Source organism: Coptis chinensis, chromosome 5 (assembly GCF_015680905.1).
Source record: "Coptis chinensis isolate HL-2020 chromosome 5, ASM1568090v1, whole genome shotgun sequence".
In the NCBI taxonomy this organism is placed as follows: Eukaryota; Viridiplantae; Streptophyta; class Magnoliopsida; order Ranunculales; family Ranunculaceae; genus Coptis; species Coptis chinensis.
Genome location: NC_141460.1, coordinates 76,388,655 through 76,460,743, shown reverse-complemented (window position 1 = coordinate 76,460,743; position 72,089 = coordinate 76,388,655). Strand labels below are relative to the sequence as shown.

Here is a 72,089-nt window from a genome sequence, read left to right as displayed (position 1 = left end):
TTTGAAAAAGGCACGAACAAGCGTGTCTTTCGCAAGGTTATGATGTGGACACTCAATGAGAAGATCAGTGAACCGATTCCAGGTCTCTGAAAAGGATTCATGAGGATTCTGGAGGAAAAAATGAATCTTTTAAAGCATTTCATCTGTCTTTAGCGGTGGGTAAAACTGTTCCATGAATAATTGAACAAGTTTGGCCCATGAGTCCACAGAATTAGGTGCTTGGGCAGTTAACCAAGATGTTGCCTTATCAGCGAGGGTGAAAGGAAACACCCTCAATTTAATTTGCTCTGAACCAACAGTAGGATGATGAAATATGGTAAGAACTTGTTCTATCCTACGCATATGCTGATAAGGCTTCTCATGGTTTAACCCATGAAAAATTGGTAACAAATTAAATATATTTGGGGATTCGAAAATCCCCCACTGGGTCTGCAAGAACGATGCAAGACTTAGGGCTATCGTTAAGGGCTTTATAAAAATTAGAGAGAGGAGTCTCTGTTTCGTCAGCCATTTGTGCAGGTGTAGTGTGTGGTATTCTAGATAGGCGTGTGCATTGACGTTTACGATAAATAACCGAAGATGGTTTACTAGTACCAGACCTTAGTCTCATACAAGGCTAAGGCCAATATAAAGTAAACTACGAACAAACAGTCAAACAACCCTGATATGCTAGAAAAAAAATCCTCTAACAGAAGAGGCAAGGAGCAGAATAAAGAGTACCTGAATGCCTCCTTGCTACACGTTTGAATAGCGTCTTGTATACGCAATCACAGTGTATTCACGAAGTTAGAAACACTGAATAACTTAAATGAAATGAGTTGGAAACTAACCTGTAAAAATCGGGCAAATTTAGAAGTGGTAGCGCGTTGAACTAGGCGTAGGCGGCGGCGCTATGCTTCTTGCTTGAACCAATGTCTAGTGTTTTTAAGGATCGCGCGCGCTCTCGTGATAGCCTACTATGGGCGCGGGCGCGCTCCTTGTAGATTACTAAAAAAAATATTTTCTTAGCCAAACAAACACAGTCAGAACCAAACAAGGGTGGGTGGGTTTTAATGAGATTTTGGTAGTGACGAAAATTCTAAAGGAAACGAATTTAAACAGAACTTCCCCAGCAGCAACACCATTTGATAAAGCAGGAATTATCCTTTACTCCTACTTAACTAATTAAACTTAAACAAAAGTAAAAAATAATAATTTTACTCTAGACTATCAAAGTTATCTACTCTCTTGAATCATGCAATAAATTGAGTAGATAATTCGTTCCACTCCTAGTCCTTTAAACGTAAATTTACGCTAGTTTAATTGCTACTAACAAAACAATTGAGAGTAATGAATTGAATTACACTAATATGGCAATTGAATTTAAATAAGATGTTTAACTTATACTATGATAATAGAATATTGAAACGTGAATATAGAGAAGGGATTAGGGAGATTTGAATCCACTTGATGTATTCCTAATATGCTAGTGTCGATTATTGTAGTCTTAATCAAATAAGATTAATTGTTGATCCCTAATTACTCATGACAATCTCTACCAACTAATAATTAGCATGTGAGGAAGTCCAACCCATTCTCATGGCGAATCAACTATCCTTCTAGAGTGAAACTCTTTACAAGCAATATAACTAACTAACATATCAAGTCTTCATCAAGCTTCATCAAACCCCTCTAATAGAGGTTTAGCTAGATGTCATTAGATTATCATAAACATATATATAAGAATAAGACATAATGAAGAATCAATACTAAACTTTTATTAATCTAATGAATACTGAAGAACCATAATTAACTAAGGTTTAAAACTAATAACTAAGTTTAAAATCTAATTATCTATCTCTAAATAATTATCTCTATCTAAGTCTAAGTATATCTAATTATATGCCTTAGTCCTCTTTATATAAGAGGCGCTACGTCTATATTTTCGTGCATGGGCTTTGGAGCCATGTTTTGGGCCCTTAAATTAAGCCCAAAACCTAATTACATAAGTCCAAAAAGGGTTTCTCTGCTGGAAATTATTGCAACAACTTTTTTTGTCTATTTCTACTTCTCTAATTTGGGTCAAGTCTTGGACCGTTAGAAAGCGCTTTCCGAGCCGGTCGTTTTGACATATAGTAGGCCCAATTCCGAGGTTTGAGTCCAACGATACGGCTTGTGGAAATTCTGTTGACTTTTATGCTCTATTTCTGCCCGCGTTGACTTTGACTTTTTCAGCTTTGACCGGGCTTTAAAAAAGATTTTTCTCCTTGAATCATGGCCTTTAATCATAGAGCTTCTTAACAACTGACCTTTGCTCCTTTATCTCGTAAAAGTGACATGTTTCTTCACATATTTGACTCCAATGCCTAAAATACATAAACACACGTAAACAGTACTAACTTATATTTATTATACACATAATTGGTCTAAATGTAATGATATTAAGAGATTAAAATTACAGTTTTGGGCTCTTATCAATATATAACTCCAACTCTTGTGTTTACCGACCTCTTCAGGAGTCTTGTAAGCCTACATGGGTATTGTTACCAAAAACATCCAATTATCAAAGTATCCTGCTATAGGCTGACAATGAAATGTAAATGCCATCTTTAATAGCATCTTCAGGAGTCTTGTATAGGTACTACCATCGGCCAATTAACACAACTACCATGCATGGTCAGGTATTAGAAAGAAACTTGAAAAGCCGATACCATTGCAGCACCTTTTGTTTTCCAGAGACAAATTCCCAATAGTTGCAATCTCATAGACAAATTCTCGCAACCTTGAAAATACTATAATGCCACACAAAGAGAGGCTACTAAGAGCAAGTCCAATGGGGTGTTATATGGGCTGCTAAAGGGTCATATAACACCCCAACCACAAAAATGTCATTCCAATGGGGCTGCTAAAAGGGTATTAAATTTGGAAGGAAACAAAAACCCAACCAAAGTTAAGACCTTCGCTAGCTGCTGCCATAATAAGTTTCGGGAGACGAACGATATGTCGTCTGTCTCCCATTTTAATTAAATGGACGGACGGCAGACACTGTGCCGTCTGTACCTTCCAGACAATGGACACGATTTTGACTTAGCCAAATTCAACCAATTTTTCATTCACATGCATTTACTTGTCATCAAAGCCTCAACCCTCAACTCCTCAACCACCAATCTCATTTCTTGTGTCAACTTTATAGACCACAAATTTTTCAACTTTGCCTTCACTCACACTTTTTGCATTATTATTCTCAACTTTGCAACCTTTCTTCTCACATTCATTCTCAACTTTGCAACATTTCTTCTCACATTCAAACTGGCTTCTTCTTCTCGTTATGTTGAATCAAGCTCCTCATCTGAAGATGAGAACATGGTGAATGACGATGAGAACATGTTCGTACCTATTTTCTCGTTGTTGCAAGACATGCACGAAGCTACTCGTGATAATCGAGGCTCGGTCCCCGGTAGAAAGTACATTTATCGTGATCGAATCGACACTCACAATAGGATTATGAGGGATTACTTCGTGCAAAACCCGAAGTATCTCCTTGATATCTTCCATGGGAGGTTTAGGATGCAACACCATCTCTTCTTTCGAATCTTGGAATCCGTCCCCGACCATGACAAATACTTCACATACAAGGTTGATAGCATTGAAAAGCCATGTTTTCCAGGTATACAAAAGGTGGTTGCTTGCATTCGTTTGCTTGCATAAGGTTGTGGTGCGGATGCATGGGATGAATACGTTCAAATCACAAAAAGCACCCTTTTCGAAAGCTAGATGCATTTTTGTGATGCTGTGCTTGTTGGCAGTCTTCGAGGAAGAATATTTGAGGGCTCCAAACGAAGAAGACATTCAACGTCTACTTGCATAAGGTGAAAATTGTGGCTTCAATTCCCGGGTATGCTTGGAAGTTTGGATTGTATGCATTGGCAATGAGAAATGTGTCCTACGGCATGGCAAGGTACACATGTAGGACATAAGAAGAAACATATCATCATTTTGGAAGTCGTTGCCGATTAAGACTTATGAATTTGGCACGTTTTTTTTGGTATGGCGGATTCAAACAACGATGTCAACGTGCTTCAACGTTCTCACCTCCATTTTGGGCTATTGATAAAACATAAAATTGATAATTTACCTACGAAATTAACGATGAAACTCAAAACGTAAGTAAACTAAAACTATCTTATGTGTCTATATTTTATCAAAGATTCTACTCTCAATCCTATGAGATATAGTGGAGTAGATGATTCGTTCCACTCCTAGTCCTTCCGCATGATGTGTTCTCTCTACGATAAGTAATCTACTCTAAGTCTAATGAGAGATTTTACTTAAATGGCAACTATACTACGATGCAACTACCCACAAGATGCAACTAGTCGACTATTAGAACAACTATGGGAATGCTACGTTGATTCTATGATAAGGAGTTAGAGGGGATTGATTCCACCTTAACTTCGACTTAACCCTACTAATAACGAATCATCGTAATCCGAATTGAATCGCCCAAGAAACAATCTGGTTACTCCTAATCCCTAATTACACATGACATTTCTACCAATTCATAACTAGCATGTGAACAATTACACCCATTCTCATGGTGAACTAATCGTTTCTAGAGTGGAAAGGAAATTACGACGACTCTTCGATAATCCGAATCAAGCTTTCATCAAGGCTTCTCAACCCCCTCAATGGAGGTTTAGCCGAGAATCATCACGCTATCATTCCCAATGGAATTCAAACAAGACATGATATAAAGATTGAAATTTTGCTTGTTTAAACTCAATTCAAAACTACTAATGAAATAATTGAATTTAACTAATAATGACAAATAATTAAATCTACGAATTGAAATTAAACAATTAATGGAAATGAAACTAGATTATGGAGAACACTATTTTATTAATCTAATGAATAATAAAACAATGATTCAAATACTAAATTAATAATCTAACTAATCTAGGTCTAGCTAACTACGTAGTAAGGGAATTTAGATCTACACAATTGTAAATGACAAGAATCGAAATTGACAAACTAACTATTTTATTAATCAAACTAATTAAGAATAATGATTATAAAAGTTTAATCTAAAACAAGAATTTAATTTAAACTAAACTTAATTTTATTACATGAAAACTAGATCTATAATTATCTATAGTTTTAGGTCTAACTAACTATCATTAACAAAGAGCTAAGCTTTTGTTTTTATATGTTCAGATCCAAAAATCGTGCATGGGCTTGGAGCCATGTTTTGGGCCAGAGAATTAGGCCCAAACCCCAATTCTTTCAGTCCAAAAAGGCCTCTTCAGATGCAGTTGGCTTCAACAGACTTTTTGTCCACTTCTGCTCCTCTGATTGGGTCAAGGCTTAGACCATTGGAAATCTCTTTTCGAGCCGGTGATTTTGACATAAGGTAGGCCCCATTCCGAGGTCTGAGTCCAAAGATACGGCCTTCGGAAGTTCTGCTGACTTTGTGTGATGTTTCTACCCGCGTCGACTTTTCAGCTTTTGACCGGGCTTCAGAAAGGCTTTGTCTTCTTGAATCTTGGCCTTTAATCACTTTAACTCCTTAGTAACCCACCTTTGCTCTTTTATCTCGCTAAAGTGGCACATTTCTGCACATAATGGACTTTGAAGCCCGAAATGCATAAAAACGTAATCGTTAACTCTTAATTATTACTCACATAATTGGTCTAAAAGTATGATCATCTACAGGGGTTAAAACTACAGTTTTGGGTTCTTATCAAACCACCCCAAACAGCATTTTGCTTGTCCTCAAGCAAAGATGAGAAATTAGAATAAGTGACCAAAAATGGAGTTTTATCTACTCGCGTTTATTTGAGTCGCGATTGCATTGACCATATGCAACAAGGCGCTTAAACCACTAGGAATTCCCTAGTGGACGAGTTATAGCCTCGTAAGAGTTTTCCATTGAAGGTACTCACAAACTTCATCTATACTACAACGACTAAGAAATAAAACTATTGTTTTTTTATTCATGCTCTAAATTAACTATACCTCTCACTAGCAATGCATATAGAGTAATCAAGTCGAAACCTAAGCTAATATATGCATAATAATCAATCATCTACAATAAACATATATACAATGAGTAATACTATGAAATGCCTAGCAGGTTCGTTTCTGAAACTCGGGATAGCGTCCTTAAGTAGGTTCTCACAATAATAGTCAAGATACAACACTCTGATATTTCCACTCAAGTTTCACTACTCCAGTGTGCAGTGGGCACACTTTACCTTACAATCTCAATGACAACAAGGAAGCTTGAGTCGATCAAACACATTGATAAGAGCCCAAAACTGTAGTTTTAACCCCTTAACAATCGTACTTTTAGACCAATTATGTAAATAATAAGTAAGAGTTAATATTGATTACGTGTTTTTATGCATTTCAGGCTTCAAAGTCCATTATGTGCAGAAATTTGCCACTTTAGCGAGATAAAGGAGCAAAGGTCGGTTGCTAAGGAGTTCTGTGATTAAAGGCCAATTTTCAAGAAGACAAAGCCTTTGTAAAGCCCGGTCAAAAGCTGAAAAGTCAAAGTCCACGCGGGCAGAAACAGTGCACAAAGTCAGCAGAACTTCCGAAGACCATATCTTTGGACTCAGACCTCGCAATTGGGCCTACCTTATGTCAAAACGACCGGCTCGAAAAGAGCTTTCCAATGGTCCAAGCCTTGGCCCAGAAGAGTAGAAGTGGATGAAACATCTGTCGAAACCAACTACAGCTAAAGAGCCCATTTTAGACTAAAGAAATTGGGTTTTGGGCCCGATTTTCCGACCCAAAATATGGCTCCAAGCCCATGTACGATTTTTGGATCTGAAAGTATAAAAATAAAAGCTTGACTCTTTGTTAATGGTAGTTAGGTTAGGAAGCTAATGTTAATGGAGTTTAGGGTTAGAAAAAGATAGATCTAGATTAGTTTTTAGATCTAGATCTAGTTTTTTTTACATTCATTCAATTAGTTAGTTTAGAATCATATTTTAGTTTTTAGAATAAAGTATTAGTTCTTCATTTCAATTTAGATTATTGCTTAAATTCTTATTTAGATTTAGTTGTCTTAAATTCATAATTAGTTATTCACAATCTTAGTTCTAAATTAGTTTTAATTTCAGTTTAATTTAATTATGTCTTATTGTTATTATTGTTCTTGTGTTGGGAATGGTAGTATAGAAATTTCACATCAAATCATTACTCTCACCATTGTTCCTTTTGGGTTTGATTAGTTGAATTCAATTTAAGTCTTGAGAGTTAAGAGTAGACGAATCCTTACTCATTATATTGCATGATTATGTTTTGAGAGTAAGAAGAATTGATTTAAACGTAAGAACGGTAGGATTACGTATTAGTGTTGTTAACATTAATACTTAGGATTCTATTATTTTTATAGTTATCAAATAGTGTCGCTGCCATCTTAATCTCGTTCTAGACAAGAATTCAATTGCTTGAATCCAAGAGGCAATCCCCCATTCTCTACCCACCCACCCTTTTAATTTTTCAATCTTATTTCTTGAATTTTCGGAACTGTTCACTGTTTCAAGCATAGGGGCTGCGGATTCACAGAGAAAAACACTGCGGTGAAGGTATTTCTCAATTTTCGAAAATTCTGAAAATTTTTATACATAATATTTAATGTGTTGTTGATTTACTGGAATATTTTCAGATTTTTCAAAGTTGGTTTACCTTGTGAAAAAAATACGATCTTTACAGTGCTGCATTTCAATTTTCACACCGTATGTTCTTGAAAAACAGACGAGTAAGGTTACTTAAGGAGTTCTAAAAATTCTATAATTTTTACAGGAGTATCTATCCTAAGTCAGGAGTTTGTTGTAAAAATTTGACGAGTTTTTTATTTGTTTTGACCTCCTAAATAGTAGAGTGTTTCTAGTGTGTTTCTGCAGTGTTGCAAACACTTAATATCTGGAACACCAGCCAATAAGGAGAGTTTGTAGAACTCCAATTCCTCTAAACATTTTACAGGAACAAGTACGATCTGTCAGGAGTCTCCAGTAAAAATTTGGAAATTTTTGGCTTTGTTTTGATGGGATAACCATTCGGTTGTTTGTATTGTGTCCGAAAACTGTTTCGCAAACTTTGCAGGGCAGTAGAGGGACTTTCATAGCTCCGATTGATCTAAAATTGTACAGGCTACTTAATAGACGTCTTAGCAAATTATTATAAAAATTTCAAATTTTTTAGAGTACGATAAAAGGCCTAAAACTCGAAAACCCTGAAGAAGCGACCACCCGCCAAACACCGGACATCTGAAATTCCCCGACCAATTCCGCCGCTAAAGCAAGCGCGCACTCAAAACACTGGAAGCTGAGTGCGACCCGCGCCCAAATCAAGCGCGACCCGTGCTCAAACACTGGACATTCACAAAACCCTGAGGCGCACCCGCGCCCTCGAAGGAAAATTCAGCGTGAACAGCCCAATTTTCACAAGTTAGTTCAAATTTCTATTTCTTCAAGTTATTCAGTGTTTCTAACTTGTTAAATACACTGAGATCGCGTATACAAGACGCTATTCAAACGCGTAGCAAGGAGGCATTCAGGTACTCCTTCTTCCACTCCTCGCCTCTTCTGTTATAGGAGTTTTAATTCTAGTATAATCATGCTTGTTTTTCGTAGAAATAAATACAACACGCCTATCTAGAATTTCACATACTACACTTGCATCAATGGCTAAAGAACAAGAGACTCCTCTCTCTGATTTTTATAAAGCCCTAAACGATGGCCCTAAGTCGTGTATCGTTCTTGCAGACCTAGTATATTTAACTTGTTACCGGTTTTTCATGGTTTAGACCACGAGAAGCCTTACCAGCACATGCGTAGGATAGACCAAGTTCTCACTACATTCCATCATCTTAACGTAAGTCCAGATCAAGTTAAACTTAGGGTGTTTCCTTTCACCCTAGCCGACAAAGCGGCGTCTTGGTTAACTGCCCAAACGCCAAACTCGTGGACTCATGGGCTCAACTTGTTCAATTGTTCATGGAACAATTTTACCCACCACTAAAGACGGATGAAATGCTTCACAAGATTCATTTCTTCAGCCAGAATCCTCATGAATCCTTTTCAGAGGCCTGGAATCATTTCACTAATCTTCTCATTGAATGCCCACATCATAATCTTGCGAAAGACACGCTTGTTCGTGCTTTCTTCAAAGGGCTTTCACATTATCATAAGGAGGTTCTAGATATCATGACTGGGGGTAGTTTTCTTAGTAAAGGAGCCTTGGAGGCTTATAAATTCTTAGAAGATCAATCTAAGAAGAATAACAATTGGGGAGGTAACGATTCCTCCCGCTCCTCTCCTTCTTCTCTTGAGGTTAAACATGATCCCTGGCTTAAAACTCTTATCGATGCCCTCACTAAAAGGTAGATGCCATCTCTGTTCAACAACAACCCACTCTCAGGTCATGAACATTAACTCTACTTTCGTTGTAATGTCATTTGTAGTCTTGAGCATTCCGACTTCTATTGTCCTCTTGTCTATGCACAAACACCACCACAACCATCACACTTCAACCAGTTTAACTCAACATCAAGGACAAGGGAACTTAGGTGACCGTAATAGAGGTTTAGTACCCATAACCCGAACTATCAACATCAAGACATGAACGCCAACAAGCTTTAATTCCAATACAACCATCTACGAGAAAAAGTAGTAGTGACCTTGTTGGAGAAACAAAATCAAATTATGCAACAAAACTCCAACTTGATGAAAGATCAAAGATGATCAAAACTCTAATATGATGAAACAAACGATGCAAATGATGCGCTTTGTGCCAAAAGGTTATTGACATGTCTTCTAACCAAAATAATAACCAAACCGGCGTGTTTCCAAGTCAAGCGAAGGCCTAAATCCTAAGTCAACAAACACCCCTTTGAAATAAACAAGATTTTCTTGTAATGGTAATATAAACCAAGGGGACCTACAGGGTCACTACCCTTCGCTCGTTCGAGGCGGTAGTTGATAACCAAGTGACTATGCCTAAAGATTATCCATGAAACTAAAAATGATACCATACCAAATACTATAATAGAAACTGAAGACCCTACAACCGTAGAAGTACCGGTTAAACCACAACCAAAAGGGAAAAAACATTACAAGACCCAATAATAGAAAGTGAAGACCCTACACCTGTAGAGGTTCCAATATGGACACCTAGATGGAAAATGGATAGAGATAAAGCAAAGACTAATAAAACTTTTATCCCTTTTGCTAAAAATACTGATAAATCACCATATCCCCAAAGACTAGTTGTGTTTAAAAAGGACGAGAATTTTTGATGAGATTAGGGAAGTGTTTAAAAATTTGACTATAAACCTACCTTTTCTAGAAGCTATAAAAAGTCTACCTGACACGCTTAAGTTTCTAAAAAGAGTTGTGCACCAAGAAGAGGAAAACCAACATACCCCACGAAGCATTCTTAACTGAACAATATCCTTTTTATCCTGAACATAACGGAATTGTTAAGTACAAGGACCCCGGTCGCCCCATCAGACAATGCACCTTAGGTGATACCTTCATAACAACTGCTTTATTAGACACTGGGGCGAAGTGTTAACTTACTCCCTTTTTATTTATATAAACAACTAGGTTTAACAAAACTTCAACCAACCAAAATGACTTTGCAGTTAGCCGATCGTTCTATTAAGTATCCCAAGGGTGTAGTTGAAAATATTCTCGTTAAAATTCAGGATTTTTACTATCCAACCGACTTTGTTATTCTTGACACAGAACTTGCTCATGATTCCATTCCCATCATCTTAGGGTGTCCTTTCTTGGCAATGCCCAAATCAATTGTCGGGATGGCTCAATGACTCTTTCTTTTGGAAATCTTTCTGTAGAAGTTAACATGTTTAGACAAAAACAGGGACAACTAGGTTTGCCTGTAGAAGGGGAAGTGAAGTCCATTGAGAGTTTTGTACCTCACATTAGTGCGGCTGACACTTTAGTCCCCACACTAGTAGATACCCCTCTTATGGAAGAAGACAAGGATCACAATTTCTACTCCCTAGACGTAGATAACATCAAGGAGGATTTCCTTCGACTCTTTTGCAACCCTTCTTTGCTTCATGAAGTTCTCTCCTATTGACATCCATTCATCTCTTGACGCCATGACGGAAGAAGAATTTTTCGCCCTCTATCCCAGTGATTCTTCTTACCCACCTATTGCGGAATGTCTTGCATATCTCAAGGCCTCTGATGATATAGACCTAAGAACACTAGTTGAACACCATTCACCCACCTCACATCCTCATGTCACTCATTCACCTTCCATCACGAATGTTCCTCGCCCTCTACCTTTTCAAAGAACCATTGAGTTTGTACTTGACCTTGGCGTTTCTCCTATGCTTCATAACTATCTAAAACCAACTGGTGAAGAAGTAACACCCAAGGACAAGCCACCTGACACTTTTTCATTTTTTCCATTTTTTCCTTCTCAAAATTATCCACATCCTACGTATCTTCCACAACCATCAATTTTCTCACGTTCATTTACTTGGCATCCCCTTCGTAGGAGGACAAAGAAGAAACTGTATGCTCGATTAGGTTTTAGATCTATAAGGCTTTGCTCTCATTCCACTATGGTACGTCATAGGAAATCTTGGTGCTTAATTCTGTTTGATGGTGCATTCCATGTTAATTATTTGTGGAAAGACCCACAACTTTTTCGATTGTTGATATATGGTAAACTGCAATTTAATACATATATATTAGATAAAGTCTTGAGTATCTGACTATAAAAGACTTATTTTATTCTTCGGTGAACTCCATTCCAATCTTATGTTATGGGAGTGCACCATTAAGGCAACCGGACCCTCCTTTTGGAGTGAGTGGTTGTAAGTGTCGGATTCTTAGTCTACGTTTTATGTGACTCACGCATTTATCTCTTGCACTTTTTCTCGTGGATTGAGTAGTGCTTATCTATGGAGTGAGTTTCATTTTTATTTCTTTATCGTAATTTTGTTTTTTTTTTCTAAAAATCAAATATATAAAAACTAAATAAAATAAAAACATAAACATATATTAGTAAGTCTAGGGAATCGACTTTAAAAGACCCAAGTTTTCAGACAATACCAACTTTCGGAGTATAGGCCAAACAAAATTTTCAAACTTAAAAAGAGTTTTTTCCAATTTTGTTTAGGGGTGCATGTATTTTGGTATTCATTTCAAATCATGTTGCCACCCTAAGCTGTCATGTTTACTCCAAAGAGTTTGTGTTAGTTAGTATACGCACCGGTTTAATTGTGCTTCATATTATCATATCATCTTTACAATATTTCTTCTTATTACAGTGTACTTTGCCAATTTTTGTCACGCGCTTCTATGGTAAATTCTTTCCTTATCTCTTTACACTTTGAGGACAAAGCGTTCGATTGTTTGGGGGTGGGATAGAAACATTGCAAAAATTAGACACTTTTAGGATGTAAATTACGACTTTTTTATTTATAAAATGTTAAAAATTAAAAAATTAGTTAGTTAGTTACATAATTTAATTGTGCTATTGAATTGTTTCATGAACCCCCTTCTCCCAAATTGCTTGGGGGTGGTATAGAAACACGATGTAAATGTTAAGCACATATTAGGTTGTATATTACTTATTATTTGTCTTAAAAATAATAAAAATAAAAATAAAAAGTTTATGCTATACACTTAGGAATATTGGTATTGTTTCTTTCTCTATGCTCTTAATAATCTAGAAGTCTCACGTAGCTTTTGCATTAGAATAGTTTTTAGAAACTTAGGTTAATATGTAGGTAATAATCTTTGCATCTATCTATAAATATATTACATGAGTATCTATGATTGTTTGGCAAGAAAGTTTACAAATCTAGGCTAGAGTACTTTATTCTACAAATCCTGTGAGAATATAGCCTAAAGCCTTATATGAGTGAAACATTTGAGAAATGACACAAGAGAGAAGTATATTCCGAATAGAGAAATCACACGTCCACTTGCTTGACCACTATACCATATCCTAAGAGAGAATTTAGGCCCTTTTTGGATCGATATAGCTAGAAATTCTGACCTAAGTATATTTTCCGCTAGTCGCCCCACTGAGCCTTTCATTAGCCCTTTCATAAACCACAAATCCTTTACCCTATTACAAAAAAAAACAAAATAAAAAAATTCAACCTACCCAATTTAGATAAGTCTGAGAATAGAATAAGGAAGAAAGAAGAAGAGAAAAACCTCGTGTAAAACAAAAAGTTAGTTAATTGCTTCAGAAAATAAAGAAAAGAAGTTTCCATCCAAAGAAAAGAAAAAGAAAAATAGAAATAAAATATAAACTCCAAAAAAATAGAATAAAAGGAGTTAAAAGCCAAAGAAAAAGAAAAAAAAATATATGGCTAAGGATAGAAACAAAGTGTAGAAGCAAAAGTAAATAACAAGGTTTTCTCTAGTTACATAATATGCAGACTCTATTATCTCAGACTTGTCCCTTTTGAATATCCATTTTCTTCCTTCTTAAACCATCTCCTAATCCCCGCAACACCTAATAAAGACCTCTAGCTCAATTAGGAATAGGTTAGTAAGATAGTAAGTGGTAGATGTGTTTGATCAACTTCGGCTTCCTTGTGTGTCATTGAGATTTGTAAGGTAAAGTATGCCCACTGCACACTGGAGTAGCAAAACTTGAGTGGAAAAATCAGACTGATTTTTGTCTTGACATTTATGTGAGAACCTACTTAAGGACGCTATTCCAAAGTTTCAGAAACAGACCTGTTACTGCATTTCATAGCATTACTCATTGTATATATGTTTATTCGTAGATGATTGATTATTATGCATATATTAGCTTAGGTTTCGACATGATTATTCTGTATTCATTGCTAGTAAGATGTATAGGTAATTGAGACATAAATAATGAAACAATAGTTTTATTTCTTAGTCGTTGTAGTATAGATGAAGTTTGTGAGTACTTTCACTGGAAAACTCTCACGAGGTTATAACTCGTCCACTAGGGAATTCATAGTGGTTTAAGGCCTTGTTGCATATGGTCAATGCAATCGCACTCAGCGAAACGAGAGTAGATAGAACTCCATTTTTTGTCACTTATTCTAATTTCTCATCTTTGCTTGAGGACAAGCAAAATGCTGTTTGGGTGTGGTTTGATAAGAGCCCAAAACTGTAGTTTTAACCCCTTAACAATCGTACTTTTAGACCAATTATGTGAATAATAAGTAAGAGTTAATATTGATTACGTGTTTTTATGCATTTCGGGCTTCAAAGTCCATTATGTGCGAAAATGTGCCACTTTAGCGAGATAAAGGAGCAAAGGTCGGTTGCTAAGGAGTTCTGTGATTAAAGGCCAATTTTCAAGAAGACAAAGCCTTTGTAAAGCCCGGTCAAAAGCTGAAAAGTCAAAGTCCACGCGGCGTAAATAGTGCACAAAAGTCGTGAGAACTTCCGAAGACCATATCTTTGGACTCAGACCTCGCAATTGGGCCTACCTTATGTCAAAACGACCGGCTCGAAAAGACCTTTCCAATGGTCCAAGCCTTGGCCCAATCAGAAGAGCAGAAGTGGACGAAACATCTGTCGAAACCAACTATAGCTGAAGAGCCCATTTTAGACTAAAGAAATTGGGTTTTGGGCCCAATTTTCCGGCCTAAAACATGGCTCCAAGCCCATGTACGATTTTTGGATCTGAAAGTATAAAAACAAAAGCTTGACTATTTGTTAATGGTAGTTAGGTTAGGAAGCTAATGTTAATGGAGTTTAGGGTTAGAAAAAGATAGATCTAGATTAGTTTTTAGATCTAGATCTAGTTTTTTTACATTCATTCAATTAGTTAGTTTAGAATCATATTTTAGTTTTTAGAATAAAGTATTCTTTCTTCATTTCAATTTAGATTATTGCTTAAATTCTTATTTAGATTTACTTGTCTTAAATTCATAATTAGTTATTCACAATCTTAGTTCTAAATTAGTTTTAATTTCAGTTTAATTTAATTATGTCTTATTGTTATTATTGTTCTTGTGTTGGGAATGGTAGTATAGAAATTTCACATCAAATCATTACTCTCACCATTGTTCCTTTTGGGTTTGATTAGTTGAATTTGTTTAAGTCTAGAGAGTTAAGAGTGGACGAATCCTTACTCATTATATTGCATGATTATGTTTTGAGAGTAAGAAGAATTGATTTAAACGTAAGAACGGTAGGATTTCGTATTAGTGTTGTTAACATTAATATTTAGGATTCTATTATTTTTACGGTTATCACACATCTGCCACTTACTATCACACTAACCTATTCCTAATTGAGCTAGAGGTCTTTATTAGGTGTTGCGGGGATTAGGAGATGGTTTAAGAAGGAAGGAAATGGATATTCAAAAAGGACAAGTCTGAGATAATAGAGTCTTCATATTATGTAACTAGAGAAAACCTTGTTATTTACTTTTGCTTCTACACTTTGTTTCCATCCTTACCCATATTTTTTTCTTTTTCTTTGGCTTTTGACTCCTTTTATTTTATTTTTTTTTTGAGTTTTTTATTTTATTTCTATTTTTATTTTTCTTTTTTTTGGATGGAAACTTCTTTTCTTTATTTTCTGAAGCAATTAACTAAATTTTGTTTACACAGGTTTTTCTCTTCTTCTTTCTTCCTCATTCTATTCTCAGACTTATCTAAATTGGGTAGGTTGAATTATTTTTTTATTTTGTTTTGTACAGGGTAAAGGATTTGTGGTCTATGAAAGGCTAAAGAAAGGCTCAGAGGGGCGACTAGCGGAAAATAATTCATAGGTTTGAATTTCTGACTATATCGATCCAAAGAGGGCCTAAATTCTCGCTTAGGATATGGTTTAGTGATCAAGCAAGTGGACGTGTGATATCTCTATCCGGATTTTACTTCTCCCTTGTGTCATTTCTCAAATGTTTCGCTCATATAAGGCTTTAGGCTATATTCTCACAGGATTTGTAGAATAAGTACTCTAGCCTAGATTTGAAAACTCATCGCTAACAATCATAGATACTCATGTAATATATTTATAGATAGATGCAAAGATTATTACCTACATATTAACCTAAGTTTCTAAAAATTATTCTAATGCAAAAGCTACGTGAGACTTCTAGATTATTAAGAGCATAGAGAAAGAAAACAATACCAATATTCCTAAATGTATAGCATAACTTATTTATTTATATTTTTGAATTTTTTTAAATTTTAACTAGAAAACAAATGCATATTATATCTATCTATATCCTAACAGATGCCTTAATTACACGTGTTTCTATGCCCCCCCCCCCCCAAACAAGAAGCATGCTTTGTCCTCAAAACATTTTAAATAAAGAGGGTTGGAAAAATACCATTGAATCGCGTGAAATTTAGGAACATCTGCAAAACAAGGTTAGAACATACTAATATAGGAAATAAAAACTGACGCAACTCTATACGAGTTCTACCCATTATGGGGTTAAAAGAATGAAATTGCTTGGGACATAAGCAAACACTAACTAGAATTAAAACTTATCTTATCTCCCGCTTATTCATCATCCTGCTCATCATCTTCTTCTATAAAGAAGTGAGGTTCCTTCGCGTCCTGCCATGCCATGATAATTTGCCAGGCTTCCCGCCATTTATCATCTATTATTGCTAACCTATTAAGTGCCACTTGGTCTGACGGGGTGTAGGGTGCAACCTGATGAGGTTGTATCCTCCACCCTTGCCAAGTCATTGCACGGAAAGATCGAATAATACTATTTGTGGGTCTTATAGTGTCGACTGTAATCCAATCCGTGAAACGTGTACAAAAAATAGGAAAGAAACATAGCATAATACGGAATTAGAACAGCATAAGAAGGTACTTATGCCTCATGCTATGGGATCGAGCTAAACTAGACATCAAGGTTCGGGAAGGTCATGACACATACGTCCCCGTGGCTAAAGCAAGGAAGACGCCGCAAGTGGCATCATTCACGTAAGAAAATCGCCATTCCCCTAAATATTTAGCATGATCCAAAACATAACAGTTTCCTATGTTCATGGACCGAGGGCTACCAAAGGCGACGTTATATTCCCTTGGTCCTCGATCACGAAAATGCCCGCCATATAGGACTCATGCAAAACTCATAAGTGTAGACATACATATTATCTACCCAATAACACCATGGGTCTTGTATTTCAAATGGGCATAGCAAGTCCAAGAACAAATGCTAGCAAGAACACGGTAATTTCCATTGGTTCATTATCAATGTTGATGGAGAACACTTGTTCTCCATCCGTCTCTCAAAGAAAATGCGGTTATCATAAAATAAGATGCTAGTGTTGGAGAATAAAGTGCATCAGTCTTTACCATAAAAGCGGTTCCCGGCCTTTACGTATGTGATTGCCAGCAAAAAAGCAAGCACCGTAAGTAGTGCTTTGGAACAAATCTTCAAAAGACTATTCGGTATCAATGTAGGAGATGTCATCTCAAAATTATGCTCTCGAAATAGCTGCGAATGATCCGGAACAACCCACGAAAAACCTGGAATTTTTCCGTCCACGGAAGTCCGGGTGCGAAAAGCTCTGAAGTTATTAGAATTCCAATGTTTGGCGCGGTCGCCACTCACCTTGAAAAGCGCCTCGACAAAAATTCTGAAAAAGTCACGGTAGCGCAAGTCGCCTCCTCACAGGAGCGCCGCCCGAGGTGTTGAAAATCAGAAAATGAGACGAAACGTGGGAATCGTGGGAGTGAAAGGTAAGTGATGGAAGTTAGGTGTAGTGTGGGTTGTGAGTGTAGAATGAATGAAGTTTATATAGGTTTAAAATTGCTAAAACGGATCGGAAGTTGCCAAAAAGTTTTACTGGCAGTTTAGAAATCCTAAAATTTCCAAACCCGAAAACGGAAACAACTCATTTCCTTGATTCTAAAACAAACCTAGTATCTTTTAGGTTGAATTTAGGATAGAATCTACCTATTTAATCGAGATTTCATCCTACCATGATACTTATTCATAGATATGCCTAATCGGCTATATTTTCACCTTGACTCATAATAAATTCTAAAAGCGAGGGTCATATAAAAATCATCTTTGGAATAGATAACACCACCCCCAAACAATTTGGGAAGGTGGGATCAATATGAAACAACCATGCACAATGAAAATAACCGCATTATATTAAAAATTTCATTCGAAGTACATTTCACTACAAAATTCAAATTACGAATTTAACTTACATTAAAATAAATAACAATAATGAAACTACAAATTAAAAAAAAAAAAAATATATATATATATATATATATATATATATATATATATATATATATATATATATATATATATATATATATATCAAACTATACTATCCCTAACCACTTCGGTACTGGTAGCGGAGGGCACACGCTAAGGAGATGGCTCCTGAGCTCCCGATGGGCCAGCCCCATTCGTCTTTCAGCGACGACGCTCGTGCCTCGATGGTGTGTCCTCAGAAGGAAAATCCCCGTGAGGTGGGAATCGTGCAAGCATGTCGGCCCGGAATTGGCGCTGAGCTTCTAGCTCGGCCCTCATCTGTTCCCACCACTCGTCCTCCCGCTAGGATCGGATCTCAAAATTATGATGGATAGTAGCCTGTCAAGTCCGGAGGTCTTCGCAGATAGTGTTGAGTGAACGCATGCCACGATGAATTACGGCCATGCGTTCTGCATCTGACCAACACCTCTCCAAGGCATCCGCATCAAAACAAGTCAAGTCCTTTTCATCCTCCGAGGCATTCTCATTTCCCCCATCCTCCTCGGCATTCTCATTTCCACCATCCTCCTCGTCCTCTACCCTATTCTCAGGCAACCTCCAAACTCGTTGGACACAATCCTTATAGATGCGAGGATTTCGGTGTAGGGTGATGTAAGACCTATCAGACGTCGGAGCTGCTCTCAACTTCAGCATGATCTTGGTTATCAACACAGGGAGAGGTGCAACAGCCTTCCCTACTCCCCTAATCATGCTAAGCAAAACTCCAAGATCTGAGAACTTCGTGCCGCTCTGGAGTATCCATAAAATGTGGAGGCAGTTCAGACCGATGTCGCTGACCTTCTCCTTCCCCAGGATGTTCCGACCAATCCACTGAGTTGCAGCCAGCTGGTTGGTTCTGAGGGATGCCTGGCGAACACAATGCGATCTCGCATTGTAGTTCCCTTCGATAACTAATCCGCGTGCATCAAACGGCTCTACCCCATTATATTAGGACTCTTGTAACGTGACATCGAGATGGATTCTAGGCGGAATGCCTAGAATCTCAGCCAACAACCCAGTAGTTACTTCCTTCCTCCTCTTCGCCACCATAACAAAAATTTTAGTCCCCTCCAACTCCCTTGTGTTGTAGAACCGTCGGACTAAGTCTTCGTGAGAAAAGGCTTCGGTCGAGTACCACAAGCTATTCCAGTCTCTACTGATCATTTCGTCACCGTAAAACGGCGCGAAGTGGTCACCAGTAAATGCTTGCTCCGGCAAAATTCGACGTTGTTGAGCCATTTTAGTGTTTGGAATGTAGTGGGGGTTTAAATGGGATGTGGTGTTGGAATTTGAGTTGACCGACTGAAACAAACAGTGGTGGTGGCGCGACAGTTCACAATTTTTTAAATTTTCGGTGGTTTTTGGCTTTTTTCTACTTAGTGGAGGTGGTGGTGGAAGGATTTATAGAAGATTTGAAGTTGATTTGAATGTGGGTGTGGGTTTAATTAGGTTTCTTTTTATTTTTTTATTTATTTTTTTTAGGTTTGGAGCTTTGGTGGTCGTTAATGGCGATTTGGAAGGATGAACGCGACTGTTGGGGCAAAGGTAAAGACGGGTCTTGCCTACTACCGATCTTGTGGGTTTGGCCCAAGCCCAATTCGAAATTTTTGAATTTTTCGATTTTTATATAAACTTCAAACTAAAATTGCCGCCGGTTACGGTCCGATTTTTGCGAATGAGATATGGAAATGATCAAGAGAGAATTTCCAATCCAATGATCCATAAAACACTCTATTCCGACCGTAGATGACATATAAGATAGTGGAAAATACCTCGAAGTGCGTGTATGACGTACGTTATGCGAACGACTGAACTCTAAATTCATAGATTATGTCAACCCGGATCGAAATACAATTAAACGGCCTAAGCAACTCTAATGGGACATAAAAGATTCTAGGATGAAAACACGAACACTCCACCCCCAAACAAATTTTTTACAATAAAGCTTAGAAAATTTGTTTTTTAGCAGTGGGTCTTTTAAAGTCAGATTCCCGAGACTTCCTAAATTACTATGTTTATATATATATATATATATAATATATATATATATATATATATAAATTTTTACTTTTATAATGAAAAACAATAAACAAAAAAGACATAATTCACCCCATAGAGAAACATGACTAAAAATCCGAGAAAACATGCAAGAGTGGAAAACGTGAATTATGTTAAACGCGTGAACTTAGGATCCGGTACTTACAGCCACACACTCCATAGGGAGGGCCGGTTACCTTAATGGTGCACTCACCAATATCTGGAAATGAAAGGAATGCCAAAACACAACAAATTGAGGCATTTATATTCGGATACTTTCGAGACTTTATCTAACATATGTATGAACATGCAGTTTATCATATATCAACAACCGAAATAGTTGTGGATCATTCCATAAATAAATATCACAGAAAACATATCCAAATACAATCAAGCACCAAGATTTCCTATGACGCAACCTAGTGAAATGAAAACGAAGTCAGATAACCCTATAACGTAACCTAGCATGCACATTCTTTTTCATTTTTGAATGAGAGGGTGTTCTAGTGAATAAGTGTGGAAAAGTGAATGGTTGTGGAGAATATGGTGGATATGGATAAGTTGTAAAAGGAAAGCATGTAAACAATGAGGATGTGGGTTTAGCACAAAACTCATTCATGGTGTAGGTAGGGACTGTTTCAAGTCTGAAAATGAAGGTGTCAAATGCTTGGTTCTTCTGAAGTATTTGTTTACTAGGTGGATTTAAAAAATTATGAATCACAGAAGAAACAAAAGGATCGAGTGCAAACTCGAGATTCCTTTGAAAGGGTGGAAGGAGGGGAGTCGAGGTGACTGTTGTGCAAAGTAGTTCTTGATAGGGTGAATCATCACCTGCTCTAAGAAACTCATCGAATTCCTCATCTAGATTGGTCATATCCACGTTACTATGATAGTCCTCTATATTTTTGAGAAAGTCATCTATGCCATCCTCATCCATAATATGTGTATCGACTAGTGTAGGGATGAAAATGTTGGAGTCTGAACTTCCAAAGGAAAGAAATTTGGGCATATGATTATCAGGGAACGTGTTGTTGAAATAATCTCGAGCAAAGCTCTCGATCATGCTAACCTCTCCATCCATAGACGAATCTGGTAAATGTGTCTTTGTTTTAAAAACATTTACTTCAACAGCAAGATGGCCAAAAGACATGGACATCGAACCATCGCGGCAATTTATGAGCGTATTGGCAGTTGCCAGGAAAGGACGCCCTAAGATGATCGGGACAGAGTCGTTAGCGACTTCTGTATCGAGGATGACAAAATCAGCTGGATAGTAAAAATCCTGAACTTTTACCAGCACATTTTCGACCACACCCTTAGGATACTTAATAGACCGATCAGCTAATTGCAACGTCATTTTAGTGGGTTGCATCTCGTCTAGACCTATTTGTTTATACAAATAAAACAGGAGTAAGTTAACACTAACCCCCAGGTCTAATAACGCGGTCGTCGTATAGGAATCTCCTAAAGTGCATTGTACAGTAGGACGGCCAGGGTCCTTGTACTTAACAATTCTATTATGTTCAGATAGAGTTGGGAATTGTTCTGTTAAAAAGGCGTCTTTTGGTATATTTATCTTACGCCTAGTAGTACACAACTCCTTAAGAAACTTAGCATGGTGTGGTAGCTTTTTAATAGCTTCGAGGAAGGGAAGGTTTATAGTTAGATTCTTGAGAACGTCCCTAATCTCCTAATAATTTGTATCCCTAGTTAACATGGCTAATTTTTGTGGAAACGGTGGTTTCTGTCTATATTTAACAATGGTATCACCTGGATGTTTAACCATGGCTTTCTGTTTCTTAGGTTGTGTTGTAACTGGTACCTCTACAGTGGTAGGCTCTTCAGTTTCTATTTCGGTATCTAGTAAAATAGCAGGTGTAGGGGCTACTGGTGGGGTAACTATAGGCATAGTTACTTGTTATCAACCACTCTGCCAAAACGGAGAGTGGTGATGGCATTTAGCTCACTTACATTTTTATATTCATTACTAGTATTATCGATTACCTCAAAGGCTGTGTTTGTTGTTTTAGAATTAGGTATTGCGTGACCTGGCAACACACCTTTGGGTTGGGCTTTATCTTGGGCCAACTGTTGGCTTAAATTATTAACGGATTGTAGAAGCTGTTGGTTAGATTGAGCCATGGTTTGGAAAAGTTTTTGACTCACTTGTATGAAGGTGTCAAGACGATCCGATTGTGTGGGTGTAGTAGTCACGGGTGGTGTGACTGGAACTATTTCACGTGAATTATTTATGGGTGGATTTTGATAATTATTATTTACCTAACGATACCTCTATTAGCATTATAATTATTATAACTACCTTGACCTTGTGCTTGACCTTGTCGAGGTTGCACTTGGTTGTTATAATTATTAAAATTACCCGACCACAATCCTTGTCGTGGTGGAGCTTGGTTAAAACTGTGCGTTGGCCTAACATATTGATTATTGTACCCTGGAGGTGTGACGTGTTGGTTATTTCTCCAACCGAAGTTGGGATTTCGTCTCCAAGGGGCGTTAGGTTCACTATTAATGGAACAAGCATGTTCATAGGCTATAGGACAGTGGGAGTCGGGATGCTGAGGGCTCCAACAGAAACTACATGGATTTGAATTTACATTCATGACGGGGATAGGCTTTTGTTGAACAGAAATGGCCTCTACCTTTTTGTGAGTGATTCGATTAGAGTTTTAAGCTTCGGGATCGTGTTTAATTTCAAACTTACCGGCGGCCTTAATCAGATTTGATGAACTAAGCGGGCGGTGGATATCGTCACTACCCCCAGTTGTTATTTAAAACTTTAGTTTGATCCTCTAAAATTTATAAGCCTCCGAGGCTCCTTTACTTAGAAAACTATCCCCATTCATTATGTCTAGGACTTCTTTATGGTGGTGTAGAAGTCCTTTGAAAAAGGCACGAACTAATGTGTCTTTCGCTAAATTATGATGTGGACACTCTATAAGGAGATCGGTGAAACGATTCCAAGCCTCAAAAAATGATTCATGAGGATTTTGTCGAAAAAAATGAATCTTGGAAAGCATCTCATCCATCTTTAGGGGTGGGTAAAAATGTTCCATAAACAGCTGAACAAGTTTAGCCCACGAGTCCACAGAATTAGGCGTTTGGGCAGTTAACCAAGACGCCGCCTTATCGGCTAAGGTGAAAGGGAATACCCTGAGTTTAATTTGTTTTGCACCAACCATAGGATGGTGGAATGTTGTTAGGACTTGTTCAATCCTACGCATGTGCTAATAAGGTTTTTCATGGTCTAAACCGTGAAAAACGGGTAACAAATTAAAAATATTTGGGGGATTCGAAATCCCCAGATTACTCTAGAAGAACGATGCAAGATTTGGGGCTATCGCTCAAGGCTTTATAAAAGTCTGAGAGAGGAGTCTCTCCTTCGTCGGGCATTGTGTCAGGTGGTGTGTGTGAAATAGTAGCTAGAGGTGTAGTGGGTGGTATACTAGATAGAATTGTTTGTTGACGTTGTTGTGTGATTACGTTTGGTGTTTTTGTTCGACCAGACCTTAATCTCATACAAGGCTAAACCAAATTTAGCTAAACACATCAACACTCCAAACAATTCTGATATACTAGTATAAACCTCTAACAGGAGATGTGAGGTGCGGAAGAAAGGAATACCTGATTGCGTCCTTGTTTCGCTTATGAATAGCGTCTTGTTTACGCGTGTTCAGTGTATATAACTAGTTAGACACTGAAAAACTTGAAAAATCAAAGTTCGAATCAAACCTGTGGAAATTCGGCAAAAGTCAGCTCAGGGCGCGGGTGCGCTCGCTTACGGCGCGGTCGCGCTCCGTGTAACTCCAAGTTACAGTGTTTTAGGGGCGGGTTTTCGAGATGGGGCGGTCGCTCAAGGTTCCAGTTTATGGGCGAGGTGCGCCGCTTAGAGGCTTGGGTTAAGCTCCGTGTATTTTTTCGCTTGAACTTTTCAATCTTGAAACGGACAACCCACGGTATGAATCAAACAAGGGTGGGTGGGTGAAATGGGACTTTAAGAAGAGTTGTTATACTACTCACGAAAACAATGCGAAAAGTGAAACTAAGATGGCGGGCGCCATTTGATAAAACATAAAATTGATAATTTACCTACGAAATGAACGATGAAACTCAAAACGTAAGTAAACTAAAACTATCTTATGTGTCTATATTTTATCAAAGATTCTACTGTCAATCCTATGAGATATAGTGGAGTAGATGATTCGTTCCACTCCTAGTCCTTCCGCATCTTTGTGTTCTCTACACGATAAGTAATCTACTCTAAAAGTCTAATGAGAGATTTACGAAATGGCAACTAGACTACGATGCAACTACCCACAAGATGCAACTAGTCGACTATTAGAACAACTATGGGAATGCTACGTTGATTCTATGATAAGGAGTTAGAGGGGATTGATTCCACCTTAACTTCGACTTAACCCTACTAACGACGAATCGTCGTAATAATCTGAATGCTTCTTGTGAATAACTGGGTTACTCCTAATCCCTAATTACACATGGCATTTCTACCAATTCATAACTAGCATATAAACGATTACACCCATTCTCATGGTGAACTAATCGTTTCTAGAGTGGAAAGGAAATTACGACGACTCTACGATAATCGGAATCAAGCTTTCATCAAGGCTTCTCAACCCCCTCAATGGAGGTTTAGCCGAGAATCATCACGCTATCATTCCCAATGGAATTCAAACAAGACATGATATAAAGATTGAAACTTTGCTTATTTAAACTCAATTCAAAACTACTAATGCAATAATTGAATTTAACTAATAATGACAAATAATTAAATCTACGAATTGAAATTAAACAATTAATGGAAATGAAACTAGATTATGGAGAACACTATTTTATTAATCTAATGAATAATAAAACAATGAATCAAATACTAAATTAATAATCTAACTAATCTAGGTCTAGCTATCTACATAGTAAGGGAATTTAGATCTACACAATTATAAATGACAAGAATCGAAATTGACAAACTAGCTATTTTATTAATCAAACTAATTAAGAATAATGATTCTAAGAGTTTAATCTAAAACAAGAATTTAATTTAAACTAAACTTAATTTTATTACATGAAAACTAGATCTATAATTATCTATAGTTTTAGGTCTAACTAACTACCATTAACAAAGAGCTAAGCTTTTGTTTTTATATGTTCAGATCCAAAAATCGTGCATGGGCTTGGAGCCATGTTTTGGGCCAGAGAATCAGGCCCAAAACCCAATTCTTTCAGTCTAAAAAGGCCTCTTCAGCTGTAGTTGGCTTCAACAGACTTTTCGTCCACTTTTGCTCCTCTGATTGGGTCAAGGCTTAGACCATTGGAAAGCTCTTTTTGAGCCGGTCGTTTTGACATAAGGTAGGCCCCATTCCGAGGTCTGAGTCCAAAGATCTGACCTTCCGGAAGTTCTCACGACTTTGTGTCTTTGTTTCTACCCGCGTCGACTTTTCAGCTTTTGACCGGGCTTCAGAAAGGCTTTGTCTTCTTGAATCTTGGCCTTTAATCACGGAACTCCTTAGTAACCGACCTTTGTTCCTTTATCTCGCTAAAGTGGCACATTTCTGCACATAATGGACTTTGAAGCCTGAAATGCATAAAAACACGTAATCAGTGTTAACTCTTAATTATTACTCACATAATTGGTCTAAAAGTATGACTGTTACAGGGTTAAAACTACAGTTTTGGGCTCTTATCAGCTATCATTGAGGAGGACCCAACAATGCTCAAATTGAAAGTGTGTGTTATGAGCCAACATATATATTGTTTTTGCCTCGGCCAACCGATTTTGGATTGTTGTGCCACTTCTTGCAGTCCTCTCCGAAGAGGAGATAATTCCCGCCTACCGATTACAAGATTTTTGGATGTCTCCAAATCGAGTGGACACCAAATCGTTGCTTCTCTTGTTGTTTTCGCCAACTCTCTCTCGAAATTTCTCTAATATTCTCTCTCAATAATGTGTGAGTCGTTGCCCCGCACCAACAATTGGATCTTCATTAACATATATCCATGCTTTGCAAAGAGCCTCGTCTTCTTGAAATGAAAAATTGGTGGACCTTGTAGATTTCTTTCCTTTTAATGTGGTTGCATGTTCATTTGGATCCATTGTTGTACTGGAGTAGTGATTGTTGTAGTTGGAGTAGATAGAAATTTTATGAGAATTAGGGAGCAAATAGTGAGAGAGTTGTGTGAAATAGTTGCTATAAATTTGTAATTTCAAAAAAACTAGCCGTTTCTAGCAGTTGGGATGTCTGGACTAGATAGACGGCAGAGTTTCTGCCGTCCGTTACAACTTAACATACGGACGACAGAGTTTCAGCCGTCTGTCTCCCAAACTTAATAGCTGCTAAAAAGTGTCGTTGGAATGGTTTTTGGAGCTTGGGATGCCAAATTTGGTTGGGCCTGCTAAAAGGCCTATGTGACACTTTTTAGCGTCCCATTATAGCAGTCCTCCATTGGACTTGCTCTAATGGCACAATATTTGATTGCAGTTGCATGCATAATGCGGATTTATTTGATAGATAACTAAGGAAGACTTATTGTAAAAGATGGAAGTATATGTTATTTTTCCATTTCAGAATAGCCCAAGGGCGGGGGTCAATACACGACGAGCCATTACATTGTTCCAATTTTCAGAAAGCTTGGGGTTTCAATGAAACAAATAGATGAAAATTAGGTATTGAATTTTCAAGAATTGAAATTCAGGAAAACCCACTGACCAAAACATGAAAAAACCAAACCCCAACAATGAAACCTCACAAAACTCAAAACCTCTCAAGGATCGAATTGAGCATCAAACTAGCATTTTCTCAGGAGAATAATCATTGATGTTGAATTAAAAGCAAAACCCTTGGACAAATTAAACTTCAAAAGCAAGAGAAAATATGATTTTTTTTTTTTTTTTTTTTTTAGTTATCTTTTACTTTTAGTAAAAGAAAGTGGGAGATGGAAAGAGATTGAGAGGGGGGCGGAAAGAGAAAGGACTCTGTGGATTTATGTTAATTAAAGACACGTAATTAATATTAAGTGAGCATTTATTGTGTGGGCGTACAATTCAAAACGGCGTGAATTTGGTTTTTTAATTAACCACCACATGAAATGACCGATTACTCCTATTAAATAGTGTTAAGCAACATTTTAATTGAAGGACAATATCGGTACTACGAATTTACATGGATGTAAAAAGACCAAATAGTCATTCTTAATAGTATTTAGGTGCTTGATTTAATTATTCATTTCGGGGTATTATGTGTAAGAAAAATACCGGGATGAATTTAAGAGTCCATGTTAGTTATAGGAGATACTACTAGTAGAGATAAAAAGAATGTATACTTGGCATCTTGATGAGAGTGAATAGTGATGCACAGAGAGTGCATGTGCCCCTTGCATTTAAAACATCGATCTATGTCCATAATTTGTCAGGGGGATTTGGGATTAGGGAGGGAATCGGGTCGGGTTTGATCCAAATCCGACTCGATTTGAATTCGAATAGTTCGGGTTCGGGTCAATTTTCATATCTGTTTATTTATTCGGGTTGGGTTCAAATTTGGGTATGTCGGATTCGATTCGGATATAATTTTTGGGTTTTTTTTTTAATTTTTAGTGTTATCCGATCGGGTTCGGTTTGGGTTTGGGTTAGATTTGAGTTGAAGGTTTTGGTTTTATTTAGATTCGGATTAAGATATTGTCAAACTATTTTGGTTCAGATTCGGATGTAACCATATCCGACCCGAACCCGACCCGTTATCCGCCCTACTACCAAGGAATTGTACGGAATTTTACGAAAGTTAAAACTCACTTATCGATAAAAAAAAAATCTAGGACATTTTATTTTTATTAAAATGCCCCCTTGGCCCTTGCGAGGAAGTTGAGGATAAATCTCCAAAATCTAACATTTGCTGACACAACGAAAAAAAAAAAGGACTAAACATTTATCCAAATTCCATTTATACCCTTCCATGGCTGCACTGACCACCTGTTCACCATCTTCTTCACCACCATGGCAAATTCAAGACCAAACCTCAAATCCCATTTCCCCACCTCCCAATATCCTCCTTCCCCTTCCACAGAATGACTCACCACCTTTTTCTGACCACAACAACATCCATGAACCCGAACCCGAAGAAGAAGAATCTGCCCAACCCAATTTCACACTCATTTCCTACGTGGAAAACCCAAACCCGAATGACCCAAGTTCTCATTTAGAGGTATCTTCATATCCTTCTTTATTACATCTTTCATTTAATCAAGATCATGGATGTTTTGCAGTTGGAACAGATAATGGTTTCCGTATATTTAACTGTGATCCATTTCGTGAAATATTTCGTAGAGATTTCGGTCGTGGTGGTGGTATTGGTGTTGTCGAAATGTTATTTAGATGTAATATATTAGCTATAGTTGGTGGTGGTGGTGGTGGTGGACTTAATCTTCAATATCCACTTAACAAAGTTATGATATGGGATGATCATCAAAACAGATGTATAGGGGAACTTTCGTTTCGATCGGATGTTAAGGCGGTTAGATTGCGAAGAGATAGAGTGGTTGTTGTACTTGAACACAAGATTATGGTGTATAATTTTGCTGATTTGAAGCTATTGCATCAAATCGAGACTAGATTGAATCCTAAAGGACTTTGCGAGGTTTCTCAAGGGTCGGGTTCGTTTGTACTTGTTTGTCCTGGGTTGCAAAAGGGGCAAGTTAGAGTTGAGCATTATGGTTCGAAGCGGACGAAGTTTATTGTTGCTCATGATTCGAGGATTGCGTGTTTTGCGCTTACGCAGGATGGGCAGATTGTTGCTACTTGTAGTAGTAAGGGGACTCTTGTTAGGATATTCAATACATTGGATGGAACACTATTGCAAGAGGTATGGATTGAAATTTTATGCATACGTTATTAATCATAACTGTACTGTTTTTGGACTATTTCATGCTAAGTGCTTTGTTTCATAGCTCCTTTGACATGTGCTCAAAACTCTCTCTAAGTTTTCAATTTTATTTTTTCCATTCTCTGAATTTGGGTGAATGTGAATTGTGGCATTTTAGTTTTTTCAGAATTGAAGCGTTGTTAATCCATCACTTGTTAGAGCTGATAATATGCAGAGTTGTTTCTAACATGTGCTATATTTGAGCAACATGGTTATGTTTACCATTTTGTTCCCATCATTGTTGAATCCTTGATCAACAAATCATGCTTGCATGGTTCGAGACATAGTCGAGTGGATAAATGTAAGGTGTCTGTGTTGATCATAGAGCTAAAACTAGAGTTCCTTTTGAATTAAAAGTAGCACATTAAGCTTGGTTGATCTGACATGAGATATGTATGTGATGATCAAGCTAAAACATAGCTTGATTGGACATGCAATATGTATTCATAATCGGTGATATAGGTCAATGAAGCAGAGCTTTCCTCTTAGTAGTTGAGTAAAATTTTGATGATATAGATTAAGACTGTAGCTCGTTTTTCCGTAAATGCAGATTCAAGAATTTGAATGCGCTCCATTCTAAAATTCTTAGCTAGAAAGCCAGTGCTAGAGGTGCTTTTTCAGTGCCCTTGTGTTTTCATCCTCTTTCTTGGAAAACTACAATGCTTGTTTTAAGATATGAATTGGGCAATAGTGTATAAAGAGCTAAGCATTTAAAGTCGGTTTTTGAAACTAATCGGTCGAGGAGCGATATGCGATTAATCAGCAATTTAATCGGTTATATCGGATGTATATATTTAACACTTTTAAAATATATAATAATATAATCATACAAGATATTTCTAAATAGTTATCCGAAATACAACAAAAAAATCAAATTCTCATAATCATATTTAACCAACTCAATTTTAGAATACTACATAGATGCCAAACACAACAATTATGTTAAATATTTAAAGGAATAATTTGTATATTTAACATTTTTTAAGAGGATAAAATCAGTAAACTCTTAGCTTTGTGTGTTTATTAGGTTCCATTATTATTAATACGATTTAAGAATCCAATTTGTTAATTTTACGTATTTTTTTTAGTGGGGAACCGATATTTTCAATAATTTTTTTTCTCAGTTTAGTGAGAAATCGGTAATTTTGGCCGATTAATGGGTCAATTCGGTGATTAAATCGGTTAAGTGAGAAAAGTTTAAAAATCGGTAAAAACTAATTGGGTTACAAGCGATACGCGATTAATCGGTGATTAATCGGCCGATATAACCGATATTGATAGCATAGATAAAGAGATGCATTCCATTTTGCTGAAAATCATGAAATGTATCCATAAGCAGTAATTACTTTGGCTTATATACTGATCTTCATAGGCATCCCCAGCTTTGTGTCTCATACCATTTTTTTGAGGAGTATCTATTTATATCTTCAATGCTGCCACAGGCCAAGGCTTTTCTGTTTCTTCAGTAAGCAAACTTTCTCCGAAGATATAGAAACATATTTAATACCCTTTGGTAAATCACCATAGAACCCTCGTGGGCATCTGTAATTGGTAGGTCACTTAGCCGGTTAGAGAAAAGAAAAAGGGAAACAATTGGGAGCATGAGATGCTCACAGTTCTTCCCTTTGTTAAATTTTCCTCTGCCATGTACCTAAGCGCCAAGAAATTTTTTAATGATCAGACTTATACTCTCTTGGACTTTTACCTAGACATCAACACAAGATAATTATATTTCATAGGGAAGCCTAGCCCTGTGACGAGCCACAACATTCTACGATTCATGGATATTTGGTCTGTGCCTACTCCAAAAAGAAGCTCTAAACATTTATCTTTCTTATAGTGGAGGCAAATTTTCTTCATTTTATATATTCTTAAGATTGTTTCAAAATCCTTAATGCTGAGCCATAGTCGAGGAGCTTAGGTGTTCTCATCTGGTAGCTTTGACACCTTGGCATGTCAGCGAAGCGTACACCTCTGACTATATAATTTTTCCCAAAACCAATGCTGTAATGGGGAATGTTACACTAATCATCACAGGCTTTCTAAATCCACCTTTCACATCATTATTGCAATGTCAAGTCTTATTCTTGAGTTCAGACATTCATTTCCTCAAAGAGATGCTTCCTTGGTTTGGTCTGCTAGGATGTAGTTGAAACTCGAAAAGAAAAATTAAGATAAAATGCAGAGCAATCATATATGCAAGTTCAAGTTAAGCCTATGAATTATGTTGACCTGTTGTGGAAGTGTATTAAGATATATCCACCTTTCAGGATTAGAGTCAAAGTTACATTGTGCTCTTTACGGTATTACCTAGAAACTCTTTACGGTAGCCATGGTACTTGTGCTCCTAAGTTACATTGACACAGATACGTGTGAATACGGATACAAAGTTTCTGACACAGAAATATATAAAAAAAAAAATGAGGTATATCACATAGTGGGTTTGCAAGAAAATGCTAAAACGTCTACTTGGTGAGAAAACATGAATTTGCTACCTCCTCTAGTGGTGGGTTTTGCAGTTTTTTGTTAAAATATTTCCATTTTCTGTAGTCGTTGAAATTTGATGCCTTTTTTTTATCTTATTTTATTCTTTTTCATTTTCTCAATTTTCAAAATTGTTATATTCCAGTTTCTTGTATTACTGTTCGAGAATGATTCTTCAGCCTGCATTATATTTTGTGTAAAACTTATTGTTTTCTAAGCTCTCACACAAGTTTAGACAGACTTACAGATATGTTAGTCACTACCTATGATTGACAGTGCAATTATTTGGATATTCAATTTAGGTACGAAGGGGTGCAGATAGAGCAGAGATTTACAGTCTGGCTTTCTCTCCCACTGCACAGTGGCTCGCAGTCTCAAGTGACAAGGGCACAGTTCATGTCTTTGGCCTCAAGGTTAATTCAGCAATGGAAAGGAATGAGAAGCCACACAGTTCATCTGAATCCAATATCTCTGCAAGTCTATCTTTGTCCTTTATTAAAGGTGATATTCTTTACTTTGGCACAAGAACTGCAACAGGGATTGCTATATGTTATGCATGTCTTTTTATTTGTTCAAGTGAGTATGGCTGGACATCATCTTGCTAAGATGACCAGTGTTAAATATCCTCTTATCAATGTTTTAATTTTTAAAATATGTTTGAAGTTTATTCATTGAGGCTATCATCTATGCATGTTCTGTTTAGTTTAAGAGTCATATGGGTTTGAGAAGATCAGAAGATCTCCCTTCATGGCTTTTTTAATTTTCGTTTTGAAAATTATGTGGTGAAATATTGACACTGGCAGTGGAGAATAAGTTCTGAAAGTGTTCATTCTTGTGGTCACTTGGTTAGAGGTCTGTATGGTTAGATAAGCCAATTGTTATTATATCCCTGTGGCCTTGTGGGAGACAGTGTGTAAATAAAACATGGCAATTGAACCAATTTGCTTAAGATTTTTGACCCAGAGGGATTCCCTGTATGATGGGTTGTGAAGTACTTTTGACAGTGTGTAAAGCATATTTACGCCACGCGGAAGATGTCCCATAATTCTACTTTAGTTGTGTGGTGGGCCTAGGCCCACTGGGAGGGTTCGGGGGCAGCGCACCCATCCCAAATATTTTAGGCAGTTTCTATTATTGTAATCGCTGATTTTCATATCTATATATAGAAGTGATACAAGGCCAAATCTATTAAGGCCGTATCCTCTTTATCTCCAAACTTCTTCTCCATTAACATAGACACAATTTCACTCCAAATAACTGGATTAATAATACCAAGCCCTCCTTGTTTACTGTATAGAATATTCTCCCTGCATGCCTGATGCATCTTTGATTCCAAAGAAACTTGATACAAATCTTTGATACCTTCAATAGAACCCCCTTGGAAGTATAAATGTCCTGGCCCAATACGAGTGAAATGAGGATAAAATGGAGTAGATTAGTTGAAATCTGTCTGCATGGCTCAAATTGCATAAGTCCAATTTGTAATATTACCAGTTATTTTTTCACAAGAGGGAGTCGATATCTTATACTTAGTCTAGAAGAAACTAGAGGAAGACCTGAGTATTTAAAGGGAGGCCCTCTGACTTGGACACCAAGAACACTAGCCAGTGCATTGCAAACATACTTCCAACTAATTTTCTTACAAGTTTTCCTGGCCCAATCTTATCTCTTTTGTCCAATATTCTTACAATTTTTAGTTAAAACCAGCATCCGTCTTCAGTGCTCAATGGAGTTGCACCGTTTTCCTCCTTTGATATCTCTCCCTCTGCTAGTTTGTGTTGTGTAAATGTAAATTATCTTTATTTTTCGTTTCTTCGTTCGCCATGATTGCATTTGCTTGGGGAGGATCCCTCTCTCCCTACAGTTAGAGTGGGTAATCAAATGCATCAAAGCGGGGTGTGGAGTTCTCTCTTCAAGAGCTCGATTACTTTTGATTGCTCAAATGTCCTGCCCTCATTTCCCCCTATCCTTGTAGATGAATATGCTGATGTTCCCCCAATTATTATAGAACAAGGTCGCAATATGTGGAATGATTGTTTAGTGGTGTCCTTAATAGGAAAAAAGCTAACTTTTAACCTTGTGAAAAATGCGATTGAGAAATCATGGAGCCGCAAAAGTAGTTTTGATGCTACATACAGAATTTGTATTACTTCACTTCCTAGTTTTATGATGAATATGATAAGAAAAAAATGATTAATGGAGGACCCATATTTATTTCCGGCTGCATGTCGGTTTAGACTACTAAGAATATTTGTTCCAAAAAACTTAGCCTTTTCGATGGAGTGGTTGATTTAGTATTAACGTCTCTTTGCTCGTTTTGCAGGGGTACTGCCGAAGTATTTTAGTTCAGAGTGGTCAGTTGCTCAGTTCCGCCTGCATGAAGGATCCCAGTACATCGTTGCTTTCGGACATCAGAAGAACACCATTGTGATTCTTGGTTTGGATGGAAGGTAAGCATACTTCATTTTTTTTTCCACAGATCACCTTGTGTTCACTTAATCTTCCAAATCCGTCTTGTTAGAAAACCAATATGTTTCTTCTATCACCCTTGTGGCTTTCTTATTATTTCCCCCCACCCCCTCTTTTAAGCCAAAAAAATCATGTGTTAATAGCACGCAATGTGGATCATTGCAGCTTTTATAGGTGTGAGTTCAATCCGGAGAGCGGAGGAGAGATGATCCAGCTGGAGTATTACAACTTCCTAAAGCCACAGGAAACTTTTTAGAAAATTGGATACTTCTTTCACTTCCCATCTTGTTTGCTGCCATCATTTTCACGAAACAGAAGTGTATAGTATATTTGAAGGGGTCGTTAATCGACAGGTGTTGAAAGGTTCGAACTGTCTTGAACTGTTGTTTGTATATAAAATGTAAATGTAGATATACGTCTAATAAGTGTGCAATTCTGTTAGCATTTCTACCTTCTAGTAACGAGTCATGTAATCTCTTTATACCTCCTCCAGTAGATATACGTCTAATAAGTGTGCAATTCTGTTAGCATTTCTACCTTCTAGTAACGAGTCATGTAATCTCTTTATACCTCCTCCAGATAGGGCAATTGCAAACATATGTTGAGGAGGATTAACTTTTTTTTAAAAAATAAGTGACCAATCTAACCCATCTTTTGAAATTTTCCAGTGTTTCAATTGTTTATCTTTTCGTATTTAATAAAGAATATATATATACTCTTAACCATATTAAATTATGAGTATTATCTCAAATTTATAAAAAATTTGTTGTCTGTAATTGGGTATCAGTTAGTGTAATTCGTTTGACTTTTAATTATACAACTTGGATCTTTATACCTGCATAATAGCTAGCAATGTTTCAGAATTTAAAAAATGTCTTGCGCTTGAGGCTTACGCCTCGCATCAAGGGCTAGCCAAAAGCCTCGCGTCGTGCTTCCACGTTTTAAAACATTTATTCAAATCAAGTTCTAGATACTTAAATAGTTAGATAAGGTGGTTGTTGCTTACATACAGCCCAAACAACTATGTGCTAATAGCATCTTTAGGAGAGCTACCAAAAAAACACCAAAATTTTGAACAAAAAAAACACCAAACCAAAAAAACACTAAGCAATTTTAAGAGTAACATCAAAATTTCACCAAGCAACTACGCGGTTTTGCCAAAACCGCGCCACTAAAGCCCAACTGACAGGCCCAAGCCCACGCGGTTTTCAGAACACCGCGTGCTACTTCTATATAAACAGCTCCAAAGCCGCGCAGTTCAGTCATTTTCACCTCTTCTCACAATTATAAAACCCTCTCCTTGGTTAAAAAACAAAACAAAAACCTACCTAAACTCTTAAAATTTGATATGGAACTTTTTGAACTTTTCGACGGTGATGATTGGCAGTACATAGACGACATTGGCGATGAACCTGAGGAAGTAGAATACGGTGGGGGAGAAGAACCCGAGGATGTCGCGCCGACTGATAGACATCCCTATGTACTGGAGTATCAGATGAACGACTTCGATTGACAATTTGCACCTGGAGAAGCACTTGATATGGAAGTTGTGTCTTCTACACGTGATACAAAACATGTGTCGAGTGCAGTGGCTAATACTTAGGTAATTAATTAGTTTTGATTAAATATTTTGAATATTAATTAGTTGAGTTGGACCAATTAATTATTTATCTTATACGCATTATTTTTTTTCATAATATCAACATGTTATTGACTACCGAGTTAGATCGGCTTTACATGGTGTTAGAGAGTGGTGGAAGGTTATTAAGAGTTTGGATGAGTTTGTACATAATAGAGATAGTATTTTGTATACACCTTTGGGTCTTTTGGTTGATATGGATTATGAGAAGGTTGATTGGGCAGTGGTCATAGCTTTAGTAGAAAGATGGTGGAGTAGAACTCATACATTTCATTTTCCTTGTGCGGAGTTAGGGTTCACACCACTAGACTTCACTATGATTTCTGGGTTGAGTATCGGTATAGGTCAACCGATACCTTTTCATATAAATTATGAGAATATGGATAGTATGCTTATGAGTTTTCCTCGTTTGGGTGCGGATGCTTATGATTCTTATGGTATTAATTTATCTCATATTAAGACTGCATATATGGATCTCCTCTTAGATCCTGATACACGAGCGGAGTTAGCTTTGACTATTCTACCTGGTAGTGAGGGTGCTGATGTATATGTTAGGGCTTTTTTGATGTTTTTTATTGGGCATATTCTGTTTCCCAATGGTCATTCTACAGTACGATTGGGATATTATGCTTATGTATCTGATTTGCATGCTATGAGAGATTATGACCTGGGTAGCTCAGTATATGCCACATTGATAGCAGCATTAGATAAAGCTTCACAAACATTCGGAAGTAGAAGTCCTCAGATTGCAGGATTCACAGGACTTTTAAAGATTTGGTTTTATGAGTACTTTCGAACTCTTTGTCCTAACATAGACATGATTGTTGATACTCGCCCTAGATTTGGTAGTTGGTCAGGGCCTCACTTGACTCGTAACAGGGGGCAGATTAGAAATAATGTATGTATGGCTCGTGCTCAGATTGATATTAGATCATTGTCATCTATTGAGTGGAGACCTTGGCGTTTGACTACTGCCTTTGACGATCCAGTTGTGCAGCATGCTTGTGTGTTGTCACATCACAGAGTTGTGTTTGCCGCGCTGCGGATGGTATGGTTTGGTGCTTGGCTGGCGGATGTTGGAGGCGGATGGTGGGCGTTATGGAGTTTGATGTGCTCCCATGCCAGATGTTAGTGATGCGAAGTCGTGGGGTAGAATTCAAGTTCATGAAGTTCATGCCAATGGTAGTCCTTGGCCAGATGCGTCTTCTTTTGTTGTTAAGCAGATTGCTGATCAGTATTATAGATGGTGGAACCGTGTCTCCATGGGTCCGTTGTTACCCCCTGTTGGTCGGGATAGCAACTTCGAGTTTGTGGGCCTGGAAGGGATGAGACGTGAGCTACGTATTTCTCATCCACCACAGCCTGTTTACAACCCACAACCTTTGAATGCATATCATCCAGCTCTTGTGACTGCCAGTAATCCTCAGATGTTTGCCGTGTGTGGACTTGATGGGGAGGCTACTTACATTTCCATTCCTGAGGTGCCTCGTGCTCGTTGCCATGAGTTAGAGCCGCAGATTGATCAGTATACCACGGTGAGTTTAGTTATTTTATTTTTTTATTAATTATATATATAATATGTACTCACAATGTATTTTCTTGGATTTTCAGGCTGAGATTCGGGAAAGATATGAGAACCAGATTTGTATGTTTGATGGGATGAGGACTGCCGTGTATCATTATAGCCAAGAAAGGGAGGAGGCATATTCTCAGACATATCAACAATCCCAACGTGCGTATGACTAGACTCGAAAAGCGTACGAGGATATTCAGCAAGTGTACATGCAACAACATTAGGGATATGAGGAACTTCAGGCTGAGGTAGTTAACTTTCATGCAGACAGTGAAGATCTTGATTCTCAGGTTAGGACTTAGAGGAGCAGCTTAGGAATATCCAAATAAAGAGAGGAGAGGGATCGAGTGGTAAGGGGCGTAGGAAGAGAGCTAAATAAATTTGATGTAATATGATAGGTTTTGGATCATTTTTTATATTATATGATTATATCATAATCATAGATTTTGGACTACATAATCATAATCATAATCATAATCATAGGTTTTTAATTTCTTTAATTTTTTCAATTTTGAATCACAATTATTAATTTCTTCAATTGCACAATTATTAATTTCTTAACTTCTATGCAAAACTCATAATTTTTCGAGTTCTATGCACCACAATTCTAATTTTCATAAAAAGCGCACGTGGTTTTGCCAACACCGCACCCATAGAAGCCCAAGTCCACGCGGTTTTGCCAAAGCCGTGCCATAGAAGCCCATTTAGTAGCCCAAGCCCACGTGGTGTTGGGAAAACCGCGTGAGTGATTTGATACAGCATCAAACCTGGAACCAAATATTGGCCGATTTGGTGTTTGGTTTGGTGTTTTTTTGGTGTTTTCATCAACATGTAGCTCTCCTGAAGTTGAAAATTTTGTTTGGTGCTAGGTTGATATCACTCCTAAAGATGCTCTAAGTGTTAACAATGAAACATGACATGTCAGTCACCACCTAAACAGTCGCCATCACAGGCACGGGATGACAAGAGCCATCTCTATGAAGACTTGAATGTCCCTTTGCTCCATGTAAGCGGCCACTTCACCGCCTACCATACCTGACCTGAAGGCTGAAACCCCTAAGGCATGTTATAAACGACGTTAATCTACTTGCCAGACGATAGCAGTTGGTGTCTCAATCATCAAGAAGCAACTAGCAAGTAGCAAGATCCAAAACGAAAGATTTGAAACAAAACTAGCAAGTCTTTCATAATGTATTCCTAACAAAAGTAATCAGAATTCAACCTAGTAAACTTCGAATACATACCCACAAAATTAAAGTTCAACTTCAAAAACCACTAAAATAGGAAGGCATCCATTAAGTTCTTGTGAAACTTGAATAAAGCTCCAAGACTATCAAACTCCTATCTAAAGTTAATAAGTCATCCCAACCTTCAACAACCGCTTGCGAAAACACCTCAACTTGTTGTCTTACACATCTGTTCATGAAGTTGTAAGCATAATCAATCATTACACTCCTTCCAAAACCAGATCCCTTCGAAGCCACCACTTAAACTTCACCTATTAGATATACTACACCACCATTTTGACACTCATTGTCCACCAACTGCACCACCCTTTCTGCCTCTTCCTTGTTGATTTGTGGCATTACAGGTAGGCTCTCTGTATCTCCTTTACTTTTTGGTAAGTACAACCTAATAACATCCTCATTTATAAACTCTTTTAGTTTCTCCAACAACAAGCTTTCGAAAAAATCATGCATGTTTTGCGCATCAGTATACCCATACCTCACCACACACCGAAAAATAGGAATATCTCGTTGGCCAATCCTTTTGAACAAAAACCTTTCCTCTTCGGGAACCTTACTTATGGGCAGAGACTTTATGGATACAAATACAAGAACCGTGTGCAATGCTAGAACATTGGCTACATAGTGGGTGAAAATCGGGGAGATACCATGTACAAGTTCAGAGTACAACAAGGCAACACTTGGAAGACATTGAATACTTGGATCACAGGCAATATCCCTGAGTTTGCCTATTGGAACCTTGTTATGTTGTTCATACATATACTTGTTTCGGTACACATAATTCCATGTGTACATGACTCCAGTGAGGATCACAGAAAAAACCAAGGGAAGGTACCCACCTTCAACAAACTTGTACAAAATTGAACTTAAGAGGAGTAGCTCGAAAAGATATATTGTTAAAACACATGTAATGATCAAGAATATATTGGCCTTCCATATCATGACCATCACAAGGACAAGTAGTGCTGATGTGAGTGTCATAACAAAAACCACAGCAATCCCTGCATAGGTCAAGAAAGGAAATATTAAAGAGAGCGAAAATGAGTTCTTCATACATATATGCACAAGAGGAGTAAGACTAAGCGCTACTGGTCTAGGAAAGAAAAAAGGACAAGAACAAGCTGACGACAATCCTAATGAATAACAAGAGTCATATAGTTTATAAAAGTTGGTGTCTTAGAAGCCTAATTAGCAGTAAGCATTAACTATAATAACAAGCACACTACTTGCATCTCAAACTCTACTGTCCTATGCTATGCTTGTCCTACCAATATATGGAGAAAAGATAAAAACTTGTTTCTTTTTCCAACACAAACTCGAAGTTTCTTGTGAACATATCCATTCCATGACTATTAGTACCTTAAAAACTTCTAGATTTTTGTAAGACAACTTCGTATTTCCATTATGTAATTGAGAATTTGAGATGCAACAAAGGACTATGTGGATACTTACCATAAGCATTACCAATCTTCAATGTGGTTTTAAACCCAAGAGTTACTCCTATACATGCCAGCATAAGTACGTAGTTAATATCTGGTATGTACACCTGCGCCTTGTATTCGGAAGATGTATGTACAACTTTCACTCGTGGAAAACACCCAAGTGCAAGAGACTGTTGGACGATAGAGAAGGATGCTGAAATCAATGACTGACTAGCGATGATTGTAGCCAACACAGCCACCACAAACATTGGCCAATATAATGGACCTGCACCACAATGATATACACAACATGTTAAATGAAAATTCTACGATCCTATTCTTATGCACTTAAGCCAAGTTGAGTATCGCCATTTACCTGGAATAGACTTGTAGAAGGCAGCACCTGCATCAAGATTGTGCTTTCGAAGATAAGAGGCTTGACCCACATAAACTAACACAATAGATGGAAAAACAAGGCAGCATGTACTCAACTGAATTGAATGGACATTAAAGTGTCCCAGATCAGCAAACAAAGCTTCTGAACCTGTTTTCTCGTTGATCACAGCCAAAATTACAATAGAATCAGAGCAAAAAAAAGAGCAAATCCCAAACACTCATATAACATGTCACACAACATGACAACTGGAATTTAAATTCATTCTTAATATGTGACACAACTGTCGCATTTTTTAATGGAGCGGGAGCAACAGTGGCTTAAATGCCAATGGTAAAGCAGAGGATTGGCAGCCACCAACTTGTTGGGGTTTATACCAATACCAATCGATTCCCCCACTACACAAATAACTTGTATTTGAACACAATTCAACTCCAGACAAATTCTAAATATCAACTACAACCTATACTAACATGCCCAACTTGCTAAACAACTATTAACAACAAATAATAATGTAAAGCAGAATTAAAGCAAACCACAACATAAAGATTTACCGTGGTTCAGCCAATGGTGCCTACTTCCACAAGAGTTAGTTCTTTATAAAGTGGGAAGGAAGATTACAATCTCTCCTTTCAGTCTCTTACCTTACTAGATCACTCTTATCTCTTTACAGGGTTGTCTCTTTGTAAATGTTATCTCTCAATCTTGATAGCTTTCAAGATTGGATTTTCTCTGACTTTTGTGCTGCCTCTTGTGTGTTTTCTGGGTTGTTAGGTTTTGCTAAAAACTCTAACTCTTATTGCAAACTCGTGGTCCACAAAATTAGACTTCTTCTGAAAATAGACTCGAGCATGGGGTGCGCCTCGAGCAAGCACAAGTCGAGTGCAGGGTGCGCTCACTCTACTGGAAGTCCATTAAGGCACGAGCGCAGGTCACACTCCTAACAAGGCAAATTTGAGCGCATGGCGTGCTAAAGCTCCTGGATGTCGAGCAAGGCATGGGCGCATGCAGTGCCTCGTGCAAGACCGAACTGAGCACAGGGTGCGCTCAACATTCTTCATGCAGGCCGAACTTCAGTTCCTCCTCATGTGAGGGATAACTCCAACAATCTCCCCCTCCCGAACAGTGATGGGGGCTTTCTCCATGAAATTTCCAAATCAACAGGAGGAGTGTGCTGCCATTCCGGCAATAGCACAATAAACATCAAACTTACCTTTGGTAAGACTTTGGTTATCATATCCGACCCGTTCTTGTTGGTATGGATCTTCTCGATACACAAATGCTTGTCTTCGAGTACTTCTCTAATGCAATGATAACACACATGTATGTGCTTGGATCTAGAATGAAAACTCGGATTCTTGCTCAAATGGATGGCGCTCTGACTGTCACATAGAACTACAAACTATTTCTGCTTTAGCCCTAGTTCGACGAAGAACCTCTTCATCTATAACAACTCTTTGCAACACTCAGTGGCTGGAATATACTCGGTTTCTGTAGTGAAGAGGGCAACACACTTTTGCAACTTTGATTGCCAAGAAACTGCTCCCCCTACAAAAGTAACCAGATAACCGGAGGTGGACTTCATTGAGTCAACATCACCTGCCATGTTTGCATCAGTGTAGCCTTCAAGTAAGGGCTTACTTCCACCAAAGCACAAACACAATTTGGAGGTGCCTTTGAGATATCTCAATATCCAATTAACACCTTCCCAATGCTCTTTCCCCGGATTTGACAGAAAGCAACTTACAACGCCTACGGCGAAAGCAATATCTAGTCTTGTACACACCATTGCGTATATCAAGCTGCCCATTGCAGATGCATAAGGAATCTTTTCCATCTGACTCTGCTCATGCTCACCCTTTGGACACATCTCTTTGGTCATGAACGGGTAAACCAAGCGGACAAACCGGACCGGGTTTCGGCTTGATCCATGTTGAATCTCTTCAACACCTTCTCAATGTAGCTTTCTTGAGAAAGCCACAACTTCCCACTCTTTCTATCTCGAGTGATCCGCATCCCAAGTATCTGCTTTGATTGACCTAAATCCTTCATCTCAAAGGACTTACTCAAGTCTTTCTTCACTTAGATATTTTGTTGATGTTTGGGCCAACTATCAACATATCATCCACATACTGCAATAGCACAATGGAATCCCCATCTGGAAATCTCTGAACAAACGCGCAATGATCGGAAGTAGACTTCTTGTATCCTTGCTTCCCTATAAAGGAATCAAACTTTATGTACCACTGCATCGGTGCTTGCTTCAACCCATACAAACTCTTTATCAGCTTGCATACTAGGTGCTCCTTGCCTTTGACCTCAAACCCCTCTGGCTGGTCCATGTAGACATCTTTTTCAAGGTCTCCATGAAGAAAAGCTGTCTTAACATCTAGCTGCTCAACCTCTAGGTTCATACTTGCAGTCATACCCAATACCACCCGGATAGAAGTCATCTTCACTACAGGAGAGAAAATCTCATCAAAGTGAATACCTTTCCTTTGACCAAATTCCTTCACAACAAGGTGAGCTTTGTGCCTTGGGTGAGGATTGTTCTCCTCATGCTTGACTTTGTATATCCACTTATTCTTGAGAATTTTTTGTCCTTGCGGTTTCTCAACTAACTCATAAGTGTGATTCTTATACAAAGAATCCATCTCGTCATGAATGACCTTCAACCACTTTTCTTTGTCTGTACCTTTAAGTGCCTCTTGATAGTATATAGGTTCTCCACCATCTGATAGTAGCACGTACATATGTGGTGGATACCTGGTTGAAGCTAGTTTCTCTCTGTTTGACCTCTTTGCCCCATCTACTGGTGCCTCAGGAGGATGCACTTCTGCTTGCTCTGGTGGTGGTTCATGCATCTCATCTGCATCTTCTATACCAATAGGTTTTATCCCATCATGAGCAATAGGATTCTCATCATGAGCTTCAAACTCATGGTTCTCTGCATTCTCAATACCTTCTGCACGTTCCACAATAGGAACTTCTGGTTCTGAATTAACAAGATCATTGATGAACACCTGTAGCTTCTCACCCTCCTCAAAGTTTGTTATGGTTTGGTCTTCCAGGAACACAACATCTAGACTTCGGATTACCTTCTTGTTAATCGGATCATAGAGTTTGTAACCAAACTTTTCATCTCCATAACTCAGAAAAATGCACTTCTTGGCTTTGCCATCAAGCTTGGATCTCTCATCCTTCGGAATATGCACAAATGCACTGCATCCAAATACCCTTAACTATCTATAATCAACATCTCTGCCTGACCATACTCTCTTTGGATAGTCACTATTCAGAGGCTTCGACGGCGATAGGTTGATCACATGTACGGCGGTACATATTGCTTCTACATAGTAGGTCCTAGGTAGCTTAGAGTGAGATAGCATGCATCTCATTCTTTCTACAATGGTACGGTTCATTCTCTCTGCTAATCCATTCTATTGCGGTGTCTTGGGAACGGCCTACTCATGAAGAATCCTATGACTCTAGCAATACTCTTCAAACGGCCCAATGTACTCACCCCCATTATCTGAGCGAATACACTTCAACAACTTCCTAGTCTCTTTCCACCATGCTGTGGAATTTCTCAAACACGCCAAGTATTTCATCCTTGGTCTTCAGACTATAGGTCCATATCTTTCTTGAAGTATCATCAATGAATGTCAAGAAGTACAAAGCTCCCTGGTGGGACTTTACTCTCATAGGACCACATAAATCAGTGTGCACTAGTTCAAGGACATTGTCCTTTCTGTGAGACGGGAATCTTTGGAAAGACACCCTGTGTTGGTTTACTACCAAACAGTGAGTACATGTATTTAAATGTGTACCTTTAAGATCTGGCAATGCATTTTGCTTAGCAAGAACTTCCATCCCTTTTATGCCCATATGACACAGTCTCTTGTGCCACAGTTAGGAGGAAGCTTCTTCTTCTGCCGCATTCACTTCTGCTTTACACAAATTATCTTGTGTTTTGTAAAGAGAGCAAGTTTTCTTCTCTCTGGCTGCTACAATGGAACCTCTGCTCAGTTTCCATACCCCGTTACCAAACGAGTTTACAAAGCCATCGTCATCTAATTTCCCAGCCGAAATTAGGCTTAACCGTATGTCAGGGACATGTCTTACATCCTTGAGTGTCAAGGTGTAGCCGACATTGGTTTCTACATGAACATCTCCAATGCCTATAATCATCGAGACACCATTGTTACCCATCCTCATTTCACCATATTCACCACAGCTGTAGGTAGTGAAGAATCCCCTGTGCGGTGTGACGTGATAGGATGCTCCTGTATCTATCACCCGCTCTGTATCTTGACATGAGGTACTAAGACAGCACACACCACAATCTGACATAATTCCCATTAGATCGTTGACTAGTGTAGTAGTATCCCTGCCTGTGTTTCCGTTCCTCTACACCATGTCTTCATGTACACAGTTATTCTTTTCATCCCTCTTCAGTGTTCTGCACTCACATCTGAAGTGGCCCTTGGTGGCACAATAGTAACATTGTCTCTCTGTCTTAGGAGTTCTAGCTTCAACCCTAGATTTGCTTATGTCATCACCTCTAGAACGAGATGGTTTTTTGCTTTTACCTCTCCTCCGTTTCTCTGTGAAAAGGATCTCTGAGTGAGAGGAGCTGCCTTTTGAACTCCTTCTAGTCTCCTCATTCAACAAAGACGCGGTAGCCATCTCCATGGTAAAGATTCCATCCTTGGCTGCTCCGTGTAGAGAGACTGTTAATGTCTCCCAACTTTCTGGTAGAGAGCCTAATAGAAACAAAGCCTCAACTTCGTCTCCCAAATTAATCTTCATCAAATGCATCTGATTGATGGTATTCTGTAATTCGTTAAGATGCTCAGACATTGAAGACCCTTCTTGGTACTTCGTGTCGGCAAACTTCTTAACGACCAACACTTTGTTTCCACCCGATTTCCTCTCGTAGAGGTCTTCGAGTTTCTTCCACAAACTGAAGGATGTAGTCTCTTGGGACACATGGTGAAAGACACTGTCGTCAATCCACTGCCGAATGTATCCAATCACTTTTCTGTCAAGCTTTTTCCACTCAGCCTCATCAGTCTTTTCTGGTTTTACTCCCTCATTCTCAATGGGTAGTGCCAAGTCCTTGCAGTATAGCAAGTCTTCCATCTTGGCTTTCCAGATGGTGTAGTTCTTCATATTCAGACTCGTCATGCGAGTGTTCACGGAATTGTCCATCTTTACAAGTTATTTAAACTCAAATCTTCTCTCAGGAGTTTTGTCAAACACCTTCCAACCAAGATTTGGATAACACCCTAGGCTAATCTAACTTGGCTCTGATACCACTTGTTGGGGTTTATACCAATACCAATCGATTCCCCCACTACACAGATAACTTGTATTTGAACACAATTTAACTCCAGACAAATTCTAAATATCAACTACAACCTATACTAACATGCCCAACTCGCTAAACAACTATTAACAATAAATAATAATGTAAAGCAGAATTAAAGCAAACCACAACACAAAGATTTACCGTGGTTCGGCCAATGGTGCCTACTTCCACAAGAGCTAGTTCTTTATAAAGTGGGAAGGAAGATTACAATCTCTCCTTTCAGTCTCTCACCTTACTAGATCACTCTTATCTCTTTACAGAGTTGTCTCTCTGTAAAGGTTATCTCTCAATCTTGATAGCTTTCAAGATTGGGTTTTCTCTGACTTTTGTGCTGCCTCTCGTGTGTTTTCTGGGTTGTTAGATTTTGCAAAAAACTCTAACTCTTATTGCAAACTCACGGTCCACAAAATTAGACTTCTTCTGAAAATAGACTCAAGCGCGGGGTGCACCTCGAGCAAGCACAAGTCGAACGCAGGGTGCGCTCACTCTACTGGAAGTCCATCAAGGCACGAGCGTAGGTCGCGCTTCTAACAAGGCAAATCTGAGCACATGGCATGCTGAAGTTCCTGGATGTCGAGCAAGGCATGGGCGCATGTCGCGCCTCATGCAAGACCGAACTGAGCACAGGGTGTGCTCAACATTCTTCATGCAGGCCGAACTTCAGTTCCTCCTCATGTGAGGGATAACTCCAACACAACTATGTCACTTTTCTTTTGGAATTTCCTTCAATGCATTGGCAAAACATAATTAATTATACTCAATGGAAACACTTGACATGCGTGCAACAGAGCTATCTTGAGCTACCACAACCTCAATTTCAAAAGAGTTGTATTTAGTATTCACTTCTTATTTCTAGTTTTAGTATTCAATGAGTTATAAGCTACCTAAACTTATAGATCCTAAGAACATGGAGTTGAGAATCAGACTTGAAAGAGGCTTCAAATTGTTAGAGGATGTTGATTTGCTTGGAGATTGTGTTCTGGAAAATACGTGGGAAGCAGAAAAATGCTGATATCAACATTTTATATACCAAAATATTGATTTTCCAGCAGTCCTCCCACTAATTAGATACAACACTGTATATGCATTTATACACAAACCAACAAGAAACACCTTAAAGATTTTCCATCCATTACGAATGTGCAATATTAGACAATCCATATGTTCTATAATAGGAAGAAATATATTGGTTTATACATGTACCTGTTAAGCACAAGACAACTCCTAGAGAAATCCAAGCATCCTTCTTTGTCCTTATGAAGTAGCACACGATGTACATTGAGTTTATGGCTTTTATTACACCAGGATCATATTTCAAAAATTTGTAGAAACCAATAATTCCAATGAACACGAACCAAATAGTGAGTATAGGAGCGAAGCTGTATCCTACTTTATCTGTACCAAACCTCTGAACTTGGAATAGTAGGAATAATATTGCAACTGATATCCACATGACAGTATTGCCGGTAAGGGAGCTAGCAGCTTCTCTGATGCCACTCACGGAAGATAGCACTGCACAGAAATAATAACAATGTGATTAGAGATTAACAAAACATATATTAATGTTGTATGTACCTTTCATCGTGCACAATGATGAATTCATTGTGTTATTGCTTCTCAAATGATTACTAACCATAGCACATTGATAGACGTACTATAGCAGTGTTTCATGTACATAATTTGAGTACCTGATATGCATGGGGTGAGGATGCCATCACCAATGATCATAGATGTGCCAACCATAGTCGTAAACAAGAGTAAGTATTTTGCAATCTGGATTTTCTCTAGCACTGATTTCACCTTGGAAGCCCAATTTAGACGATGGTTTGGTATTTCAAGCTGGTAATTCGATACATCTTTGTCTTCAACTTGCTGGTTTGGTAATAAACTAACCTTGGCGTAACGACATATAAGAGAATATAATGCAAATGTACCTCCTGCAACACTCAGAAACATATATAACAATTGGTTAGCACCACTGAGAAATGTATACAACTTCTCATCCCAAATGAAAAACAACTTTTTGGATTTGTGTGTATAGTTGATATACTATAAAGTGTGGAGTTCACAGTTACTGTCATAGACTTGGCATGGGTACAATTTGACTGGGTGTGGATCATAATCTCCCCAAATTATTTTCATTGTAAATGTACATTGAATTTTTTTACCAGTAGTCCACAACTAGATTGATGTAACAGTTTCCACTAAGTAGAAGTTAATTATAGCATGTCAGTTCAAACCAAAATTTGGCTCTAGGTCCAGTTGATTTTCATTTGGTTAGAAATTTCAAGCTGTTTTTTTTTTGCTATGACTCAAAGACACGTCTTTTAGTCCGAAATGTCGACATTGGAAGAAAATAAACAAATTTGGTGAACAAACGCCAATATTAACACGATGGCGAGTAAATATATAAACTCAGTTTAAGATGAATCTTACCATCGCCATTGTCGTTCGCCGCCAAAACAATGAAGACATACTTGATCAAGGTGATTAAAGTGAGGGCCCAAAGGATCAAAGACAATACACCTAAGATATCATCATGGTGTTCCACACCATGAGGAAATATTCCTGGAAGTGTATATAGAATTGATGTACCAAGGTCACCATACACCACTCCTATGCTTTGGAATGCCAACTTTAATAAACTTGACCAATCAATAACCTACAAAATTTATTTAATAAAATAAGTGGACGGATTATAAGTTCTCATTTTACACAAAGAAAAAAGTGACAACAATATTTACCTGATGAGAACTAGTCTGACTGCCGGGAATCCTACCAGTTTCAACATCAAACGAATCGTACCGGTTAAGTGTCTTACCAAAAAAAAAATTGTACCTCTATTCTTGCATTACTTCTCTCAGTATTTTGTTCTTGTTTCTCTTGATCTATTTCTTCAATCCCTTCTTCCTCCATTGAACAAACAAAATATGAAGGAATAGAAACAAAAGCAAATTAGAGAGAGTTAGCTAGTGAGAGTTAAATGAGAATAAGGGTCACCTTAAATAGCATGGTGCATGTAGAGACTTAGTTAATACTTAATATCAACACCATTAGGATTGTTACACTTGTAAGTTTCGATGGTGTGAATTGAGTATGCTTTTTCGGAAATACGTGTGCGAATTAGTTGGCTAATTCCATGCATTGGAAAACAATAAGTTCTGAATCTTCCGATATCTCCAAGATACACACACGCAGTTTGTTTTTGACTTTTGAGGACTACAATTTTGGCATCTTTTTGTGAGTAAACAGAAAGGTTGGAATTTGTGGAAGGTTCAAAGTTTTGAACTGGAAACAAATCATGCCACTTCATAACTATTCGGAATATGGACATACCATATGAGAAAATGCTTAGCTTTTAAAATAAATTTATAAGTTTGCTACTCAAAGATACTACTATACTGGGAATAGTTCGTCCCGTTTTCATGTAATTGATTTGTTTTCATATAAAGTTTTAACTATAGAATATTGTAATGATTTAAATATTTATGAAAATACAAATACTACAACCCTACATGGGCTATAGTATTAATTAAAGAAAAAATAGCTCAACAAACATAATTTATTTGATATATGAACGAGCCACTGACAAATCCAAGAATTTTGAAGTAGAATCCATATAACTTGTGCAACACATTCCTGAATTGAAAACTGAAGGTCACGTTGGGAAGAAAGAGGGTGGCATAAGAGTTTTATTCGTTTGATGATTTAACTATGCAAATGTGATATTGGTGCATAAAAATAAGTTGCATGCTGAGATATCACTCATGAATTCCCTCCATAGTAGCATTTTCGTTCAAAATATTTTAATAATTCTAGTTTTGATCAAAACAAAAATTTTTTTTTTTTGAAATATTCAATGTGTCCCATATTTTTTTTCCCTGTCTTTGATAGCGAATGATTTAAATTACCAAATTTTAGTTAAGAAAATAATATTTTTACTTTGATTGTTAATTGTTCTATATTCCAAAGTTGATTTAATTTTTTAAAGTGTCATTCAATGTGGTCGGGTTTGTTTTGTTAAAACCCATTTTGTTTGGGTTTGGGCATGTTATTTTTTTGGTATTGTTCTTAAAGCATAAGCCCATGTTTTGGTATTTCAACTAACGGAGATCTTTTTTATATATATTTTTTATTATGTATCAAAAATCTTACTTCCAAATTATAGTGAAACTCATACAGTAAATTAATTTATCAAAGTTCCCAGCGCCCAATAATTTGTTAGACTAAAAGGGGTTTTTTTTTTTGTATCAATGGGCCTTATGATGTCCAAATTTTATGCTGTCAACTAAAAGGCTGTTTTTTTTTTTTGCAAACTACTATGCGTATGTACTCATGGCCCATGTAGTCCTGTGGCACTGTTTTTCTCAGAACTTATATAGACAGTTCTATGTTTAAATTGGGCACTATCCCAAAAATCAAATAATCTTTAGACAAATTATAGACCTTAGAATGCAAACTTTTGATGCTCACACATATGTGATAAATATTTTCTACCCTTTTTAATACGCCTTTAGCATGTTAGCTAACATGCATTCAACATATTAATAGTGGATACACCTTTGATGTGTTTCTAGAGTTAGTAGATAAATTAATCAAAATTTAAATAATCAAAGTTATCCAAGATTAAAAGCACAAAAAACTTGCGATAGATGGAATTTCTCAAACACATATCTTTCTGCTTAATTATGCAATAAGAGAGCGCTACTTAAGCATGCTAGATTTCGTACCCATTCAACGAACGGGTGCCGTTTTTATGTATTTTTATTATATTTGAATTATAATAAAATTGATTTATTGAACAATCCGTAATCCGTTAATGAGAATAGTTAGAAACATAATAACTTTCCAATTTACATAATCGCTAATCATGTTGTAAGAACTTAATTATCATAGAGGCTATATATGAGAAGTTAGAAAATGAACTTGAAAATTAGCTAATTTCATGCATTTCTTCCATAAACCTAATGATGGAAGAACAAAGCGAATAGAAAATTAACTAAGTACCTTGAGTTTATGTGCAGTGAAACATCAATTTCCTTAAATCGGTTTGCATTGTTTAATAGACAGGCAGTTTCCTTAAATGTAAGAGCCATCTCACCAATAGTAACTACTAAATAAGCTCAATGTGAACCAAGAAAGAACTTTCACTGACCTATTCATATTTACCCTGTCTTGAGATAAAATTACGTTAAACACATTGTATATAATTTTACGTTATTGCCGCTAATAAAGAACTGGTTATTCCTAGATAATGATAAATGCATTGTAATAACATATTTTTTTTAAAGTTAATATCTAGAAGAAAAGAAAACAAAAACAAAAATACAAACAATTATTAAGCATGAAATTGCGTAATTGTCTCTACCATTAGAGGAGTGGCGAAGGTGGGTTAGGTTATTTCAACGTAACTTATATGTCTCTAAAGATCACGTAGAAACATTAAGTAAGATATGCTAGAATTATAAGATAATCATTGTGAACATTTTTCCCAATTTAATGTGAAATGCATTGTTCTCTAAGATGAGCCCACTGTGAAATGCCACTAAAACTGTTTGCTAAGCTGGTGATTGATTTTACAAAATATACGCTCAAACGTTTGTATGTATCATTATGAAACTTTAGGACTTCCAAACTGGTATACACTTGATTACGTTCTACGTAATGTGAGTTATGGTTGATAATTTCTCCTCATACTGAGTACACAACATCCGCGCACTAATACACTTATTGTTTCAGTAGCAACTTCTTGCGCGCTTGTCCCATACTACCTTTGTTTGATTTTTCTTTTGATATTCTATAAAAAAAAAATGAGAAGGAGACAAATAGATTGAGTATACCGTTACTTGTAATATGTCCTTGCAGTCACAATGAAGACTCTTAATAATTAATAATATAGTAATTTGAAAAGTAGATATCCTATTGATGCTTACCTCATAATAATAATATACTAATACTAATAAACCTAAAAATAGTTGAATGGATATCACAGCCCCAATCTATTGAATGAAAACTATTTTCTACTTTAAAAATATTCGTTTCAAGATGATCTACGTTGCTGACTTGCAGCAACCCAACACAAACATGAAGATGCACACAGAAGTTTTTGTTGGTTTTGAGAGCTTGAATGAAAATTTTAAATTGAAATTGCAATTTCCTGCATCAAAAGGTGTTGGTAGCAATACAACCCACATTAACTTCTTTTTGCTAATACTAATTCGAAAAAAATAATGTGGCATGACATTGAAAGAACTAACAGGCCATGTATGAAGAATGCTTATATTATGTAGGGTGAATTTCGAACTTTGAGAAAAGTTCCAGAATTTGGACGATATATAAAGAGTGAAACTATTGAAAACCATATCCATCCTTGTTCATATACAATCACGGAGACATTATTTATCAAACAAAGTTTCTTGTAGGGCTTATTATGTATGTATGACATGTTGCCTAAGCAAGGTCACAGTGGCTAGTTAACATAAATCATGAAAAAGTTAAAACAAACCTGTATGAAATTTTGAGTACACTGAATTAAGTTGTTATGATATTCAGTGGTATTGTGTTGTTTACCTTGAATTGGAATAGCAAAATAATTGGCCACAAAGTCTTATATTCCAACACTGACAGTGAAAGCTAATTTTTCGATGTGAGATTTCATTTCTCTCTTCATATTATCTCAGCCCGATTCTTGTTCATATACTCTTGAAGTATTCAAATTGTTTCTTCATTTCGATAACATCTTAGAAAAAGAAAATAAATCAAGATTAAGTAAATTTAATACTAACGGTGAGATTAAAGATAATTGGGTACCCAAGATAATTTGTATAAAGCAAAAGCTGGCATATTTAGGCCTTCCTTCTTTTAGAGGGCATTTTTTTTAACATAAGACACTTTCATCAATATATAGCAAATAAACATATACCGAATATGTTATGCAACTTGTTCTGGACTCTACTGAAACTTGCCCTTACAGACGTAGGCACCAAGCCATTACAAACTAATTGAACCTTAAACTTGATTGATTCGGCCATAAAATGTGCATGAGGGATCAACTCCCTGGGACAAAAGACAACCTTACAAAACCTAAAAGATTTCTGAAGATGTTGAACCTCCACCAAAAGACTTGACAGACTCCATGAGACTTCTAAAGCTCCTCCGTTCAACTCATTAACAATTGCTTTGTTGTCTGAGCATACCACCACTTTGTCAATTTTTTGTTTCGATACATGTTGCAACCTTATCTTAGCGCAAGCAATTCAGCTTCCTCTGCTGAATCTACTTTGATGGGTTTGCTTCTTGCAATGGTTGCCCTTCAAAGTGTGAAGCTGTCAATCTGTCATCTATTAAAAGAAGCACAGTCTGGTGAGAGCTATGGTAGCTTTGTTCTTCGAGAATATTAGAAGTTTAAGCCAGATGTCAACCTGTATTAGATTAATTGTGATACATGGTACCATTCCTATCTCCCACTACTATAGTATTTTAATCTGCAGTCTAGAGGGGGAGCAAAAAAATTATAATACCATCTTGTGCATTACAACACTTGATAGGTAGTTAGTTGCCTGGTTTCGCTCCCTATAGGTGTGTGTTATAGTTAGCTCCGCTTCGATCCTCTGTGAAATTGTAATGCTGCTACTACATTACAACACTATCGAGGGGGCCTTCTCTCAGCCATTTAGTATATGTACTGCTTTCAAAGAGTCTGGCATAAACACTATTCTCTAGTCTCCATTTCTTTCACACCCAACATGCTTCAATTGCATTTAGCTCCTGCCAAATCACTGAGTTACTTTTTTAACGGCCACAATAAGAAAAAATAACTTCTCCCTGTGCATTTCTAGTCAGACCACTGAGCCATCAAAGTTTAGCATTACTTCACTTACTTGAGGCTTAGTCCATTTGCAGAGCAAAGCAAACCTAATGATATATAAATTGAGGTTCAACATCATTTCCATGGAACAAAGCAAAACCAATTAGAAATGTACATAATTGGTTTGGAATCCAAAGCTACAACATGCAATTGACAAATATTTCCACGATCCAAGTTATATCAAGCAGTGGGCTAAGCGTAGAGCACACCAGAGGATAACCGATGCAAACCGTAGGGATACGAAGATCCTAAATATGAGTTTACATATATCACGATGCATAATTAGATGTTATTTGGGCGTTCAAATTTCTACAGAGGTTTGAGTCTCTCCATTCGACTGCGCTTAAGGCACAAAATATATACCATAATAAGAAGTGAGTACATAAAGAAAGCATGCAGCATTCGCTTCGTAAAAGAATAATACTTTGGAGATATATGAGTGCTAAGGTGGGCTTAGGTGTCTCTATGGAATTGGCAAAACTTGGAATCTTGACGCATAAGATACTTAATGTGCAGTACATAATACGTTGCCCAATTATGGAAACAAATACATGAATTCTCTAAAAAAATCATCTGTATTGCGAAAAATATATGTATGTCATTAGAACAAATGTACGTTGACCATCTTATCAATGGAAACACCTAACAACTAATGTTGATAAGTAGATAATTCTTAAATTTGTCAGTAAACTGGGTTTTCTTGACCAATAAGCACATGCAGGCCAAACTTGTAGTTCCTCTACATCCAAGAAAATCATACGTAACACTCAACACTCAACACTCAACAATGGAGAAAGAGTCATTTATGCCTACTCACAAAGCATATTATTAGTCTAGATTTTTAAGCTCAGCCCATTGTTTAGAATAAATTCTTTAATTGTAAATCATATAGACAAAAAATATGTAAGAAATTATAAAGGGTAAGTCACATAGAGTAGAAGGCAGAGCTTCTTAAGAGCTATATGTAGTTCATTATTAGTTATTGTATTGTTATTCTAAAGCGCAGCCAAGTCCCCTTGAATGGCCATGTCTGCATAGACACCACTCTTGCCCATGCATGCTATGAATGTTAATATGAATGAACTTTAATGTGAAGCCATCTCCATGTTCATCAGCACAATTCTACAATTTTGCTTTTGTTTCTCTTATTATTCATCAATTCAAAGATCATAAAGCTTTTACATATAGATGTCTATCAGTCATTCATAAACAATCGTGTCAAATTTGTGAAAAGTTTAAGAGAGACTTGGTCATAAAGCATAGTAGGGGACACATACATGTACCATAAATGTTGATTTTATCGAAAACTTAATTATGACACATAACCAAACCTAAGTGTTTCTTACATCAGTTCGAAAGAAGCCTACCTTAGTTAACTCGATGTAACTGTATATATACACAAAAAGAGCAAAGACATATATGAAGGACAAAAGAACATGATAACTTAAATAATTTTTAGTCCAAACCTATATGGTAAAATATTAATCCCAATCTTCCACAGTTAAAATAAAGTGCCCTTCTTACGCGTCTCGAACCCTTTGTACCCCTTGACATGTTGCCTTCACATATACTATGATAACTTATATAGTCAAGACATCTACTCTAACAAACAATCCCCTTGCGAGCTATGTTGTTAAGCAACCAAGTCTGACCAACTTTAATCCCTTGCACCTACTCAAACTATTACCATCCAGTTTCTCTCCAAATTGAGGTCAGGCAACTTTTAGGCTTAAATGTTCCAAAGGAAGTCCATGAAAAGAAAGAAAATCTGACAAAGATATTCTTAAAGTTTTCTTTTAAGAACAACAATAAGCATGTTTAGATAATATAAAGCAACCTAGAAGTAGCTAGCCTTGTTAAGGAAAAAAAATCTAAATGTATTATTCATATGATCAAAAGGAATTATGCTCATTACCAACGTATCAAAAGTAAAACTTTTGTTCATATGCATCTTGATTTTATTCAAGTGTTGCATGGTAATTTTTATTTGGTTGTACCTTTCAGTTTATAACATTAAATCTAAACTGGAAGTACATATTGAGACATCAAGTTGTTTCTAACAAATCTAAACTACAATTACACAGAAGCAGGAAACTAAAAGTAACAAATTAAAGACACTGAAACAAACCTGAAAATGGGTGTCAATGAAATACTTTATTGCTGATTCTTGGAGAAACATGAAGGTCAACTGCAACAAAAGGAAATTGGGAATCATTTCTGCAATAATCACCAACTAAACAACATATTATATAAGACTCCTACAATGTACGTGAATACCAACAAAACATATACTCTCTTCAGAAGCATCTTTTGCATAAAATATAAGTTTATAGGAACCTAAGTAGTATCCTACAATCCTACCATCTCAGCACCTTTTCACTCTCTTAGCTCACGTAGATTAAATCCAAGACTTCACTTCTTTTCTTTGTCTTTATTTTAGTGTAATAACATATGCTAACAAATTACCACAAAAAAAAAAAAAAAAAATAGTAATTTTCAAAAGATGCACCTATTGAAAATTACAGATAATAAAGAGCAATGGAGTGTGTTGGATTCATACGCAAGTTAATGTAGGCTTCGACTTTCACACAACTTACGGTTGTTGCTTTTAACCATGCTGACTAATCCTAGGACTAAAGCATATTTTTTGTATTTGAACTACACAGAAGTCTGATGTACCAATTAACATCCTACAAATATTTCAAATTAAGTCTCTGCTGTCATTAAACTATACCTAGCTTATCAAAACAATAAGCTTAAATTGATAGTCCAGTTGCCCCAAAGATGTATTCGTTAGCTATGTCGAGTCCTTCATAATCGAACCATAAACAAAAACCTATATAAGAAGATGAGCTTCGTTCCACACACCTTAAAAAAAACACGGATAAAGTAGAAGATATACTTAGCAAGAGAAGGGGTACACGTTGTTGGTTAAGTATAGTTATCATCTTTACTAAAGCATATCTCAGTTTTTTTGAAAACAGAAATACATATTTCTATAATGGAAGGAGAAATTTTCCACCATTTCGTAACTAATGCCAAAAACAAAATCTGGAAATCTAGATCCTTTTGTATTGGGTAAGCGAAAACAACACACATAAGGGGAATAATGGTTGTTGCCACTCTGGGGAAGCTCAATCTTGATGAATCATATCACTGGCTTGGGGATCTCATAGTTTCGATTATTTCAATCATTTATGTGTTTTTATGATGAACTATAGCAAGCAAAGACATTATATTAACTCAATGCACGTACACATTACCAATTTGTAGACTATATAATCTTCCTACACATAAATGAGAAAAAAAAAAAAAAAAAAAAAACATGAAAAGCCATTTGTTCTATATGCAAAAAGCGAGATAATACCTAAATATAGTGGACGACATTGATCCTTCACATTCAAATAACTCTTGGTGCATCTTTAACTGGAAACAAAAAAAAAAAAAACCTTAAATCAAATGAGCCTTATTTAATTAAGTACAAAATGGAACCTCCAATCAAATACGACCCCACAACACAATCAATGACCTATTCAAATATATAGAAATCAAGACAACCAAAACCTGTTTCCATGTATGAGTATCACTGTCAAATCTAATCTATCAGTATCAATATTTACATAAGAGATATCATTTATCAAAGAGTCTAGGATAGAAAATGATATACTAAAGTTAACCGAAGTGATCTTTATTACATGCATGAGCGATAATTGCCCTATTACGTGGATGTGCACCACACACTATTCCCCTGAATTTGAGAACACTAATAGATGGATATGCACCATATTATCCTCCTAAATTTGTGAACACTTTATTTATTTTCCCACGGAACATAATGCCTAAAAGGGAAAACAACAAATAACTACTGGACACGTGCCTAAAAGAAGAAATAAGCATACTGTTACAATTTTAGTTTCGACTTAGCATAGTGTTGATTGAGATGAAACCAAATAACCTTATGACAAAGTAAAACCAATCTGTCGAAAGGGATTACATACTTTTGTTATGACCCTTCAAAAATTATTGATCAACAATGATCAATTACTGACCAACACGCATTAAGCTACTAAACTTGATCAGGCTTAGAGTGAAAGATCAAATGGTAAGAAAACCTTACTATCCATTGCAAAGGAATTCCCCTACCCAGGCAGAAAAAAAAGTAATTCTTAATCTAAGTTTAATAATGAAAGATGAGAAGAACACCAAAGAGAATAAAATGAGAGACCATTGAAGAAATTAACATATAATTCCAAGCGGATTATACTACACATTATTTTGTTACACGTGATTTAGGTAAGCTCTACTCATAAAAATTGTAAACATTGAACCATAGAAACACAAAACTAATAAGAGTTTCACTTTGATCTTAAATGACAGCGTGTTTGCATGTAAAACCTAATAACAAACAAAGAAGGAATCTATTGTACCCAAAGAAAGCTTAGTCTACCAACTTTTGATCTTTTGCCTATACCTTACAGTCACTGAAGTTAATCAAGGTGACACAAATACCCCAAGGGTAGTTCATTTTGGCACAAACCAAAATTACATGCGCTAAAAGCCATTAGTGGTTTTGGCTTTGGATATTCAATTCCGAGACAAAAAAATAATACAAAGCTTTTTCCATCACCCGAGTTAAGCTTAAATAAGCACAACAATAATAACGACCAACAAAACTAATAGTGATGTTGTTTTTTCTTTTATTTTTGCTCTTCTCACCAACGTAAATAATCCAACAAACAATTGAGTCCCTAGTATAAATCACTTGGACTGGTCAGTAAATTTCTCCACCATTCCCATACTTATTTTCATTGTGTTGATCCACTTTCTTAAAAGAACTGACACACAAAATAAGAAAATAAGAACCCCCATCAACAATTTGGGTTAAGCCCCATATATAAAAAATAAAAATAAAAATAAAAACTTCAAAAACCCGAAACAGATAAGAAGACAATGAACATTTCGTGTGAAAAAGCTTATTAACCATGAGGAGATAAGAAGACAATGAAGACATCTTACTTGACAGAAGATGAATACATAATAGGTTGATAGGCACGAATACCTGGTGATGAAGAAGAGGTTGAGCTTCCCAAAAAAATTAGACCACGAAAACCCACCTCTTGAATGAATTGATTACTGTATAATAATCCCTTTTTATGCAAATAACAATTCCCCAAACCAAAAAAATAATCACTAAAACAACACAAAAATGAAAATCATGATGAGATATCATCAATTACAATCATCATATCATTACAGAATCTCGAATCAAGGATGGAAAGAGATGCACTATGGGAGAAGTGCATGTTTGGAAACGTAAAAATGCTTACCTCCTTTTCATGTTGATCGACACCACAACACTCGAGGCATAATATACGACGCCTTAATTAAGTTATGACAAATGGCTTGGTGTAAAACACTTATTAGTAGGTAATGTATGTCATTCCAAATATAGAAAGAAATAAAGAGATTGGGAACGATTTATGTTCTTCCTGAACTGTACACTTGCAAATCATGTTCTCTTAATTAACTATATCTGTTTTTGGACTTTTCTCCTTATATCCAAGGCCCATTTACCCCTAGTCCAGCCATGAACCCATTTTTATGCAACTCATAAACCAACTCTAAGATCAATAAAGCACAACAAATCAGCAAAGAATATGGAAAAATAGTTTAAATTGTATTGGCAAAGAAGACTTGAAATAAATGGACCATATAATTTGAACACAATTAGAAGTAACTATTATTTTGAAATATTTGTTTGAATAAATCATTGAGAAAGAAAATAATAGAACGAAAACAACAATAGATGCTACATGGCACAACCATCGTCAATGAACCCCCACACATAGACACAACATTGTAATATGGACAGATTTGATATAAAGAGCAATTAAGTATGAATCACATTTAGTACTCTAATAATTTTAATAGAACTTTGCAGGCGACCGAATAGATTAGAGAAGACGTAATATTCGGCCAAAACCTAGCTACTCCTACCAAGCTACAAATTTGATCAATAAGCTATAAATAATTAAAAATAAGAAAAATATGATGATGAGTAGCTCTAACTACTATCTTCATGCATGTTTAAGCTTATTCATGTATTTCAGTTCGATATGATTGACTAAGTTGATCTAAAGGTAGTATATAAGTTCCAGGATAACACACCAAAATGCCCGAAATGAAAACTATTGATGTGCCAGCCGCAAAATAAAAATAGATAACTCGATCTCCAGAAGCAAGGGTCAAGCTGGCTTATTAACTTGTGAGGAGGTACAATGAGAAATAAAGACTAAGAAAAATGTCCTAACAGTAATGGAGATTTCAAAGGATTACTATGTTTAGCCATTGTTCTGAACTGAATGGATTATTATGACATACCTTGTCGATTCCAACACCCATTAATTGATCGATCTATACCACACATATAGATACCTAACACCATGGTTTCCAGAGCATGCAATAACAACAACATACTATTAGTTAAATAATCGAATAAGTTCAAAAAAATTGGTCTTCTCATAAGTTCTTCCCCTTTATCATTACCTTTAGCAATCGCATAAAAGACATCGGTGACAAATCAAATATTTTTTGCAGAGGAAGAATCGAATCTCCTTGATCTCTTCTTTGGTGGGAATAGCAATGAGATTGGAATTCTCCTTCTCAGTAATATTTTTCCCACAACCTAATCATCACACTATGATAAAATGTAAATTAGTATCAAGAATAGGTCAATATATGTTACAACTAAATCATATTTCATTTAATCAAGCAGTATTATTGAAGGACTATGCATGTAATTTACATTGCATGAGTATGACATCCACATTTTAACTCCCTCAAAGCCAACAGTTAAAAGAGTCCTTGGAAACACATCACAAATCTATCAAATCTTATTCCCAATAGAGATGCAATAATACCTGATTTCACTCCATTTATAGGGGATCATAACTCGTATCATAATTCATATGATTTTTAAGACAAATCTATTTCATTCATTCTCGGTAATCGTCTACTCTTTCTGTAGCTGATTGTACTTCCTCTCTGCTAGACCCAACCCTAAAACAAATGAAAATAAAAGAAAGGGAAATCAGAATACATTTCCTCAAGCAAGCAAATCAAGAGAAAAGGGAGGACCAGGCGTAGCCGGACCATCTAAGTATGGGGAGTGCCATTACTGCTTTCATTGTTTTACTATTGAGTGCAAGTCTCACTCATTGAATTGCCGTGGTGCTGCCTTGAGAAAGGGAATCCCGACCTCCATCTCTAGTAGAATTATTTTATTTGTTTGTTGGGATTTTTTGATTTTTTATTGCTAAATAATGAAAAAGGGTTTGGAGTGGCGGAGATGCGTTGTGGGGAAGAAGTACTTTCAATTCCTCTAACACTACAGAGTCTACAGATCATTGTGCTATAAGATATAAAATTCGGAGAAGAACCTTTTTGGGGCATCTCTTTTAGATAACAAATTGCACGATCATGCTCACCCAAATCACATAGTGCTCTAAACAAAAAATTGAAACAGGAAACATAAGGATTCATACCTCTTGACTTCATTTCATCCAGAAGGACTATTGCTTTGGTTAGTTTTCCCAGCTTACAGTAGTCATGAATTACCATGGCATATGCCTTCACATCAGGTTTCAACCCAAGGCTAATCATTTCCTTTAGATGGTTGGCAGCATCATCAAACCTCCCCATAATGCAAAGTCCCTTCAATAGGTTTGTGTGTGTTGCGACATTATCTTTCAAACCCTTCAGCCTCATCTTACTCATCATCCTTTTTTCTTCCAATTCAACCTTTCCATTCATACACAGACCATAAATAAATGCATTGTAAGTATAAACATTCGGCTTACAGTTCCTCCGCACCATTTCTTCCATGCATTTCTCCGCCTCCTCTAACTGATTATGTTTACAATATCCATCAATGAATGTAGTAAACGTAACTATATCAGGCAAACATTCTTTAGCCACTATCATTTCATCAACAATCTCCCTAGCATACTTCATCTCGCCTTTTCTACATAACCCGGCAACAAAAGTATTATACGTAAACACATTCGGTTTACAACACATTCCATTAAACACCTTTTTCGCATCTTCAATCATACCCAACTTACAATAACCTCTAATCATAGTAGTATAGTACTAGATTTTGGACCTGGGCATACGCCCGGGATCTATTAAATATTTTGTGTGTTGAAAAGGCTTTACAAAATGTCTCACACAAATTTTAGAATTAGAATATATTTTTATTGAAAATAAACTGAAATACGTTAATGAGCAGCGATTATGGTGCATAAGTACTTGGGAACTAAGGGATCAAATTGAGATAGTCTCTTTACTTTGTGGTTTAGGATATTAATCCATAATTTTCAAATAAAATTATTTTAAACTCGATTTAGCTTGTATAATAGTTTTATTAGATTTATGGTGATTTAGCAGCAAATTTTTGAATCAGAATATATTTTTATTGAAAATAAACCGAAATACGTTAATGAGTAGCGATTATGGTGTATAAGTACTTGGAAACTAAGGGATCAAATTGAGATAGCCTCTTCACTTTGTGGTTTAGGATATTAATCCGTAATTTTCAAATAGAATTATCTTAAACTTGATCTAGCTTGTATAATAGTTTTATTAGATTTATGGTGATTTAGCGGTAAATCATCACATCTCGGCTTACGTACTAATGAGTACAAATCACTAAAACAGATTGATTGTTTCTATATCCTTAAAGAATACACTACTCCCACTTGAAAAGATTTATAATATGAACGTGTCCTACTAACGGGTGTCATTATATTAAATTATTCTAAAAAATATTAGCAACTATGCATAGCTATGAGATATGAAAATTATATTAATTACTCATTTAAATTTCTTGCACCACTCTCTATAAAAAGGAAGCATCAAACCTTGATAAAACTCATCGATTTCTTTTTATTGTTAGGTTTAACAATAAAAGTTTGATTGAAGTTTTGTGAGAATGCCCAATGTGGCAAAGATAATATTGAAGCTACTTGAATATTAAGGCATTCCCAATCACAATAAAAGAATTATGATAAACACTATTTGAAATGCAAAACTATATTTGTCGAAACATTTATTCCCCATACATATAACACAAATATGTTTTAGGGGTTATTAGTTCAATGCATTTGCATCAAGTTTCTGATTTTCCATTAATTATTCTTTGAGGTTAGTTTAATGTAGTACGTTGCATCCAGTTTCTAATTTCTTATTAATTATTCTTTGAGGTTAGTTCAATGCAGTTGCATCAAGTTTCTGATTTCCCGTTAATTATTATTTGAGGTTAGTTCAGTGTAATTGCATCCACTTTATGATTTCCCGTTAGTTATTCATTAAGGTTAATTCAGTACAGTTGCATCCAATTTTCGATGTTTCATTAATTAGTATTTGAGATTAGTTCATTGCATTTTCATCCAGGTTCCAATCTCTCGTTAATTACTCTTTGAGATTAGTTCAATATATCTGCATCCAGTTTTTGATTTCCCGTTAATTATTTTTCTAAGTTAGTTCGATAGTTTACAATTTCTATACAGTTTGCATACATATAAGAGTCTATTTTTATAAACTCACTTTCGTTTTGGGTTCCTAATTACTCGTAATTACTCATGTGAGAAGGCTAAAAAAAATGGACATTTATGGTTTGAGGTCAGTGTGATGTAGTTACATCCGACTTTCGATTTTCAGTTAACTATTTTTTGAGGTTATTTCAATGCATTTGCATCCAATTTCTGATTTTCCATTAGTTAATCTCTGATTTTAGTTTAATATAGTTGCATCCAATTTTTGGTTTTCCGTTAATTATTCTTTGAGGTTAGTTCAATGCAGTTGCATCCAATTTTCGATTTTATGTTAATTGTTCTTTGAGGTTAGTTCAATGCATTTGCATCAAGTTTCCGATTTCCCGTTAATTATTTTTTGAGGTTAGTTCAATGCAATTACATAAAATTTATAATTTCCCATTAATTATTCATTTAGGTTAGTTCAGTGTAGTTTCATCCATTTTTCAATGTTTCGTTAACTAGTCTTTGAGATTAGTTCATTGCATTTGGATCTAGTTTCTGATTTTCCGTTAATAACTCTTTAATGTTAGTTCAATATATCTGTATCTAGTTTCTGATTATTTATGCTTTGAGGTTAGTTCGATGCAATTATATCCGGTTTCTGATTTCCCTTTAATTATTCTTTGAGATTATTTCAATGCATTTGCATTTAGTTTCCGATTTCCCACCAATTATTCCATGAGGTTAGTTCAATGCAGTTGCATTCAATTTTTTATTTTCTGTTAATTATTTTTTGAGTTTAGTTCAATGCATTTGCATCCTGGTTTCCCATTAGTTATTATCTGAGGTTTGTTTGATGTATTTGCATACCGTTTCTGATTTCCCGTTAAATATTTTTCAAGGATTTGCATCCAATTTCTAATTTCCCGTTAGTTATTATCTTATGTTAGTTTAATGCAATTGCATCCAGTTTCTGATTTCTAATTAATTACTTTTTAAGTTTAGTTTATTGCATTTGCATAAAGTTTCTGATTTTCCGTTAATTACTCTTTGAGCTCGAGCTCAGTTATGTATTTGAATCTAGTTTCCGATGTCATTTTAATTATCCAATGTGGTGTGTAATACCAACTTCTACTGATCCATCTGTAGTGTCCTTGCAAACATGACATAAAAAGTAAATTATGCTTGATTTACTATGTGGGATCATCGAAGATTATTCAATTCCTGATTTCCCATTAATTGATCTTTAAATTATCCATGACTCACTATGTGGAATTTTCAAAGATTATCTACAAACGGGTGTTGTTATATTAATTATTATAAAAAATATTTGCAAATATGTAGAACTATTATATATTAATATTATATTGATCATTCAACCAAATTTCTTATAACGTAAAAACCTCACTCTCCATTAAAAAAAAACTCACCTTTGATAAAGCCCTTCAACATCATTTTGTTGTTTATTAAGAGAAGTTTGATTGAAATTTTGTGAGATTGCCTAATAAAGTGAAGTTCATATATATTGAAACTACTTGAATAGCAAGGAGTTCCCAATTATACGGAAAGAGATAAGATAAACACCAACCCATTTTAAATGTAAAACTATACTTATCGAGACATTCCCACAACATATAACCCAACTATGTTTTGAGGTTAGTTAAATGCATTTGTATCCAGTTTTTGATTTTCCGTTATTTATATTTTGAGGTTAGTTCAATGCAGTTGCATCCAATTTCCAATTCCCGTTATTTATTTTTTGAGATCAGTTCAATGCAGTTGCATCCAGTTTCTGATTTCTCGTTAATTATTCTTTTCGGTTAATTCAATACATTTGCATCCAATTTCTAATTTCCTGTTAATTGTTATTTGAGGTCAGTTCAATGTATTTGCATCCATTTTTTGATTTCTCGTTAATTATTCTGTGAGATTAGTTTAATACATTTGCATCCAATTTTCGATTTCTCGTTTATTATTTGATAAAGTTGCATTTGCATCTAGGCAAACGAAAGTGATAGGCATTAGTGTTAATCTTTTCAATCACCTCTATAGGACCAATCCTGCGCTGTTTCAATTTATTATAGTCACCAACGGAAAAATGGTCTTTAGTAAGTACAACCCAGACAAAATCACCCACCTCAAAATGAACATCCCGACGATAGCGATCAACAGTAGCCTTGTACTTTGCATTTGACTCTAATAACTTCTGACGCACAGTATCATGAGTATCTTGAAGGTGTTGAGAAATCTCAGAAACAGTATAATGAATAGGCTATAAACCAAGAATAGGTGCTAGATCAGCCACAACGCGAGGATTAAACCCATAAAGAACCTGGAAGGGACTATACCCAGAACTCTGATTAACCGAACGGTTAAAGGCAAACTCGGCTTGGGCAAGATGAGAATCCCACTGCTTGATCTTAGTACCCACCAAAGAACGTAACATATTACCCAAGGACCGATTAACAACCTCTGTCTGCCCATCCGTCTGTGGATGATAGGCAATACTAAATTTCAACTTAGTGTGCATCATCTTCCATAAACAACGCAAAAAATGACTAAGGAAACGAGTATCCTGATCAGAAACAATAGAGGTAGGCAAACCATGTAACCGGTACACATCGTGAAAGAACAATTATGCAACACTGACAGCATCGGTAGTTTTCTTGCACGCAATGAAATGCGCCATCTTAGAGAACCGATCTACCACCACAAAAATAGAGTCATGACCCATTGAGTACGAGGAAGACCCAGAACAAAGTCCATACTGATATCACACCATGGACTACTCGGAACAGGTAAATGCATATATAACCCTACATTAGTAGCATGGCCCTTTGAGACTTGGCAAATATGACAACGCGCAACAAATTTGTGAACATCTGTGCTAAGACCCGGCCAAAAATAAGACTCAGAGACGAGCCGTAGTGTCTTGTCACGCCTAAAATGACCCTCATTATGCAATTCAGTGAGGAGGCGGAGACGAAGGCTACAAGCAGGAACACAGAGCTGCTTACCCTTAAACAAAAACCCCTCCTGTAGAGAAAACACAGATAACTGGCCCTCTTGTATATCAGTCAGAACAAGGGAAAAATAGGGATCACTAGTGTACATCTCAGGAAAAAAGTCAAACCCAAAAACCGAAGTCCGCAAGGATACCAACAACAAAGAATGCTTGCTAAGAGCATCCGCCACACGATTTTGAACCCCAGATTTGTGGCGCAAGATAATGGTAAAATCCTGCAAATAACTAGACCAGCGCAGTTGTCGGGCACTAACGTTATCTTGGTTACCAATATGCCTAAGTGCTTCATGGTCAGTATAAAGGAGAAATTCGGAGTGAATCAAATAATGATGCCAATGTTTAAGGGTCTGAATAACGACATAAAATTCTAACTCATAAGCACTGTAGTTCTGTTTTGCACCTGAGAGTTTCTCACTGAAATAAGCGACAGGGTGAGTATGCTGACTAAGAACAACACCAATACCCACTTTAGAAGCATCAGTACACACTTCAAAGGGAGATGAAAAATCCGCAATTTTAGAATTGGTGCCAAAATAAGTTTAGTCTTGAGAAACTGAAAACTCTCTTCAGCTGCTTGAGACCAAAGAAACTTACTACCACGCAAACAGTCAGTAATAGGAGCAGTGATAGTACTAAAATGAGGAACAAAGTGGCGATAAAAAGAAGCAAACCCATGAAAACTACAGGCTTCAGTTAAGGTCGTCGGGCAAGGCCAGGAGCGAACTGCCTCAACTTTAGACATATCCACAGAGATACCTTCTACTGAAACCACATAACCCAGAAACAGAACTAAGTCAGTACAGAAAATGCATTTGGCAACAGCAGCAAAGAGCTGAGCTTGGCGTAAGACAGACAACACCACCTGGAGATCCTGGAGATGAGACGCGGTATCCTTACTGTAAATTAAGATGTCATCGAAGTAAACCACCACACACTTGCCCAAAAAAGGCTTTAACACCTGGTTCATGACTCTCATGAAAGTACTGGGTGCATTAGAGAGGCAGAATGGCATGACCAACCACTCATATAGGCCCTCCTTTGTCTTAAAGGCGGTATTCCACTCATCACCAATTCGGATGCGAATCTGATAATAACCGGATTTTAAGTCAAGCTTGGTAAAGACGACATCACCATGTAACTGATCTAGAAGGTCATCTAACCTTGGAATAGGAAATCTGTATTTGGTAGTGATCTTATTAATAGCCCGACTATCAACACACATACACCAAGACCCATCCTTTTTAGCACCGAGAATTTCAGTCTCAAAACTGCGCAAAGCCAAACAAGAAGACTTTGGCTTAGCTGAGGTTGTGGGCACAGGCTCCCGAGTTGGTACTAACGTAATTTTAACACCCTCAAATTGAAAACTATGAGTATTCTTCCAACCATCATGAGCAACCCGTCGATCTAATTGCCATGGGAGACCCAATAACAAATGGCAAGCATCCATAGTAACAACATCACACCACACCTTATCAACGTACTTAGAAACAATAGAAAAAGAAACCAAACAACGCTTAGTCACTATTACCTCTGTGGCTTTCTTCAGCCAAGGGAGAGAATAAGGCGCCGAATGTTTCTCAGTGGCCAAGTTAAGCTTACGAACACCTTCAGAAGAAATGACATTCTCATAACTACCTGAATCAATAACCAACTTATAGACCTTCCCCAGAATGGTACAAGTCAACTAGAAAATATAATTGCGGAGCCAACCATCACCCTCAGTCTCCTTAGGAGTAAAACACAATCGGTGGACCACCAGAAGTTCACCCCTATCACCAGTGACTAGTTCTTTCGGAGTGTCATCCGAACCCACATAAAAAATGGGAGCCCCCAGAAAACCACCCATGGGATCCTCATAAATATGCTAATTTTTGGCAAACAAAACCTTACCAGGAGCAGGTGGTTTTAAACATCGGTTAGCATAGTGACCCATCTCACCACAACGAGAACACCTAACCACACTAGTGCCATAACCTAGAGCTTCTAGACCCTGCGGCCTAGTGATAGGAACATTAGGAGTGCAGGGAACAGGACCACCAACCCTACAGTTCTATTGTTTTTCCAGAATTAAGGCACGTTGATGAGCCTCCAAGATTGAAAAAACATCAAACAGGTTCAAGGCATCCTGCAGGTTAGAACGAAATCCCAAATATATCGGGTCACCAACTGATCATCAGACTCAGTCAGTTCGCACGAGACAATAACTGATAAAAATCCCTGGTATAGTCATCCACAGATTTGGCACCTTGACGCAAGTTCTGAAGCGTTGATATAATTCACACGTATAATTGAATGGTAAAAAATCAGCACAGAGATATTTTTTAAGTTTTCCCCCATCCATGATTTTAGACTTACCTCGTCTATGACGAGTCGCCTTCAACTATTGCCACCAAGCCATAACACGACCACGAAAACGAGTTGCCACAAGCGCCACCTGTTTGTCGTCTGACACTTCTTTGAACTCCATAACTTCTTCCACAGTCCCAAGCCAATCAATCAATTCGTCTAGTTGTAAGCTACCATGAAACTCGAGCAGATCAATTTTCAAACCAGATTCCCAGTGTCTGTTCTCTTTGTGTTGTGGAACATGCGGGAAATTGTCTATCTCCTCTAAATTGGCAAAGGGGTTATTATCCTCTACCTCCAGATCGTCCTCCACAAGCTATGGTTCACGATCTCGTGGGTGGTTGGGTTGCCGATTAAAAGCCTCGACCTGGCGGGTTAGTGCAGCTACCTGCCTTGAAAGTTCGGCCATTCGATCACGAGCATACACATCGTCCAGATTAGCTTCTCCCTGAGGTCTACCATGTCCTCTTCCTGCTTGACAAGGCCTATTGGAGATCGTAACTAAATCTGATACCAACTAATGTAATACTAAGTGTGTTAGCTCACAAACAATCAATGAATCGCTCTTTAACCAAGAAACAATGAAATGGCTTTTATAAAATCAATGAATGCCTTGTCACAATTCTCCTAAGCCTATAAATAGGCGTCCTAACCCTAAACTAAACAAGTGGTGAAGTCACCGAACCAATCCTACCAAAAATAAACAAAACAAGCGACTGTTCACATAAAACCCACAATAAAGCCCAGAGCGCGTGCACGCTTTCGAGAAGGCAAAACTGAGCGCGTGCCGCCCTCGATCGACTATAACATTCTCTAGCTTTGAGCGCCCCCCCCGTGCTTGCGAGAAGGCAAAACTGAGTGCGTGCCGCCCTTGATCAACTCAGAGGAACTTCTCATACTTTCACGACCCCATCATATTCATCAAGGTATTCTTCAGCAAGAATCTGTACTACATCAGTACATATAAGTCATAATTCATCCGAAGTTTGAGTAACCACAGATGATTTAAAAGTCCATAGCAAAACGAGAGGTTCGTAGTAAATGGAGGTGTAATCTACATGGGGCTGGAAACATAATGTTGGGACTTTTATGTGTCTGGTTTTTTAGGGGTGTCTGCTGCCGTCTTAAATCTCTATTGGACGTGGTGTATGTATTTAGAATATTATTCGTACTCACATTAATAATCAATGCATTGTCCTCTCAAACCAAGAGACGTGAATGAAGCAATTACGCTAGGCAATTCTTCTTCTGTGCACCCCTACACTAGTCCTTAGCACCCACAAGCATTCTGTATTGTGTACATGCCCTGTAATTTGTTTGACTAGGAAGGTTTTAGTGCCATCCATACTCTTTTGTACACCATTTTGATATAACGAATTCCAACTTACTAACTAAAAACATATATATGTAAGCATGCCAGTACTTGTTTTCTTGTTTTGTTTTAGCATTTTTCTATGTACTTCCCTTGTTTTATATAAGGTGATTCAAGGGCTTGTACTTGAGATGGCTGCTACAACTCACCATCTGTTACATGTGTCTAGTACGTGTCCATGTTCTGAGTAATAGTTGGTTAATGAGTTGGTAGTTGAATAAGTCTTATAGGGGTCATGTAGTGGATAAATCTATAGTAGTTTAGAGAAGTCATGTTAGTGGAGTCGTGGTATATATTTCTGTTGAGAGTCATCTCCTATTTCTTGGGATAGTTAGTTGTAACTCTTCCTATTTAAAGGATCGCGTGAATAAACAAGGAGAGAATTATTATTTGAAAATGGACTTATGTTGTAAAGGTCAAAGGCTCTTCCATTAGCCTTACTTCATCACCTCCTTCCATTTTAATTATAGTTTCATTTACAATCTAGTTTGATTGTAACAAGTGGTATCAAGAGCTAGGCATGGAACAAAGGGTTGAAAATCTAGAGAAAACCATGGAGACACTTGCTTCTGGGCAAAAGGAGATCTTGAACCAGCTTACTGAGATGTCTAATCGATTTAATGCACGTGTGGATCCATTGGCTAGTCATCCTGCTCATGAAGCTGCTCAAAACTCGGGAAACACTAGGCGTACCAATGGAAGACGTAATGGTGGTAGCGGTGCTCATAATTCTACTTGCTCAATGGTGCCGAAAACCGTGAAAATTAATTTTCCACATTTTGGTGGTGAAGAAGATCCCACAAGTTTTCTATGCAGGGTGGAACAGTTTTTCGACCTCCATGACATACCAATGAATGATCGTGTTTTACTGACTTCTTTCCATCTTGAATGAGTCGCACAGTTGTGGTATCAATTGCTGAAACAAGAGATGGTGTTTGTCTCTTGGGATGACTTCAAGGAAGGGCTTCAGAGTCGATTTTGTCCTAATCCGTTTCTCGACTTTTTTGGAGAGCTTACCAAGTTGCAACAGATGGGGACAGTGCAAGAATACCAAGCAAGTTTTGAGAAGCTACTAGCCAAAGTTGGGCATCTTCCACAAGCACAACAAGTTAGTTGTTTCGTCAGTGGGTTGCGCGACACAATTCGCACTGATGTGCAAGCGACAAAACCCCCGACTTTATTGGCAGCTATTGGGTTGGTTTGCTTATATGAATCAAGGGATGTATCTCAAAAGAACAATACGGACGCTGCAGAGTATCTGTTCTCACCAATACCAAGGAACCTAGCCAATCTTTAAGTCTAATAATCAAGAAGCTGTCCCCAACCGAACTGCAGGAGCGGCACACTAAGGGCCTATGCTACAATTGTAATGAAAAATACCATCTGGGGCATCGTTGTAAAAAGTTGCTCTTGCTTGACGTTTGTAACACTGAGGATGACGGCGACATCGATATGTGTGAGGACGAAGGCCGTACTTGAGTTCTTGGCTGTTGATCTTTAGTTGCCCTTGAGGACAAGGGTTTTTTCTTAGGGGAAGGGAGATGTTACATGTGTCTAGTATGTGTCCATCTTCTGAGTAATAGTTGGTTAATGAGTTGGTAGTTGAATAAGTTTTATATGGTTCATGTAGTGGATAAATCTATAGTAGTTTAGAGAAGTCATGTTAGTGGAGTAGTGGTATACATTTCTGTTGAGAGTCATCTCCTATTTCTTGGGATAGTCAGTTGTAACTCTTCCTATTTAAAGGATCACGTGAATAAACAAGGAGAGAATTATTATTCGAAAACAGACTTGTGCTGTAGAGGTCAAAGGCTCCTCCATTACCCTTACTTCATCACCTCCTTCCATTTTAATTGTAGTTTAATTTCATTTACAATCTAGTTTGATTGTAACACCATCCCTGCAAGTCATTGTGTAGATATACTAAAAGCCAAAGACCAAAAGCGATGTAACTAACCTATAAGCATGTCAAGTCGACTAGAAGATTTCACCCTCTAACAGATTATCAGACTTAATAAGAGTGATGTTATGGACTCTTCACCCAATAATTACCCTGCCCATTTCCCATAACCCCACACAATACCCAATCAAATATTGGTTTTGTCAGGTGAAAGAAAAAACAAAACGAATTG

At 37.0% G+C, this 72,089-nt stretch overlaps 2 protein-coding genes, 1 long non-coding RNA gene and 2 pseudogenes across 3 annotated transcripts; 3 read left to right on the top strand and 2 right to left on the bottom strand.

Moving 5' to 3' along the window:
• Positions 1–23,196: 23,196 nt before the first annotated feature.
• LOC147498986 (small nucleolar RNA R71) lies at positions 23,197–23,290 on the top strand (annotated as a pseudogene).
• Positions 23,291–28,157: 4,867 nt separating this feature from the next.
• Positions 28,158–34,820, top strand: LOC147498985 (autophagy-related protein 18a-like). The gene is made up of 5 exons (XM_086560803.1): positions 28,158–29,147; positions 31,994–32,192; positions 34,015–34,141; positions 34,326–34,652; positions 34,740–34,820. The coding sequence occupies exons 1-4, from the start codon at positions 28,242–28,244 to the stop codon at positions 34,414–34,416; spliced, it is 1,323 nt and encodes a 440-aa protein (XP_086416929.1). The 5' UTR covers positions 28,158–28,241; the 3' UTR covers positions 34,417–34,652; positions 34,740–34,820.
• Positions 34,821–37,031: 2,211 nt separating this feature from the next.
• LOC147498984 (uncharacterized) lies at positions 37,032–37,567 on the top strand. The gene is made up of 2 exons (XM_086559090.1): positions 37,032–37,334; positions 37,411–37,567. The coding sequence occupies exons 1-2, from the start codon at positions 37,062–37,064 to the stop codon at positions 37,543–37,545; spliced, it is 408 nt and encodes a 135-aa protein (XP_086415216.1). The 5' UTR covers positions 37,032–37,061; the 3' UTR covers positions 37,546–37,567.
• A 1,156-nt stretch (positions 37,568–38,723) lies between these two features.
• Positions 38,724–48,820, bottom strand: LOC147498983 (potassium transporter 5-like; annotated as a pseudogene).
• Positions 48,821–52,576: 3,756 nt separating this feature from the next.
• On the bottom strand, positions 52,577–55,866 carry LOC147498982 (uncharacterized). The gene is made up of 2 exons (XR_015195660.1): positions 55,804–55,866; positions 52,577–53,575 (listed from the first exon to the last, which is right to left on the bottom strand). It is a non-coding gene; the product is annotated as an uncharacterized LOC147498982 (long non-coding RNA).
• Between the last annotated feature and the right edge of the window lie 16,223 nt (positions 55,867–72,089).

Bases quoted from the DNA above. Each gene is read 5' to 3' on its own strand.
- LOC147498985 (XM_086560803.1), top strand. From the start codon at position 28,242: ATGGCTGCACTGACCACCTGTTCACCATCTTCTTCACCACCATGGCAA. The intron at 29,148-31,993 runs GTATGGATTGAA...TATTCAATTTAG, and splicing joins ATGGAACACTATTGCAAGAG to GTACGAAGGGGTGCAGATAG. The intron at 32,193-34,014 runs GTGATATTCTTT...CTCGTTTTGCAG, and splicing joins ATCTTTGTCCTTTATTAAAG to GGGTACTGCCGAAGTATTTT.
- LOC147498984 (XM_086559090.1), top strand. From the start codon at position 37,062: ATGGGTCCGTTGTTACCCCCTGTTGGTCGGGATAGCAACTTCGAGTTT. The intron at 37,335-37,410 runs GTGAGTTTAGTT...TTGGATTTTCAG, and splicing joins AGATTGATCAGTATACCACG to GCTGAGATTCGGGAAAGATA.